The sequence below is a fragment of the Furipterus horrens genome, unplaced genomic scaffold (genome assembly GCF_987537825.1).
Source record: "Furipterus horrens unplaced genomic scaffold, mFurHor1.1.pri manual_scaffold_11, whole genome shotgun sequence".
NCBI lineage: Eukaryota > Metazoa > Chordata > Mammalia > Chiroptera > Furipteridae > Furipterus > Furipterus horrens.
The window spans coordinates 65,580,014-65,651,229 of NW_028327181.1; the positions used below are offsets into that span (position 1 = coordinate 65,580,014).

The 71,216-nt window shown below is 46.1% G+C and overlaps 2 protein-coding genes across 2 annotated transcripts; one reads left to right on the forward strand and one right to left on the reverse strand.

The window, feature by feature from the left end:
- The first annotated feature begins 29,495 nt into the window (after window positions 1-29,495).
- Window positions 29,496-32,191, forward strand: CCL1 (C-C motif chemokine ligand 1). Its single transcript, XM_090257401.1, has 3 exons — window positions 29,496-29,627; window positions 30,787-30,901; window positions 31,993-32,191. The coding sequence occupies exons 1-3, from the start codon at window positions 29,528-29,530 to the stop codon at window positions 32,078-32,080; spliced, it is 303 nt and encodes a 100-aa protein (XP_090113527.1). The 5' UTR covers window positions 29,496-29,527; the 3' UTR covers window positions 32,081-32,191.
- Window positions 32,192-46,570: 14,379 nt separating this feature from the next.
- On the reverse strand, window positions 46,571-48,586 carry LOC149998093 (C-C motif chemokine 8-like). Its single transcript, XM_090257877.1, has 3 exons — window positions 48,454-48,586; window positions 47,546-47,663; window positions 46,571-47,133 (listed from the first exon to the last, which is right to left on the reverse strand). Exons 1-3 carry the CDS (start codon window positions 48,527-48,529, stop codon window positions 47,028-47,030), a joined length of 300 nt encoding a protein of 99 aa, XP_090114003.1. The 5' UTR covers window positions 48,530-48,586; the 3' UTR covers window positions 46,571-47,027.
- Between the last annotated feature and the right edge of the window lie 22,630 nt (window positions 48,587-71,216).

The following is a 71,216-nucleotide window of genomic DNA, read 5'->3' on the forward strand; positions in this document are numbered from 1 at the left end:
GGGGCTGTTACATTCTATTAGAGGACTTAGGGGATTCACGTTGGTATTGCATTAACTCTCTGTATTGACTTTGAGACATAGCACATGTACTTGGGGATTATAATTAGACCAGAGCTAGAAAGCTCCCCAAAGACCTCAGAGCTTTAGACAAAGCAAGGACTCATGATTCATTCAGATGGGCCTGGCCTGGGGAGCGACCTGAGGCTAACTGTTTCCAGTAATGTGATGTTTCTGTAGCCTCCCACTACCTGCACTCCAGGTGAGTGACCAGGAATCCAGAGTGAGAAGACTGAGAGAAAATCTTGACTGAACATGCCACATGAGTCCTGCGGTGACGGCGTTGGTGGGCGGGTGGTAGGTTGGGGTGGGATTGGCGATGGGGGGTTCACAGCCCCTCCAATCAGTCTGGACTCCACACATATGACTTGCCACTGCCTTAATGCCCATATTTTCAGTCCCTCTGCCTCACTGTCTTTCAGTGACCCTCTCTTAGCAAAGCCCCCAAGGTGACTCCATTTACCTGTCCACTTTCTCCTCAGTCCCTCCTGGGCTGCTGAGCTCTCCTGAAGGAAGGACACACTCCCATGTGGAGCTGCTCCTATGGGAACCCACCCTGTTTTGCCTTACCCGGGACCTCACTGTCATTACACACTTGCTGTCCTGACTCCTCACACTCCCCTTCTCTAATTGGCTGCTTCCCTCCGGCACTTAAATATACTCTACTGTCTTCATTATTTAAAAACTCAGTTTTAGATGTTGGAGCACTTACATGTTCTTCACATATTGAGCATAAAAGAGGGACGATGGATAGACAATGGGGGAAGGGGCTCTTCAGCAAAGCCCTCCGACTCCCTCCAGCCACGGCCCGCTTCCATGTCCCCTTTAACGACACATTTACAAGCTGTCATGTGCCTTCCGTTACAACCAACTTCTCCACTCCCCTCCTAAGGACTTCGCCCTGCTACTCCGCAGAAACTGTTTTCAGCAGTGGAACTATTGGCTTCCTCATTTCTAGACCCCTGAGTCCCTCTGAGTTCTCATCTCCTTGACTTCCAAGCAGAATAGGACAAGGCTCTACCCTCTGGGTCTCTCCTTCTCGGAGCACCTTTTTCTCTGGCTTGGGGATAGCCTCTTCTCTCCGCTCCCCTCCCACCTCTCTCCATTCCTTCTCAGTCTCGTTTTGTGGCCTCGCTTCCTCTGCCCTGTCCTCCAGCGCCGGGGCTCCTCAGGCTGCTGTTCGGGGCCCCGTCCTCCCCACTGGACGCTCTGCTCCTTGGCAATCACTTCCATTCTTGTGGCTTCACTGTTTCTCTATCTGTGTGTGGGTGGCCTTTCAGTTATATCTCCAGGCCTAGGACATCTCTTTCCTGAGGTTTAGAACCTTAATAGGAGCTCTGGAACCCATTTTCTGCTTACAAAATTGCCCATGTCTCTTAGCAGCCATGTGACCTTGGGTAAGTCACATGACATCTCTGTGCTTCAGTTTCCTTCTTCTGAAGGTTATAGTGAGAGCTGAATCACGCTGTTGTCATTATTGTTACAAATAGCCAACTGCCTGTTGAACATCATCTCCTTCAAGTTACCCAAAGACGGATCAAATGTGACCTGCCCATGTCTAACTTGCTGTCTTCTCCATCCGTTCTACAAAACCTTCATCTTCCCATGTTTTCCTTGCCTTTTGGGGGGTGATACCACTGAAGTCCCCAAACATCCTGGACCCTGTCCTTGTACCTTCACCCTTATGGCCCAGCCATCACCAAGTCCACGCGTCCAGCTGCTAAGCCTCTCCCTCCAGCCCCCTCTTACCCACCTCCCCTGCCCAAATCCTCACCCCAGCTACCATCCCTCACCTCGGGCTGCTACACAGCCTCTAGCGGGTCCCTCTTGCTTTGGAGTTTAAATCCCGCAGCATGGTTCACAAGTTCCCGTCTGGTCTGGGGCTGCTCATTTCTCCCTTCACTCCTTCCCAGCCCTCTGACCTCCAGCTGCTCTAGACATGGCTCCTTTCCTTGCACTCTGGCATTTTCATCTGCTGATTTCTCCTCCTTGAACAGTCTTTTCCCTGCTTCCTTTCTTTGCATCGCTGACTCCTAATGTTGGAGCCTCCTAGTTAAAGCCATAGCCTCCAGGCAGCTTCTCTAACCTCCCATTGTGGGAAGAGATGCCTGGTCTTGTATGTTTCCTAACCCTCTGAACGTCACCCATGCTTGGACGCCCTCCCCACCAAACATTACACCTGCCTGTTGAGAAGTCCATATTACCCAGCAGAGGGATCATGACACTCTTGTTCATGACTGCACGTCCAGTGTTTGGCACATAGTAGGTGCTCCATAAATATTTATTGAATAAATATTTCGTCTCACAATCTTGTGACAATATGCATGCTCTTTAATACATTATTCCATTCAACACCTGCTACTGGTTATCAGGTAGCCGTCCCTCTCTTGTCACTCTTCTCTAAATAATTCCCAGACCTTGCCATTGAGAAGCTCAGTGTAACAGTAGAGATGTGCAAAGAAGCCAGCAATGACAATGGGGATAACACAAGGTGATCTGTGTGTATGGCAACCAATGGTGTAAGGGTGGGGGCAGAAGGGCAGAGGGACAATACTGCCTGAAGGAATTGGTCCTAAGCCAAGTTTTAAAGAATATGGACAAGTTGGCCTGGGGACAAAGGAGAGGAAAGGTGCTCATGTGCTGATGCTCATATTCTTCTCTGTGCTGCCAAATAGCAGCTAAGTAGACAACCCTTGTATCTACTTCCACCTCCCATCAGCTCCACTTCACTGAAATACTGAGTGGCACACCTGGGATATTAAGCACTGTATCCCCTTCTCAAAACCCCTCCAATGTCTTTGCTCATCTGAGTAGACCCAGCTAATTTTGTGGGGCAAACCCTGCATCACCAATGCTGCTAATGCACACTTGTCTTTATTCATGATTTCTCTGGCTGAGGGAATGGACTCGGAGGAAGTGAATCATTTGTCCAAGGCTGCACGAAGATAATGGAAGCCCAGCTAGGAGTCAGCTCCAAGGACCTGCTCTTTTCATCACACCCCAGTGCCTGCTACATTTTTAAATGCACCTGTGCTGAAGAGTAATGTGAAGGATGGTTGTTTGACGGGCTTGAGTTATTGTGTAGCAACACCCAAATGTTGAACCTGAACATGAAGACTCTTGGATAGATTCTTCATGAAATGTATCATTTTCTAGGAAACAAAGACACTTATTCAATAAAAAAAAGACAGAAACATTTTGCCTTCCATATCCTAAGGCTGCAGTTCAATGAAATTAGAAATAAATCTCACAAACAAGAAGGAGTTACCCAGTCACATAGAAGTTAGCACTCCTAAAAAAAAGCCATGGAGAGGGAAACAATTCAGAAAAGAATATTTAAAGAACAAAGATATAAACACAGCCTATCAAATAAATTTGTGAGATGCTGCCATGTTGGTACTTAAAGGAAAAAATATTGCTCATGACGGCCTCCATTAGTGAGTAGGAGGAAAAACCAGGAATTAAGTCTCTACCTAAATAACCCAGAAAGAGTACAAATTATCAAGAAAGGAAAGTGGGAAGAGTAATAAACCCCAAACCAGAAATGAATAAAACAGACATAAAATTGAATTTGAATCAGAAGCTAAGGCAGCAGCTCCCAAATCTGGTGATGCATCAGAATTACCTGGACACTTGTTTGAAGCACAGATGCCCTAGCTTGAGCCTAGACCTACTGAACCAGATTCATGGGTGACAGGGCCCTGGAATCGGGATTTTTAACAAATTCCCCTATGTAGGCAATATAGTCCCCTTTCTATCCCCTGCTGCCAATTCCCTCCTGAGACCTAATGGAGAAACAGGAAAAGAGAGAGAGAGAGAGAGAGAGAGAGAGAGAGAGAGAGAGAGAGAGAGAGAGAGAGAGAGAGAGAGAGAAAAGCCCCAGTCAGCTGCCTCCCATACACACTCCAACTGGAGATCAAATCCACAACCTAGGTATGTGCCTTGACCAGGAATCGAACCTGCAGCCTTTTGGTGTACCGGACAACACTACAACCAACTGGGCTACCTGGCCAGCGCCCTAATATACATATATTTTAATTGCTAAGGCACACCTAATAGTAGGTGTTGTCAAAGTAATCATTACCAAATATGGAAGAAATATATGTTGACTATCTCATTCAGACCGAGGACGGTGTTAAGACAGGATATTCGAGTGGGTCTGCTTGGTGGAGGAGACATACACAGGAATAAGCAGAAGGGACAAAATGGCACTGAATGAGGCAGGAAGGAATGTCGAGGCGGGGACTCAGCTCTCACCAGAGGGGTCTGCCCTGGAGGAGGAGCCCTTTGTGCCAGGTCTTCATGAATGAGCTCAGAAGTGGGTCAGGCAGGAGGAAAGACAAGTGACCTGGGTCTCTGCAGACTGGAGGGGCTGGGGGACAGCCCAGCAATGAATGGTGGTGCTGGGGTTGAGGAAACTGAGGGTGCAAGAGAGCCTAAGCAACGGACTTTCACGGGAGCACGTGACTCTGAATCTAGAATTCCACGAGTCCAACAGACCAGACTCCCATTTCAGAGGAGGTCCTCTCCTGCTCTGGGAAAAGGGGTCAGGACTTGATGCTGTGAGTCTGATCAGTAGGAGGATCTTGTATTAAGTCAGGTCAAAGGTGACCCACTTGCTCCATTGTATTCTCAAGATATCCTCTTAGCTGGGTACTATCCTTCCCTTCATTTTACAGGTGAGGAGACCGAGGACTCCGGATGCTGACTAGTTTGCCAAAGGGCACCAAGCCAGCCTATGGTGGTCCAGGCAGTCTGGCTCCTGAGCTGCTGATCTCAGTCACTGTGCTGCCTCTTAACCAAGGCTATGGCCTCCGGGGTGAAGAAGAGACAGAGCATTTAGTGATACTTGATAGAGAGAATTGCCAGGGCTTGGTGACTAGGGAGGAAAAGGAAAGAGTTAAGGGTGACACCTAGGTTCTGGCTGGGTAGCCAGTGGACCACGCCCCCTTCACCAATGAGACAGAATACAAGTCAGGACAGGGAGACAGTCTGAAGAGAAAAGGGGAGATAGTGAACTTAGTTGGGGGCATATTGATTCTGATATGCTTATGGGATTACAAAGCCAAATTTGTGTGAATTCAGGAAATAATCCTAATTCAGCCATCCACTTAACAAATATTTATTCAATGCTTAATTTGACAGTGTTGTGCATCCAAAGCAATTCCCAGGCTAAAGCCTTCTCCTCAGGAAGAGGCCCTATTTCGCCATGTTTACTTTTGATATCTTCTCTGATAGTATCTTGTTCCTTCCTTCAAAATTTTCGCTCACATCAGTTGTCAGTGATCAATCCCAGATGACAGAGTCTGTGGCTAAAATGACATTTCCACCACGCAAAGCCACAGGTGCGTGACTGCCATTGCGTGGCAGGGCATCTCCGTGCTAAGGCAGACTCTCCACGTCATGGGGAGCAGGCAAGAAAGACTTGGAAACTCTTGTCTTATTTGCTCATCTTTTCCTAAGTGCCTCCTCTTGCCGAGTCTAATACCAGAAATGAGAAAGTCAGGGTGCCTGTACTTCTGGGGATCCCAGCGTGGAGAGAAGAGGGAGCTCCACCTTTGACAAGGGGAAGAGTTGTGGCTGATTGAGAAACCTGCAAACCCACAGATCTTGTTGCCTGTTTGCAGTTGCCTGACAGTGATGCCTAATGGTGTGGTGAGGTGGATGCCAGGTCAGGTCCACAGGCCACGTAGCTCACTTTACCTCGCTGACCTCATTCCTCCATAGGTAAATGGGACTCTCATACCTATTACATAGGCATGGTAGTCATAGGAAACTATTGCAAAGTACTTGGCACAGAACGGGTCCTCTCCTTCTGTCAATCATTTTGAGTTTTTATTAGCAATGGCTTCCTATTTCAGTGATGCTTATAAATCCATTTGACCTCGTATAAATTTCTATAGGTGTGTACATAGGTGACTTTTTGTATTTTCTATAGGTATGATAAATATACATGAGTATATGTGTTAGATACATTTTCTGCAAAAGAAAAAGAAATTAGATTCACATTGGTGTGTTTTTTGTATATATAAATGTACAACATAGCTTTATTCCTCAATATTTACATTTCTTTTGAAAGGAATGTAACTTCAAAGAAAGGTTCTAAATATCACCCATATTTGTGAGACATTGACACACCTTACTGTGTCTTCCTATCTTCATCTACACATACTCATAAGCAGTCGTGTTTTCTCAAGTTGCATCACAGTGCTTTCTGCACTTAATGATTTCACAAATGCCTCTGTATGTATGTGTGTGTCTTTTAATGCCTTCGTATAAGTAAGCTCTGAGGGTTTCATAATAGTCCATTACACTGATATTCATTAGTTAAGAAAACAATCTTCAATACCAAACAATATTTTAGTCTTCGCCTGTGATCTTTTCAGAATAAATAAGACCTAAGGATAAGGCCCTTTCTGTGATAATGCCTGTGTCCTCCTGGGCACTGGAGGGATCTCAGTTTTTCTAAGTGAGGGCTCATGCTGTTCTTCTTAGCTCCCTTTTAAAGAATTAGGGTTGGATGTTAGAACTCAGTCTGTTTTTTCCCTTCTAGACCATGTGGGTAGCCTTGTCCTACTTAAGAGGCAGAATGAACTATCCCAACTGGTTGTTACTTAAACAAGAGGAGAGATTTATTATATTTTACCAGAAGAACATAATGTTCCAAGGACCATACAGCTGAAGATACTGAAAATAACAACCGATCATGACTGAGTGCTATGAAAGTGTCAGGAGCTCTTTAAAATCACTGCGTGCTTACCTCGACCTGACGAGATAGGTACAATTCTCGTCCCTGTTCTTCAGAAGAGGGAGCGAAGTTAGAGAAATTACGTGGCTTGGCCAAGTTCACACAACTGGGAGGTGACTTGAATGTGGATGCTCAAGAGCTCAGGTCTAGGTTAAATCCCAGCCATGCTACTTGTGAATTGGGCATCCTTCAACATGCCCTTTGACCCCCTGAGCCTCAGCCTCTCACTTGTGAAGTCATAGTGCCAAGACCTATTGTGAAGGACAGAGGTAAGCATTAGACAATTTGACTTACTGGTACAGAAACAGGGGAGTCCAAAAATTCCCGGAGTTTGCGGCTAGGGTATGGGGAGAAGGAAGCAGCTTTCAGAATGCCTCCACACGCCTGAGGCTGATGGCTGGTGTCTTTCATTATGCAAAATTGCTTGGATGCTTCCAAGGCCTCAGGTGGATGGGAGAAGTCTTGAACCAGGGGGCGGTATGGGAAGCACACAGGGCCTATGTGGGGTTCTGTGAATGGTCAGAACTGTTGGCAACACCCACTGCGTCAGAGGACACAGTCAGGGATATATAGGCAGCTGCGGAAGCTTTAGGGGGACGCGCTCTGGGCCTGTCTCCCTCACTGGCGGGTGTTTGCAGGGGTGCTCTGGAGGAGAGGAGATCCACGCAGTTTACAGAAAGAAGACAGTTTGCAAGGAGGCTGAGAATCCCGGCGGTTTTGTATTGAGAGCTGAAGGGCACCACAGCACAGAAAGGACCTCCCCAATCAGATTGAATGATTGGCAGCTGCTGGTAAAGCTGAACTGTGTTTGGGAAGTAGGGAAACGGTGTTTCTGACCTTCCTAAAACTGGCTAGGTTTGGTAGGGGGGAGGCAAGGATATGTGTAACTGTTAAATAAACAATTTTCTTTTCGCTCAACTGAACTATTAAGAGTTGTAATTCTGGCGGTGGGCAATCGGACCGCTAACTAAAGAGCCCGTGGGTTTGTTTTCAATTGGAGCAGCCCAGGGGTTCTGTAACATTAGGAAGCAGCAAGATGGCTTACATAACAGCTTATGAGGCATTTTTTGCTCAGTGACAGTACCAGCCCCCCTCTTGCACTGCTGGGGTCCCATCTCTCTACCCAGCCTGGGCCTCAGGTCTCAGAAAGACACATCTGTTTCCTGCGGAGATGGTCCTGCTCTCAGCTGCATTGCTCTTTTGGCTTGTTGAGCTCATTCTTCCCTGGGGGTATCGGTGACTCCTTCAGGCAGTGCTTGTAGTGAGAGGCCAGACCCCGTCTCTTTCAATGTTATTGAGCTCAGTGAGTAGCGGGTGGTGAGTCTTAGGGTCGGAGCCCCAGGCATCAGAGAACACCCCAAACAACCCTCAGGGCAGGTCTTCACAGCTTTAGGAGAGAACCACCCCTTAGGCTGTAATGTCACAGCCTGGAGATTCAGACGGAGCTGGGGAAGAAGTGACTGCCGGAGACGGAGACCCCCAGTGCTCTTGCCTCAGCCTCTCGTGGGTACAGGGTGTCTGCTCTGATCCGATTTTCCTCCTGAGGATACCTGGACCAGAGATCTGAGTCTTCATGGGTTTTTCCGGAAGCTGTGACTAGGAAAAATTAAGAACAGAGTTCCTAATATTCCCCTCTCTGTTTTATCTTTCCACAGCTGGGCCGGGCTGCCTCCTGCCTAAGCCAAAGCCAAAGCCCCTGCCACCCTACCCTCCGGTTCAAAATAGGATCCAGCCCCCGGCAGCTTTTCATTGGGTTTCCTCTTTCCTTTCTCATTCCTTTGGGTTCTGTTGGGGTTGACCTTGGGAAGGGGTTAGCGGTTGTGCTTGTTGTGAATCCTAACTGGAACTGGAACCTGAAAAGAATCTTCTATTTTCCACCCCTTTTTGACATCTCCTCTAACTGATTCCATGAGGCCTAAATTATTCAAATGCACACACATGTGCACACGCATGGACACACGGGCTACTCCTCCTGCACTGTCAGGGTTGTGGGAGAGGTGTGGGGGGTAGGAACTGGCAGACCCAGTCTTTGCCCGGGCTCTGCCATGGCCCCTCCTTCTGAGGTCACCAGGGCTGCCATGATTCCTGACCTTTCTGAGCCTTGATGTCATGTTTATCTCTGATACAGTGAGATGCCCCAGTGTTCTTCGGATACTCTTCCTATTTGCTTAAGATACTTATTCCTTCATTTTACACATATGTATGGGGCATCAACTATTTGCTAAGCGTGGGGCTAAGTGAAAAATTGAATTGACTTATTTTTCTGTCACTTACAACCAAAGTATCTTAACTAAGATGCCCAGGTATTATGATGGTTATTTTACAGGTAAGAATGTGGGGGCAAGGGAGCACAAATGAGCCTGAACTAAGAACCCTACACCAGTAAGGGTGGAGCTAGGAATGAGACCCTTGGCTGAGCTCTTTGCACTGCAAATCACTGAATCTTTGTCAATGGCCAGTGAACTGGAACCATCCCCCAGTCTGGACCATAAGTAACAACAAATCCATCACGGACAGCTACAAAGGGAATTTTTAAAATCTCAAGTTTCCTTTACAACTGAAAAATTTTAATATCCTATATGATAAAAATCATATATTATTTAAATAGCCTTTTTCCCCCTGTAGAGTATCTGGGGGAGGCAGAAAGGAAAAAGGAAAAGATGGAGAGAGAAGCAGTAGAGAGAACTTTCAAATATCATTTGATGCCTAAATGTCACAGGCTTAAAAAATTCAACAGAATTCTCGTGCATTCTTTCCACAGGGGGCTACCCTTTAAACCAATGACCTTTAAAAAAAAAAAAGCAAGCAAGCAAACAGCCCTGATACTAATGACATGTGCTTTTTTCCCTTTTTCTTTCTTTAAAAAAAAAAAAAAAAAATCAACCTGCACATTCTACTATGGATGGGATGAATTTTATCAACTCAAATGGTCAATATTTTTGGGGGGTAGATCTTGGAATCTAAGAGATTCTTTTCAACCACATCTGTCTGGGGTGATTCAGTCCCTGGTTCTTCCAAGACGAGATGGTTTAAGTAATTATCATTTCCTGTGGTTGTAAAAATTCCATTTCAGCATCTAGCTGACATAATTTATCTGCAGACTTGGGGCCAGAAAGGCTGGAGCACTGAGTAGTCTATAGGAAAACGTATCGATCATATTGCAGGTGCCACTACCCCTAAGATCTCATTGCATGGTTCAAAAACCAGTGTTTCACAGTGGAAGGGGCGTGGTACTTGAAGTCTGTAAGGGTTCATGTCTTGGTGTCATTAATGAGCTCCAAGAGGAAGCTGTAGGACTTGACAGGGAAGTCTTTGCAGATAATAGCAGATGTTTTACAAGACAGAAGAAGCTGTGTTTAAGGCAACTTGGGGTCAAGATCATAGATATAAATGAAGTTCATTCTGGGTCATTTACTTCCTCCTGCTGAAGTATCTCCCTGAGTATCTGCCACCGGTGTGGAAGTGTGGGGCCAGGTTGAGGTGCTGCTAGCCAGCAGTAAGTGGGGGCAAGAGCAAGCAAATCACAGCCCTGGACTTCTCCGCTGTCCACTGCTGGGGCAGGGGTCTGCACCAGGAATCCCTGGTCCCAGACCAAGGCCAAGGAGTGAGGGCAACAGTGGGGCAGCCACTGGGGATGGAAGAGGAACCAAGGGAGGAACTTGGGAGGAGAGAATGATTTACTATTGCTCAGTTACTGTGCCGGGTTCTAAAGCATGAACAGAGCCCCACAGACCTGAGGTCTCACATCCAGCTTTCTACACCAGCTGTGTGACTTGGACAAATCACTTAACCTCTCTGAGCTGTTTCCTTCTCTGTAATTGGGAATGAAAGCGTCCACACGACAGGGCTGTGGTGAAGACTAATGAAATAGCACACACCTTGGTGTATATCAGTAGGTATTATTCTTATAGCTGTACTTTCTCATCCCAGCTACTCAGTGAGGTAGGTATTTATCATCCCATTTCAGAGACAAGAAAATGGAGTCTCAGAAAGTCTTACCTATAGCTACACAGCTGGAGGAAAGAGACAAGGTTGGAATACCATCCCAGATCTTTCATGCCCCTTCCACCCCCAGCTCAGGCTGGTTCCCTTTGACCTGGTGGGAGCTGGGAGAGCCAAGGGGGCCCAGGAGCAGCCGTCTGCACGCACCTTCCCCTGCAGCAGCTCAGCTCCTGCTGTGCTGTTAGGTGGAGGTGCAGCTGCACCCACAGAGGGTTTCCCTGCCAGGCCTTGTTGCTAATTTTGGCTTCTGTAGCTTGGTCCTCCTGCTTAGTCACGACTTCCTTGTGAAGTCCTCCTGCTCCCCGCCCGCACCCCCCACCCCCGTCCCCTCACCTCCCCCTTCCCAGCCAGGGCCAAAGGCAGGGCAGTTCTCTGCTGAGGTTTTCTATCTCTTTCCTTTCCAGTAGTTTATGTCTCCTTGTCATCCCTCCTACCAGGAGCTTTGTGAACTTCGCTTCCTCCTAGTGTGGACCCCCTGAAAGAGAAGAAAACAAGCAGGTGAATGACTTCCACCCAGGTCACGCAGCAAAAAGGTCTCTGTGGGCAGTTTACTCCTTAGTGGCCACCTTGAGCAAAAGAAGGCAGAAAGCGCTGGTAAAGACCCCAGCCTCATGATGCCCCCACTCCTCTGTGAATACTGGAATCTCTCTTGGTGGCTGGGGAAATGCCCATGTTCGTTTTGCAGAAGTTCGGATCTTTCTGGGTATCAGAACTTGCTTTTCTGTCTCCTTGCCTCTCCTTCACGCTGCCCACTCCACCACAGGGGAAACCCAGTCCCTGCCTCCTGACCTCTCACTCTGAGCCAAGCCAGGTGCTGTCATATACTGCTGTCCACTGCTGTCCCACCTGCAGCCAAGGCTGTCAGTGTAATACTCATTCTAGAGCCAAAGACACGGGGGTTCAGAGAGGTCCAGGGACTTGTCCAAGATTACAACCCTGGCAGCTCAGGCTTTAGACCCCAAGCCCAATACTTTCGCTACTACAATCTGCATGCATGGGGATAGCAGTGTTTTCTTCCACTCTCTCGAGGCGTGACGTAAATTAAGTATTGACATTGCGTCAGGCTTGGCTCTCCCTCCTTCAGGCCTCACAACACCTTAGGCAACAGGTACTACAACTCTCTTTGGTTTATAGCCAGGAAAACATGAGTCCCAGGTCATGGAAAGGTGAACTTGAACTTGCCTAAGGCTGGTGCTACCTGCCTGAAAGAAAAACATGGATCTGAGAGGACAATAAGTCTGGGTTGGAATCCCTGCTCCACCGCTGTCTGGCTGATGAGGTCTCTCTCGCTGCGGCTTCCTCAACTACTCAGTGTGGGTACTACCTCCTTCCTGGTTCTAGTCTGGCCCTGGGCACAGAGTAGGGGCTCAATCAACCTGAATTCCATTCTCTTCTTTCTGGGCTTCAGCAAGCCTCAGGCCATGGGGGAAGGATCTAGGACTAAAGTTCAGGGGATATTCTGCTGGAGCTGAATCGGGCTCCTTCATGGGTTCCATGCAGCTTGCTCTTTTCAGCCTCATTCTTTATTTAAACTTCTAAATTACAGTTAATGTACAATATTATATTAGTTTCAGGCAGGTAACCCCATGGTTAGATAGTTACGTAACTTAGGAAGTGACCGCCCCAATGCATCTAGTACCCCTCTGACACCGCACGCGGCTACTACAGCATTGTTGGCCACACGCTGCGCTTTACATCCCCACGACTGTTCTGTGTCTGCCGACTGGTACTTCTTAGTCCCTCACCTTGTTCACCCTTCTGCCTCACCCCTTTCCCACCCAGCAACCGTCAAAATGTTCTCTGTATCTATGTGTCTGTTTTGGTTCTCCTTGTTTGCTTATTTTGTGTTTTGGATCCCACATATATGTGAAATCATCTGGCATTTGTCCTTCTCTGTCTCACCCAGCATAGTGCCCTCTTGGTCCATTCATGTTGTTGCAGACGGCAGCATTCCATTCTTTTTTATGGCTGAGTCATAATCCATTGTATGTATGCACCACTTCTTTATCCATCTATTAATAGACACAGGTTGCTTCCATATCTTGGCTATTGTAAATATCACTGCAATAAATATATGGATGTGTATGTCTTTTCAATGCAGTCTTTTGGGTTTCTTTGGATAAATACCCAGAAGTGGAGTTGCTGGATCCTTCTTTGTCTCTTTGTTTTAAAGTCTATTTTGTCTGGTATAAATATGGCTTCTTTGTGATCTTGTTCCATGGGACTGTGGTCCCGTGGTGCTCTCTCTGTTTTCCAGTTTTAATTTTAACCTCCTCCTTTCCCTACCCACCCTGGCTTTCCTTTCCCCCTCCCCAGTGCACCACCCATGGGTTTCCACTATGGAAGGGTCCTTCTTCCGAAACGCTGTCTGCTTCCTGTGGTTACTATTTGGCAGATTCTTTGAATGGGCTCACCTGTCTGAGTCACCATCCCCTCCCCAGCTCCCACTGACCCAGCACTGTGATGTCCTTGGTCTCCTTCTTGTCCCCATCCCCCACCAAGGTGAGCTGCTCCCTGTTCCACTCTGAGCACCCAACCCCTCCTATGGCAACTCTTCAGAGCTTCTGAGGGAGGGCAGGATTCAATTGCAACCCCCCACCCCCACCCGAGCACCTACATTGAGCCAAGGCACCGTGCTAAGTACTTTCCATGCCTTATCTCACTTGACTCACAGCACCACTGCAGGGCACGGATAGTTAGTAAGTCAGTAACTGTTTCCTCCAGAGGCTCAGAGAGGGTAAGGAATTGGCCCCACATCAGATAACCCATGTCTGGCTGACTCCAGTTCCCAGGTTTTTAGACACACTCTCCCATGTGATATTGTGTCCAGAAGCAGAGGGACAGACAGACAAGAGTCCTTACAGCTGGGAGAATTTGAATGCCACCTCACTCCCTCAACTTTCGGGGAAAATTTGGCTTGTGAGCACCCACAAGGTGCCCCGGGGTTTCCCAGAGACCAAGAGGGCTGCTGTGTGTGGGAGGGAGGAGGTGTGACTCTTCAGGGGCCAAAGTGTTCTCAGAACTGAGGGCCTCGGGCTGGAGTCCAGCGGTCTGGGGAGGGCTGCTCAGCCCCTCAGAGGCAGGGTCCTACAACTGGCCTGACCCCCTCATTTCATTCCCCAAGGGCCCTCTGTTAACCCACTCTCTGCCATCATGGATTTTTGGCTCTCTTTTCCCTGTGTACTCCCAAACTGCATATATTTAGGAACAGTGTATATGCCTTTAGCTCTAGTCAAGGCAGAATTTTGGAAAAGCATTTGGCAACCCTTATGATCAGGGTCTGAGAAGGGACTGGGGCCTTGGACCCAAGACCTGGGTCTCCTCTACTCCTTTTCCTATAGGAGACAATATCTCCTGAGCACCTGCTATGGGCCGGGAGCTGTAGGCATTGTCTCACTGAACTTTCACGAACACCCTTTCTGCTGATCCCCACTATAAACTCAGATCTGAGGCATGGGAGCGTGTGGCCTGCCTAGTACCGTTCACCTGATACACACATGGTTTTCCAAGTCCCAGCCTGTTGAGGATTTACCTGTAGTCTGTATAGAAAGTAGAGCCAGCTTCCTCCTGGTGGTGATCTGCTTTTTCCTGGTAAAAGGGCCCCAACATGGTTCAGTGTTTTATTGTTTAGAATTCATTAATTTATTCCCCATTTAATGAAGCTATGCAAGAAAGTGATGGCCAACCAGAAGGCACAGATGGAAGAATTGTGTAAAGCCGCAGGGGTCTGAGTTTGATTTTGCCCATCACATTATATCCACGATCCCACAATACAATGTATCCCCCCCCCCACATAAACATATTCAAGGAATGTGTACTCAGAAACATGGTGTCTACAACACAGCCTTAGATGTGAACACCCCACAGCATGTATGTTCTTTGAGACATAAACATAGAAGCAGGTATCCACACAGAGATGGTCATATACTCAGACATATATATGTCCAGATACACATAAGCATAGATACATGTATACATACAAGCTAATTGAAATGTATTCTCTTTGAAACCAGCTTGACCAGCTCTGTCTTTGGAAAGAAGAATGGATCTGAGATTTACAAAAAGGAAAATTACACCAATAATAGGGTGCAGTTGAACTCCCACTGAACTGGCAAAAAAAAAAAAAAGGAGGAGGAGAGTGAAATAATAACACCCAAATTCTGAGGACTATACATGTATTTATATATTGCATAAATATATAAAAACAGGTGTATTTATATATTGCTACTAAAAGAGTAAACTTACATATCCTTTGAAAATGTTTTCTTTATATGCTCCAGCAGTCAAATTCTTACTCTTTTTCCCTAAAATTCCATGTTTAGGAAGTTAATTTAAAGAAAAACATCACAAGAAGAAAATGTGACCTATAGGTAAGTAGTCACAATACTGTTATTTAGAAAATAGTGGTAGCCAGAGAAATATTTGTAATTAAATTATGTCATCTCACTTTGAGGGAATATTTTTTCAGTTATCATGATGGCAATTATGAAGACTAGGGAAGTTGATGAAAATATTTATGATAAACCTGGAGAAAAAGGAGAGCACAGAATTGGGTATTCACTGTGAGACAATATGAAAGTTTGTCTTCAAGGAGCGAAATAATAAAAAGTGAGAAGCAAACTGTTTTTGGAGGGTGAAGTGGCTATTATTGATTTGCTTATGCATTTGTTATAATAATGATATTAGTTCCAAAAGGTAACTAACTATAATATAAAGGATGAACTCAATCTAAGGCAGCCTGAAAACCACAGTAGAGATTTAGCCCACTTGTGGGTAATGGAGATTTAGCGACTCATGTGTGCAAGGGGCTGTATGCACAGACATGTGCGTGTGTAAGGATGCCATGTGTATATTTGACTTTGCCAGCCTCCCGGCCCCAACTGTTAAGAATTTTAAGTGACAATCTAAGACATGGCCGTGGTGTTTCTCGTGTTTAAGGCTCTGCCCTGATAGTCTTCCAAGCCCTAAACTTGAATATTTCCGGATCATCTCTACTTAACACCAATGTCTGACCTTATAACCAATCTTCCCAGATATGCAGATCTCTCTCCTAGGAGATGGGACTCTATTTGGTAGAAAAGTTGTCTAGAACCAGTCAGTAGGACCAAGTCCTTGACTTTCCATGAACTAGCTCTGTGACCATTGGCTAAAATTGTAGCATTTGTTCAGAATTTACCCCATCAGGTGCTGTGCTCACCAGTGGTTCTCAACCTCTAGGAGCAGCAGAATCACCTGTTACCAGGTGGGGTGGTTAATACAGAGGGTACTAGGCCTTGCTAGGTTTGGGGTGGGGCTCAAAAATTAGCATTTCTACCAGGTTCCCAGGTATGTGCTGGCTCAGGAGTGAAAACCACTGGTCTACATATATTTTTCTCATTGCTCAAAAACCCTGCCAATGAAGTACTTTAAATAGTACTCTCCCACTGTCCAAGGAGATGGAGAACTTGAATGGCTGGGTAAATCATTTAACCCTCTTTGCTTTATTGACCCTAAGAGAGAGTAGTATTACCTCCTTCTCTTTGGGACTAAAGAATAGGAAGGGTATCAGAGGATCAATCCAGATACTGGTAGTTGGCTTCAATGTGTACACACACACACACACCAACTGCCTGACTCCTGACATCTTCAAACCTCTCCAGGGGTCAGTCAGGTCCCTTTTTGTTTTTATTTTTTACTTCTAATCTTTTTCCAATGAGAATGAGCTGACTTAGATGTAGCCTGCCTGCATGGCTTCTGCTGTCACCAGGAACCCTCAGCCAAGTGACAGCATGCTCTGCTAGTGACTGCAGACAAGCCAAGCTGTGCGGCCTCAGGCTCGTCACCCATGCACTGTCCTGCCCGGCAGAGCTGGGTGCTGAGACATGCAGAAGAACAAGAGGAAGTGCCAGGTGTTTGATGCCGCCCTTACCAAGGTCCCCTTTCTTCTGGGAACCACGACACTTCCGGTTGAAAAGCAAACAAACGACAAGCTAAAAAACAGGGAGGGTCACTCACTTTACCAGATCTCATGACTTGTTATGAGTTACAAGTCAACGCGATGATAGAAAAGTTAACCAACAGAATGAAACAAGAAAGCCTAGAAACAGAACCACATCTGTACGAAACTGTGATCTGTCACATCAATGGGGAAAGGAGAGACTGTTCAAAAGCGGGGCCTGGAAAAGTGGCAATCTGTATGGGAGAAAACATTTAATTAGGTCCTCACATTACACCATATACAAAAATCAACTCCAAATGGCGACTAAATGTTAAAAATAACTCTTTAAAAATTTTAGTAGAAAATCTTAATAGAAATATTTTTAAACTTTGGAAAAGGGAAAGATTCCTTAAAAAGACACAAAAATGTTGCCTATAAAAGACGGACAAAATAATTTTTGTATTAAAGGTATGAGTTTTCTTTCTTTAAATAAAAACAACTTGAAAATAAGCTATAAGTTGGAGAGGATATTGCAATACACACACAAACAAAGGGTTAGTATAAAAATGTATCAAGAGCCCCTTCTGTGGGAGACTATATTCTCATTAAAATGATTCAGAATATATTTCCCTGCATCATCGGCTTTGGGCTTGGCCTTGTAATTTTCTAGAGCCAATAGAATGTGAGCAGATATGACATGTGCCATAACCCAGCAGAAATTTTAAAAGCATTGCTAGTGTTTGCCAATCCTCTTTCTTTTGGACCTTCAGCCAGAAGGATGACATGTCCTAAGTGAGAGCTGTTCTGTTAGCCGGGCACTGGAGTGGGAGGACATGGGGCCAGGGCCTGACCCACAGCTTGGGACAGTGATGCGGTTGATGTGCAGACTTGAGAGCAAAAAAAATGTTTCTTGTCAGAAGCCATATTTTGGGGTTGCTTGTTATTGCAACAAAAGCTGACCAATACAGAAACCAAAGTGGGGGGCTGTGCTAACCAAAGAATAAAATGTGTGGTTTTGGCTCTGTGGTGAAGTGGCAGAGAGTAAGGAAGTTATTGTAGGGCCTGGAGAAATGGCAACCTGTGTAATGCAGGAGTGCAACATTTGGCAAAACTGTCACATGTGATCATTTAGAAGGCAGAAAATATACCGACTGAATTTATGGCTCTGGGAAAAGACGTTTTGAAACAGAATATTGTGAGTGTGAGTTCATAGTTACTAACTACATTTCATAAGGCACAAAAAACCTGATGACAACAGAGAAAAACTGGCTCATTTGCAAGCATAAAAATTGAAAGGGAAACATAGAAAATATAGAAATTCTAGGGTTTACAAGGTTGAAAGGAGAAATCAACTCTCATTTTTAACCTCTGCAGACTGGAAAATATTCTTAAAATAGAGCATAGCTTTAGTGGCAAAGATCAAAACCAAAGGCATGGCTATGAATGCTCAGCCTGAAGTTCAAGGCCAAATCCAGGGCATGGCCATTACTCCCTTTGTTAAGATCTCTGAGGAGATTAAGAAAGTCCTAGGGAATCCAGTTAGCTACACAAAATGAGTCATGGAAAAGAAACTGGATGTCATAAAGCCTGGGAGTGCCAAAGTACTTGAAATCACAACTAGAGAGAGGGGCAAGGGGGCATGTCTCAGAGGGCACTATGAGTTCAGCTACTGACACTTCAAAAAAGTTTTTGAGAGAGTTATATTGCCCAAAGTGCTCCAGTCTAGATTAAATCAGGCTGACTTTTTGGGACATGAAATGATCTTGAGCCCCGGCATTCTACTGGCAGGAAGCAGGCTGATGGATGGTGTCAATAAGGAAAACAAAAATGCACAGAAGAAAAATGGTGAAAAACAGGAACAGACATTTCACAGAAGAGGAAACACTTAGGGCTGATAGAAATGTGTAGCATCATTACTGGTCAGAGAAATGCAAATCCAGACCAGAAAGAAATCTCAACTCAAAATAATTTGGTTAAGGAAAAAAAACAAAAAACAAAAACCTTGGAAGATACCAAGTGTTGCAGCGACTGTGGATTCACATGGTCTCCTGTGAGTTGCTGGTATGTTCATGCAATAGTGACTTTGGAAAATGACCGGAACTATCTCCTCACAGTGAATATATCAAACCAGCAATGTCGCAGTTTTACGTGCACCTAATAGAAGTCTTGCGTTTACAAAAAGGTTCAGAGCTGCACTGTTTACAATGACAGAGGTCTGGAGAAAATGTCAAATGCCCATCCAGAGGGAGTGAATGAATACCCAGTAGCAGTCTTAACCACTGGGTACCATACAGAAGTTTAAAGAATGAACTGCAGAGGCAGTGACATGGATGAATATTAACAAAAGACTGCTGGGCTAAAAAGTCAGTCCCTACAGTTTTAAAACAGTAGGGATACCCTTAAAGGAAAGTAAAACATATACATTTTAGAAGTACTTATAGCTTAAAAAATATAGACAAGGGAAGTGAGGGAACTCAGGATGCTGGTTACCCAGGGGTGGAGGAGTCAGAGAGCAGAGTCAAGAGGAGAATATGGTTAGAAGAAGATTATTGTCACGGTGCTAGCTTTTGTTTTGAATGGCGGCTCCTAGGGGCTTATACATGATTAAAACGAACTGGAACTTTAAAAAAAGAGATCGTTTTGGTCGCTTTTTAAAAAGTCATAGATTATGAGAGTTATGTGTCCTTAGAAGTTGGTTAGTGCTACTCCCTTGTTTTCCAAATGGGACAACGGAGACCCAGACTGGAGGAGTGACCAGCCAAAGCCACAGAGTTCTTGAGTGGCTCAGGCCGGCCTGCCCCTGTCTTACTGCTGACAAAGGCAAACCAGGGCTTCCTGTTTCCCTTAATGCCCCCCACCTCTACCCTGTCTGTCTGTCCTGTCACATCACACCGGGGTCCATTCCCTTTGCTCCACTCCCATGCCAGTGGGAGTCACCTTTGTCTCTCACCTGCACTTCTGCTGCTGACTCCCATGTTCTCTGTTGCTCTCCAAAAAATGTCTTTTCCACACAACAGAGAGAGGTATCTTTTTTTAAGTCAGTTCTTTTTTTTAAAGTATATTTTATTGATTATGTTGTTATAGTTGTCCCAGTTTCTTTTCCTTTTACTCCCCTCCACCCAACATCTTCCTTCCCTCCAGCAATCCCACGCCCCTTAGTTCATGTCCATGCATCATGCACGTAAGTTCTTTGGCTTCATCCTTTCCTGTATTATTCTTAACTTCCCCCTGTCTATTTTGTACCTACCAATTATGCTCCTTAATCCCTGCGCCATTTCCCCATTTCTCCCCCTCCCCCCTCCCAGTTGATAACCCTCCAAATGATCTGCTTCCCTGTGACTCTGTTCCTATTCTGGTTGTTTGCTTAGTTTGTTTTTGTTTTTATTTTTTTTTGGTTCTGTTCTTATCCCTGATTGAATTTCTCAGCTATCGTCCCACCGGCCTTACGTTAAAATGTAAATTCCTTGTGGCCTCTCAGGCTTCAGGTGAGCTGGTGCCTGCCTTCCTCTCCACTGTCACTGCCCACACTCCCAGCCCACAGGTTTTGTGTGCCGTTCGCACTGACTTTGTTTCTGGTCTCTGCACGTAGCGGACGCAGCCAGTGCCTGGCTCACATCCCTCAGCCAGCTTCAGCCATGGCAGACCCCTGCCCATGCGCATGGGACGGAAGTCCGGGGGAGCGGCTGGTACCAATGGCTGGCAGGAATCGGCGTATGAAGAAGCAGTGGGATAACTCAGGTGTGGGCTCTGCACTGTTTCCCAAAGTATCCCTGGGAGATTCAGTTTCAGTTGCCTACAATGGAGCTGGCTCGATTATCCTTTAACAACAAAGTCCTTCCCTGTCTTGGTTTTGCTCCCCTGCTCCCTTACCCATCTTTCCCGCACCTCCCAAATAAACGACTTGCACTCAAATCTTGGTCTTGGGTCTTACTCAGAGGATAGTGTAAACTAAGATAGCACATTAGGCTCTGGCACTCACTGTTCCCTCTGCCTGGAATATTCCACCCTCCACCTCCATATCTTCTTGTCATTCAGGTCTCAGCTCAGATGCCACCCTTTTTGGTTTCTTAAGCGTCTTTGATGGGTGGGAGGACACTTCCACCAACTGAGCCACCTGGCCAGAGCTCAAATGCCATCTTTTTAATCTCCCCTTTGCTGTTTTTTTTGCTCACTTGTCCTATTTGAGATTATATTGTTTATATAATTAGCTTGAAAATTATATTTCTTCCCCAGGGTGTTAGCTGCACAGGGCAAGCGCCATGTGTATTTTGGTGCTCAGCACATCGGAGAGTGCCTGGCCCATGCAGGCATCCTTTAAATATTTATTTGCTTAGTAAGTGAGTGTTGTTTTTTTCTTTGTTGCTGCTGTTTTTCTGGGAGGAATGTCACATACTAAGATTTACAGTTGCTGTTTGAGCACATGCATCTCTAAGTGGCACAGCAGCGGCTGGCGTGTACATGGAGACCGCTCTCGTGGTTTTGAGCAGTTGATTATCTTTAGGGGGTTTAGTCTGCTTCCAACTACTTTAAAATGATCCCAATTGTTCTGCTAATCACCAAACCCAATAAACTCTCCATGGAAGCATATCTTCTAAGGACCTTCAGCCCAATAATACTGTTAGAAGAAATTATATATGGTTGAACGTAAGAGAACCACATTTATTTAATAATAGTCTTAAATGCAACTACTCTTTATGTTGATGTATCTGAATTAGTAAAGCCAGACTGCATTTACCTGCTTCTTTAGACAGGTAAGATGTTGGTAGAGCTTGCCTTGGGAAACACAGATGTGGAGGCCAGAAAGAAATGCTCCATGTGCCGTCCTGTAGAGAAAACTCATTTCTTAGATGGCCTTGGTCCATCCCCTGTTCACCTGGCATGGACCTGCTTCAACATGGGACAGGTGATCTTTTGGACTCAGGGCTGTGCAGACCATAGAAACGGCCTCAGGGGCTGGGACTACCCAGGAAAGCTTCTGAGTCTTGAGAGTGTGTGGACATGTTTGAAGACTTAGTTTTTATGCTGTTTGTTAAAATACAGGGCAGGTGAGGTTAAAGTCTCAAGTTCTGTTTTAGACATGGGCTGGCACATTGGTGCACCTACACATTTGTCAGCGGTATCACGTGCACTGTGTTCAGCTAGGAGCTCAGAGTCTGGACAAGAAGGCGGTCCAAGAAAGCACAGAGAGAAGAGCACAGCATCTGGACCCAGAGAAGAGTGGACATAGGGAGGGAGGGAGAAGGCCTTACGGAGGAGGTGATTTGGGACAGGAGCAGAAGCTCACAATGTGATGAAACAGGAGGAGGAAGCTGTTCCCTTATAGAGGGGACCACACACAAAGATCAGGGCATGTCTGCAGAAAGACTGGATGGAATGTGGATGTGAAATTACAGGTGGTGTTTGTTGTGGCCAGATTGGGAGGAACGGTGCAAGATGAGCTAAGATGTTTGGACAGCATCCAAGGGCAAGCCTTGCCAATAGAGAGTGCAGAGCACTGGTTCAAAACTGAGGCCAGACTGTCTGCATTGGACACCGGCGGCCCCCTGATGACAAGCTGGGTCAGGTAGTAGCCAAGATAGTGACTTGGACAACTTCTCTGTGCCTCACTTTCCTCAACTGTAAAATGGGTGATAATAACAATACCTACTTCCTGGGCTGTGAGGAAGAGTAGACAGGTCAATACACATGAAGGGCTTAGAGTAGTGCCTAGCACACCATAATGTTGGCTATTAACTACTGTTATTCCCCAGACGGTTAGGTGAACATGAAGATTAAGGGATGGATGGCAGACAAGGAACCTCTCATCAAATTTCAGAAGCAACAGACATACAGATTGAAGGAAAACCAGGAGGGGCACCTGTCACAGAAGCCACAGCAAGAGGATGTTTCCAGAAGGTAGGGTCATCAGGGTCAAGGGTGCTTGGAGGTCAGATAAGACAAGAGCCAAGAGTGCCTTGGATTTAGGAACAATGGGGTCACTGGTGACAGTGGCCACTGTAGTTGTGTTGACGTGGTAGAGACAGAGGCCGATCTGCAGTGTATTGAAAATATGGGCAGGGAGGAAATGGGGATAAGGGCACGAAATATGTCTGTCTGGCTGGGAAAAGAGTCGAGCGAGAGGAGGCAGTCACAGAGGGGTGGTGAGGTTGGTAGCCATCTTCTTTGCCGAACACCCATTCCATCCAGCCACGTGGTCTCCTATGAGGCTCACGACCTCCCATCAGCTAATCAGGGGACGGGATAGCACCCATAATTTACAGATGAGGACACTTATGTAGGTAGAGATCAAGAGAGGCAAAGGTGGGACCAAGCCAGGCTGCCCAGGTCTTCCCCTTTCCATTATGCTGGTGTGACTGTGGGCAAGAGGGTGTGGTGTGAAAAGTGCTGGTTTACCTGCTTTATCACACCTGGATATCAAAGGATACATCTGATGAAGTTGGACTGAGAAGGTGGCAGAGGAGGGTGGTGACATATTTCTTTAATTCCTTTTACCTAATGTATCCAGGTGCCCAACATGTCCCATCTGACCGAATCACACCCTCTCTGGGTGGCAGGAGAAATCTTTGGTTGAGGCAAGTTCCAGCTACAAACAGGGGGGCAGGCTAGACTCCAGATCAGCAGAAAGAGTACTGTCTGTTTTTCATATCTGATCCTTCTCCATAGTCTCTCCTCTGCCATGTGTGATGTGTCTGGCTGGCAGCAGCTTTGGTCTGTGACTGCTGCGGAGGATTTAGGTGGGGAGTGAGTTGAAGGCTGATGTGTCACTTGGAACAATGCTTGTGGGAAGTGAAATGCACCCTTCTGGCTTCTTGGGGAAATGTCTTTATGTCAAGGACTTTGGAATGATAAAACCATAACGGTGGGGCTTTGGAAAGTCACCTTCCAGACCAGGGCTAGGAGACCCAGAGTGGGTAGCAGGAGATTCCAGGGAGTAAGCAGATGGATTCCCATCTAACATGAAGCAGGGGGACTGTTAGAGGCAGGGCAGACTTCAGGGTATAGATCTGTACAGTCTCTGCTGTCACACTCTTGAAATGCTCGGTTTTCGGACAAGGGGCCCGCCATTTTCATTTTGCACTAGACCCTGACAATTATGTGAGCTATTCTTGTCAGGGGCACAGGGATGGTAGAACTCACAAACTACAGACTTTGACTAGTTCTGACAAACAGCAGCCCTGACTTCAGAGGTGAACTTGACTCCTGAAAGTCGCCCAACTCTGAGAAAGCTAGGTGAGACAGCCACAGTTGAGAAGCAGGACCTGGCCAACTCACAATCCACTCTTCTGAGCAGCTGTAAAGATGCCGCATGTGAGGGAGGAAACAGACCTCTCTCAGAAGTCATGATAATGAGCCAGATGTGTCCTTGAAGCCTCCACACACATTTCCACATTTAGACTTCACGGCAGTCAAAGCATCATATACCCAGTTTCGGTGATGATGACTGAGAGCTTCAGGACGATGATCAGTATTGATCAGGTGCTACTAAGTGGCCCTGTGGATAGAATGCAGGTGTCTGGACCCCAAGTCCAATGCCTTTCCCACTATACTAGAGGACAGAAGTGACAGCCAAGGGACCCGAATGTCCACGTATTGGAGGCCCAGCTCCAGTTCAGAGGGGTCAGCGGTGTGAGCTCAGTTCACTCTCCGGTTGGTTCAGCTCACTCCAGAGCCCAGGAGGCCAAACCTGGTGGTGGTGGCATCTCTCAGGGGAGGCCAGCTCTGAGCTGAGCCTGGGAACTAGGCCCAAGGGACATGAAGAGAAGGGCACCCTTGCCCAGGCCAACCTGGGTTCTCAGAACTGTGGGTACAGCAGGTAATGGGAAATGGGTTTTGGGTTGTGGTGGGACTCAGGCTGTCCGTCTGCCTCCCCAGAGAGAAGGGCTCCTCAGGGGACTTCCCCAATAGGCTGTGGGCGTGTTCCCTGAATCAGGGTGGCCTTGTTGGGTTTTGGTGGGCATATTTTGGAGTCAGATTGCTGCCACTTCCTGCCCCTGCATCCTTGCTCTGTAGGGTGGAAATGCTGGGGTGTTTTTGTCCCACCATTTCCTGCACGGTTGTCACTGTGCTCTGACGTCCAGATGAGCGTGGAAATCCTGCAGGGCTTTCTGGACTCTTAGAGGCCTGATCACGTCCACCTTCTCTTTCAGGCCATAGCCCAGCTTTCCCAACATGAGCACAAAGCCCGAAAATCAGAGAAGAGCCAGCCTGGGAGTTATCTTCAGGGTGCTGTGCTTTTTCTGGGTCCCCATGTGACCACTCACTTTTCCTTTCAGGGCCTGCTGCCTCTCATTTCTAACGTGAAGTGGCCCACTCCAATTCCTCCCAGGGGCTCTCCCTGCTCTGTGGGGATTGGGGCCAGGTGAGGGAGAAGGGCCGAAGGGCTGGTGTCCTCCTGAGTAGCCCCCTGATCCTTGCTAACTCCCTGAATACTCACAGGGACTTTGCAAGGTGGGTAGTTCTGATTCAGGGTCAAACAGCTAAGAATCACGAAACCAAGTCCACAAAACATTCTGAATTCAAGCGCCTGTCCTGCCTACCAGGCTTCTTTGAGCTTCTGACCTCCTGGTGCTTTCTAAGTTTCCAATGAAGCATTTTACAGGTGACCCGTGGCTCCTAGGGTAGGTGGGATCAGCCCTATTAGGCTCTATTGCCCTGGAACCTCATCAGGAAGGGGAGGTTGACCTCCCTAGAAGGCTCCCTTGGCATGACAGGCCTGACCCAAAAGACCAGTTTTAACAGGGATGGAAAAGAGGGCTCTTTGGGGTGTGGCTGGTGGGCAGGGGTTTGTCCACACTTGGAGGCCCAGAGAGCCATTGATACCGAATCACAGAGGGTCCCAGTGAATACCTAGTTTAGGGACTTCTGATTGAGTGAAGTTGTGGGATTGGGCTACAGCGGGAGGCTTTTTGAGGTACTCCAACTGCCCTAAATTCAGAATATGAAGGCCCAGAGTTGGTTCCAAGCAAGTATCTTGATAAAAGTTTCCCAAATAATATGAATCCCCTTTCCAGGGAAAAGAGTCACTGATTTAGGCCAACTTTCCTACATTTTAGGTGAAGAAATTGAGGCCCAGAGAGAGAAAATGACCTGCCCAAGGTCCCACAGAGAATGAGCAGCAGAGCCCAGATTCATATTTTTATGCTCTTTCCACTGAAGAGCCCCACCTCCTCACCTGCCACCTCTCCTGGGCCCTTTTAAACCTAAATGTAATGCCTTTTTTCCACTCATTGTCTTACAACCTCTAACACAAGCCCTCAGTCCAAAGCACATACCTGGCCACTCCCTTGTCCCAAGCAGAAGATTGCTCATGGCTTTCCACCTCTAAGAAAGTCACATCCCAAGGCCTGGGGCTGGTAAATAGGATATTGTGAAACCTATCCTATTTACTTGGCTGCATTTCTACCAACTACTCTATGCAGGCCTGCAGACAAGGGAGGGTGTGGCCTACCAAGCAATGCAACAGATCCAGGTGCCTGCTATGAGGAGTAAGTCCAGTCTGATGGGGAAGCTCAGGTGGGACATCCTGCTGCAGGTTAGCCCGGTGAGGCTGGAAGGGGCAATGAAGTCCCCGTGAGCCCAGAAGGGTGATGGGGCCGTGTAACCGCAGCTCTCCATTGGCCACACCGTGGAGGAGTGTATAAGCCGAGACATTGGTCGTTCCCCTCGAGCACAGTGGACCAGGTTGTCGTCAGCTCAGTAGCTCAGTGGCTGTGTACACACATTGAGAAGCTGATGATGATCATGCTCTGACTTTCTTTGGGCACCTGAAGATTTGCTGTGGCTGTAAGAGATGTTCGATGCCCCCTTTCCATTGTTGCTGAGAAAGTCCTCCTTAAAAGAACAAAAGTGCTGAATGGGTGAGAGAAAATAGGAGACAGGAGCCCAAGCAGAGTGTAAGAAGTGCTGGAAAAGACAAGAAAGGGCTTTGAATCCCAAGGCATTTGCATGCATGGGGACCTGGCTCTGGGCTGAGCTTGTGTCTGCAGGAGGCAGCGGGGCCTGGCCCAGAGGTGGGTACCTGTTTCATAATAGATGACTAATAAGAAAACCTTTCTACAGGCCCTTTCTGGTTTTCAAACTTCTAACTAAGAAAAGGGTTGTTTGTATGAACACCTGGCTCAGGATTTATGCTGGGAGCATTTTTTGCCTATCAATCCATCCTGTGTCATTCTGACCCACCTTGTTCAAGTCCACACACTTTATTGATTTGCTATTTGGTGCTCGCCTTTGTGCTGGGGCTAGAGAGGAAGAGGCTAGATTGGCGTTGGGCAGATGGGGGTGTTGAGCACCAGGTTTCTGCATGAGAGGAGCTTGCAGCCAGTTCCTCCTTGGTGCTGGGAGCATGGGCAAGGGGGAACCATGACTAAACCTTCTGTTCTCTTTTTCCAAGCCCTGGGATCACAGTGAGTACAGTGAGGGAAAGAGGGGAAGTGAGTTTCTGGAGGGGCAGCCCCATTCCCTTTTTGAGTGGGCTGGCTGCGTCCCCAAGAGAAGGGACAGAACTCCCTGGGTGACCACATCATCCTCTCCACGGCCCAACATTTAGCAGACTGCTTACACACCTTTTTCTCGTTTCTCTCCCCAAACACCACTCAAATCACAGCAAAGGAATTTTAAAAGGTATCAATCTGCAAGGCCAAAGAGACTAGGAGAGCAGCAGCAGCGGGTTCGTCATTTCTGCTACATCAAGTGCTTTTGGGGAGGCAGACAGCAGCTGGCGGCGTGAATGGGAATGGGTGGGTGTGGAGGTCACATGTCCAGATGGCCTGAGTGTCCATAGTCCCATCTCTGCAATGAATTTTCAGTACAACCTTGGGAAGCCAGTTTCCTGTTCCTGAGACTCTTCTTTTCCCATATGTAATGTGAAGAGAATCTGCTGGATACATGACTCTTATCTTCTGGGGCGTGAATTACATGTATGTACAGTACATATGTTTTGATTCTGATTCTGAAGTGAAGCCAAGGTATTTTTCTTTAATTCTTTTTTTAAATCCTCACCCAAGGATATGTTCATTGATTTTGAGAGAGAGAGAGAGAAATCGATGTGAAAGAGAAACATTGTTCAGTTGCCTCCCATATGTGCCCCAACCTGGGATCAAACCCACAACCTGGGTATGTGTCCTGACAGGGAATCAAACCCACCACCTTTTGGTGTACAGGACAACACTACAACCAATGGAGCCACCTGGTCAGGGCAAGGCCAAGGCATTTTTCAAAAGCTTTGAAAGTTTAAGAGCTACTGTTGCAAATGGTCTTCCAGGCCCTTTCAAGTCTGGCACACCAAGATGCCCATCCAGGAGTTTGTCTGATGAATACATGGAGCAGAGGGTTTGGGGAGATCTAGGATCTTCATGGGGGAGACCAAGGCACAGGGGGGCTTTAAAAGAGGCTGAATGGAAATAGCGGAAGGATTTTTAAGGAGACAAAGGCATTGGAAATGGCTGCAAGTTCACAGAGGGAGACAGCAAGCAGGGTCCTGCAGGTGGAGGTTACCACAGTAGCAAAATCCTGGATATAGGAAAGCATGTGACAAGTTCATGGAATTGCAAATACTCAGACTTGCAGGAATCCACAGAGACATAACATGAGGTGCCATGGACGACCAGGTGAGCAGCTTGACCTTCACCCACTTGACAATGGGAAGCCACTGTAGAACTGTGAGCGAGAGATGCACAACCAGAGTAGATCTGCCTCGCCAGCGCTCTGTGATCATACAGTGCATGTGGGACTCAGGATTTTAAACCACCAACTCTGCCCAGCTACTTTTTCCTGAGCATCTACTATGTGCTACTTACTGCAAGCACTGCACACAATGGCTGCGTGACCTGGCCACCCCCTAGCTGCACAGACATGTCTCCTCCAGCCGTTCCTCACTCCTGGCACTCTCCTCACACCCCCCACCCCAGCCCTCTCTGGCATCTCTGAATGGATGTGGTCCTTTGTGCCTCCTTGTTTGTACACAGCTGCTGCCTCCGTTGGTGGCCCCTTTCCACTCAGCTCTAGGTGGGAGACTCTGCTGGAGGAACCTGCCCTGGGCCTCTAGTGCCTTTGGGAATCTCCTCTGTGCCTTCCATGTGGCTCACCTACTGCTGTCCTTACACTGGTTGGCTTTTATGTGCTTATCTGTGAGTTCAAGAACAGAAGCTGGAGGTCAGGTTGTGCATCTCATCAGTCTTCCCTGGGGAAAACTGGGGGCCTAGAACAGGGAGAGCTGTTGAAAGGTGTTAAGTGATTAAAAAGATTGAAACAGGAAATACCTGGGCCAGACACTTGACCTAGCAGATGTTACTTAATTCTTATCGCACACCCATGAGGCATGTGCTACTTATTCCATGTTGCAATGGAGAGGTGAGTTGGGCGAGTTCAGGCAACTGCTACTTTGCAGAACTGGGATTCAAACCCAGAGGTATCTCAGTCCTGGTCCAGAGCTCTTCAGCTCTGCCCTGATCTGGGGATGGTGGCTGCATCCTTGGGGGAAAAGATGTGGGATCAGAGAAGCCACACACAGGCTACTTCCTATCATTCACCTTTCTCCACTTCTCAGAGGGACAGCTCCTACTCATTCTTCTCGAGATCTTTATCTGTTCCTGCACGTGGGGAAGTTTCCACACGCTTGCACACCCCTCAGAGAGGTCCAATGTGGTCATTGGATGTAAGTAACCACCTCTTCTCCCGGTGACTTCCCCACCTCTGCACCAGGGCCTGGGAAACCCCACTGTCGTTGTAATAAAAGCCCTGGGCACTGAAGGATGGGCCAGAGGAGAGCACTTAGCTTCCCCAGACTCACCGAGACCACTCCAGGGATGTCTGAGGCCAGAAAGCCCACAATGAAGCTCATCACCATGACCTTGGTGTGTCTGCTGGTGGTGGGGATGTGGCTGCAGGATGTGAACAGCATGAGCCGTGAGTGGGACTGGAGTCCCTTGCTTCACCTTGGGGATGGGCAGAAACGTAGGCAGGTGCTCTGAGGTTGTGGGCAGGGCTCACCCAAAGCTCACTGCCTCCATCTCCCCTGCTCCAGGAAGAACTCTTCCTGAAGAGGGGGAATGGAGGACTTGGGAGGGGTGAGGGCAGAGGGCCAGTAGGAGAACCATGAGTTGGGCATACGCAGACAGCTGAGCCTCATCCAGACCCTGCAGGCTGATGGATGGGAGCTGAGAGGTTATCAGTCCAAGCTGGAAGGCTTGAGGTCCAGAGGGGACACTGGGTCTTGCCTCTACAGTGTAGCAGATAGGGGGCAGAGGGCGGGGTCTGAGGCTGTAACAGTTGGCTAACTTTAGGCAAGTCACATTACTTCTCAAGCTCTGGTTTCTCCATCATTAAAGTGGGCCTGAAGATGCTTACCTTCCAAGGCTGTTTAGAGAATACCAACCTAATACTAAATATACAAAAGGGGCTTTGCAAACAGTAAAACCAGGAGGAAGGAGTCAGGACTGGAATGCAAGTCTTTTGAGGGTGGCTAAAGGGGGGGGTGTACAAACTGGCAGAGTGAGGATTGGGGGTCAGGACAGAGCTGAGGACTAAGCGAGCAGGGCACTATGCAGAGCAAGTTGGGGAGCTGACTAGTCCTTGGTAGCTCTTTCTTGGTTGTTTGGTCAGTTTGAACTCCTCAAACAGTTTCTAATCCTGCTCAGGTTCTTGCACCGTAGTTGTCCTGCATGTGCTAAACTCACCGGGCGCCCAGAGTACAAGATCCAGAGCCCTCGAACCCCAGTATTGGGGCAGAGCCACACACTAGTGGTGGGATGTCAGAACCAGGAGAGCCTTTAGAAACAGTCTGGAAGGTCTTATTTTACAAAGAGGAAGTCTGGGGCCCAGGTGAGGCATCTCGATCAAGGCTACCAGCTGGTTTGTGGGGAGCTAGGATCTGAACCCCAGTGGCCTGAATCTGCCTCCATATAGAACTAGGTGGCCGATGGGACAGTGCTGCACTTGTGCCCCCTGAACATGGCTGCAAAGCCTAAGCCTGTCCCGGGAGGGTTTTTTTTAAACCATCCTGAAAGAGAGGAAAGAAATCCAGGCTGAGACATCAATGCAAACCACTTTTGTGTTTCTCTCCTAGTGCAAGTGTCGTCCTCCAATTGTTGCTTCATATTTGTGAAGAAATCGATTCTCCCGAAGCATGTCGCTTGTTACAGAAACTCCAGTTCCTCCTGCTCCCATCGTGATGGTGTAATGTGAGCATCATCCCCTGTCCCATTCCTGACTTCCTGCTCCAGAGAACAGAAACCAGCTCCCTTGGAATTAGAATAGTGGACGCTAGATGGCGATGTCCCACCAGATTCCGGTTTCTAAACCCGGGGAGCGTGGGGGGGGGGGGGGCTCGAAACCTGGGAGCAGAGCTGAATGTGGGCGCTAGGGGGTGCTCCAAACTTCCCAGCATGTGCGGGGAGGGATGTGCTTGTGTACCTGCAGTGGCTTTTGTTTCTTGGAGCGTCAAGGGGCCAAGTATTATATCCAAATATTGTATGCCCAGAGGAAGGAATCACTGAAGAGCTCCAAGCATTTCTGCACAGTGAAAAGAGTGAGGGGAGCACGGTTAGTTTCCAGCTCCAGATTTGCCAGCTTGTAGGCTTAGGCCACCTTGGGCAGCTAACTCTACTGTGCCGCATTATCCAAGTACCCTCCGCTCTCCTTGCCTGTGGGCTAAACATCACAGCGGCTGCGCGGAGGCATTAGGAAGCTTGAATGAGATCGTTTACATGCAGTGTCTATAAGGCACCTGCATGTACATTGTCTTGGTTAACCATCCGAGGGCACACATATTCATTCTCTTGAAAACTGAGGTTCAGGGAGGTAGAAAGTTTTGTCTAAGGTTTCCCAGATAATAAAAGGCAGAACTGGTCTATAGTTAAGACAATAGCCAAGTTTAGGAGGTGGGCAGATGAGAAAAGAATCACATACAACTTCTGAAGAGTGGCTGAGCGTGCCAGATGTGCACAGACGCTATGAAAAGATGGAGCAGAGGGTGCCCCAAGATATTCTAGGAGGGGAATTTCTATGCTAGTTAATCATCAGAATGTGTTCAGCCTTCAGCTTCTCTCTGGTACACCAATCAAAATCTCAGGGAAAGAAGTTAGGAAACAATTTAATAAGCTCCCCCTGAAGCTTGGCTGTTCTTCCTGGTGTGCAAGCCACGGGTCTGAGGCAGTGACCTCAGATTTTACAGAGACACCAGCTTCAGGGCACTGAGAAGCAAGGGGGCAAGGATGGGATCTGTGTGTGGGACCCAGCAGGTAACATGGTGCTTTCTGTTTTCTGCCCACAGATTCAGGATGAACGGAGGCGGAAAGAGATGCGTCTCAAATAAAAGGAAGTGGGTTAGAGAGAGTTTACCCAAGATAAATCCCTGCTAGTTAGTGGAAATGCAATCTGATTCCTTTCCACCCAGGACTCCGGAGACCACGTGGCTTTACCCCTCCCTGAAACCCCAGCCCTCAACCCTCCACCAGTTCTGCACCAACTTTGCTGAGTCATGGGGGGGATGTGTCTGGTGGGTCCTGATAAGCTACATTGTCACATTGTTTATATTTAAATTATAGAATCTTCTATTTCCGCCTCCATGTGCATCTTAGACCCTATAATTATTTCAGGGTGCAAACATGATTGGCATTGAGGGGCTGGAGGGGGTGGCATGTTGAACCTGGTGCCAATAAATGATTGACTCCTGTCAGCTGTCTCTGTCCTGAAGGGTAGGCATTGACTCAAGCTCTGAGATAGAGTCTCTGCTTCCAGGTTGGCAGTGAGGAAAGGCACAGTGTAGCAGCAAGCTGGTGCCCAGGGCGGGGTCCACTTTTGGCTGCAGGACTTCTCCCTCCCTGCCCCACCCGGAGAGTTCAGAGGCCGATCTTATCCCAAAGTCACAGCTGCTCTAGCTGGAGGGGGTGCTGTGAGGTTGCCTGCCTGTAAGATGTTGGCAACCCATTTCATAGATGAAGTGACTGAGGGCTGGAGAAGAATATGAACAGGCTTGGGGATACCTAGCAAGTCAGGGTACAATCTGGAGTCAGAGCCTGGGGCCAGAACTCTTCCCTGTGTCCAAAAGTGCCAAGTGACTGTTGGCACAACAGGGCCCAGGAACCCTCTCGTCACTAGAAAGGCCTGACAGCGTGGGTTAATAGGGCCTTCTCCTGGGGGAGGGTCCTGGAGAGTGTTCAGCAGGGGTGGGGCCAGGTCTGATAGAACACAACTCAATTAAAGGAGGGAGGCAGTCTTGGGAAGAGCAGGAGACCCCTTGGTGGACACAGAAGGGGCAATCATAAGCTTCAACTTGTGTAAGGTATGACTTGGGAGAATAGCAAGAGAGGGCAGTAAATTCTGGGTCTCGGGACGGACACCCCTTTAAAGACCAGCTAGGTGGCTGCAGGGGAGGTGGTCTCCTGTCCTGCGTCTCAGGGCTTCTGCCGCTTTCTCCCACACTCAACATGTCACACAGTCGGCCCATTTTTCCTAAACTTCCCCTTCCCCTCTGCCCCATGACTTCCCCGATGACCCCATTTCCTCTTGCCTGGACCAGGCTGCTCTCAGCCCCCCTCGCCAGCTCTATCCCACGCCCTTCCTCCCGCGTGGTCCTGAAGCCTGCAGCATCTCCCTCCTGCCTTCAGAACTAACTCCAAACTCCCCACCTTGGCATTGCAAATTCCTCTATAACCTCGCCGCAACCTTACTTTTTAAAATCTTTAATGTTTCCATTCTGGAACCAAACTCTGACCATATGGGGATATTCCTTCCCTCCCCCCTTTTCCATCCTGCCCATCTTTTATAAGAATCTTCCTAAAAACCATGCTACACCCTCTAAGGTTGATCCTGTCCCATCTTCTCTGTCAAGTCCAATGCTAATGAGTACTGGGTTATCTGGTTTTCCCCTGGAGGGGGGTGTTAAGTGCTCCTAATGTGTGTATTACTTCAGGAGGCAGGACTGCTCCCAGCAGGGAGGCATGGATTCAGGGAGACCAGTTAGAAGCTGATGCTGGGACTAGAACCTTTGTTCCAGAATACTCTGGCCTGGTAAGCCAGGCCCTCCCTGACCCTCAGATGAGCCCAGGCTAGCCATGGCCATGGTCCATGACATCCACATCCCTCTAGTGCCCTCTGCCGTCTACCTGCATTTCAGAGTGCACCTCCCAAGAGGAAATTATCACTCAAGAAAACACCAGTGTTAGAGATTTTAAACAAAAGTATTTTCTGCAAAAAAAAAAAAAAAAAAAGATGTCTGCAGGCACTTTCTTCCCTGGTTGCAATAGCCCTTCATACCATGGTTCTTATAGGCATGGCCACAGCCCCTGGGGCAGCAGGCAGGAGACAGACCCTGACTCTCCCTGCCCATCCCCACCCCCACTTCTTGGGGAAGGAACTGGGGGCTCATGGCAGGAACCAACTGGCTCAAGGCCTCGCTTTTGAAACAAATAAAAGTGAAGGAATTAAGCAAAGCAAGCAAACAGACAACAACTCACAGACACGGACAATAGTATGATAACTACCAGAGGGCAAGGGGTGGGGAGAGGTAGGAGAGAGTTAAGGGGGTACATGGTGATGGAAGGGGCTTGGCTTGAGGTGGTGAACACACAATACAATATGTAGATGATGTGTTATAGAATTGTACCCCTGAAAGCTATATAATTTTATTAATCATCACCCAAATACATTCAATAAAAAATATCAACAATATTCAAAATAAACCCCAAACCAGCAACAATTCAAATGATATTAAATATTACTTCAGACAAAGCAGTTTTGCATCACAAAACACCCTATTTGAAAATTACAGTACTATTAGTCCAGGGAAGGGGAATAAATATTCGTTCCTCATACTCTGGCTCAGTCTTCGTGTGGCTGGAAGAGTTCGCGTCCTCCAGGTGTGAGATTTTTGATCCAGGTGATTCACATAATCCTGGACCCACTTCTCCTTGGGGTTGGCACAGATGTCCTTGGTCAGTTTGGTTCCGAAGCTGGGGATGAAGTGCCAGCAATGCTGAATGGGGCACTTGCGGGTTCTACCCAAGAGATGGCACCCTCATTCCAGGAGAAAGGAAGATGTGGAAAGAAGGGGCCCCTGCTTTTGCCCCCCCCAGGGTGGAGCTGGCCCGGCCACAAAAGCCATCCCGACGGCGTGAGCTGGTGCCCATTCAGGGAGCAGGCTGCGGTTCGTTCCCGGCCTTCTCTGGGCCTGTTTTTGATGTAATAGCAGGAGGATCTGGATTACATAGTCTGGTTAGATTTTATCCCCTGAGTATAAGGTCCCAAATTAGTCTGATGTCTGTCTTCTGGGGCGGAACTTTGGCTTGAGGCCTATGGGAAATGGGGTGAGCTGCGGCGAGTGTGGAGGTGAGCAAGGGTTTTCTACCCACATGACAGTTCTGGGCACACAGGCTGCTGGCTCTTCAGCCTCTGCAAAGGTACCCTCTCATTGTTAAATGAAACAGCAAGCAGACATGGCATAGAGCACCACCTAGAAACAAAGTCACAAAGAAATAACCCTTTTGGAGGTACTGGGATTTTCTCTGCTTGACTGCAGTAGGACATGTCTATAGGAGAAGGAAAGCAAAGAGGTAGAAGTGGGTCTTACCCACCCTAGGTCCAGCGCTCCTGCCCTTGGTCCTGAGGAAGTGGGACCTGAACCATATGGCTCAAGATTGGAAGTCACTTTCTCAGTGAGTGGTGGGGACATGTGACTGCTGACCTTTGGAGGCCAATGTGACAGATCCTGGATATGGCCCCCCAATCTGCAGAGTTTGAGAAGATCAGCTGGGGCCAAGGAAAAGGCCCTGGATTTGGAGGGGGCAGCTTAATTTTTATTCTGGCTTTGCCGTGACCTGGGAGGAGGTGGAGGGTGGGGGCGTGAGAGTCCTCTTGTCCCTGCCCTGGGCTCTGTTTTCTGTCTTTAAAATTAGATGTTAAAGTGATGCTCCCAGGACCTCTGTTGCTCTGATAGGCTGGGAGGTGAGGTACTTTGGCTAGAACTTCCTAGAAGAAGAGAGAAATGGACAGAAGAAGAAAGAGGGAGGGAAGGAAGGGTCTTACCTGGCTGAGTGAGCACCTGGGTGCTGAAGGTGGCCACAGGGAGTGGCAGGCACAGTGGTGTTGCAGGCTGCACACATGACCTTCAACCGGGGGGTCCTTGATGCCTGGACTTGTCTCAGCCTCTTCTCCTCCAGTCCCTCTGCTGGCCTTTTATGGAAGCAGAGAGTGCAGAGTTCCCAGACAGATGTTTGCCTGGGCACAGTCATGGTCAAGTCAAAATGAAGGGGGCTCCTGAATCTGCTGTGCTGGCGGCTGGGCTGCCAAAGAGTTTTCCAGGAAACACAAGAGGGAAGCGATCCAAGGAGCTTTTCCACTGCCTCATTTAGAGCAAGACAAAAAATAACTCCTGTAGAGAAAGAGTGCTGTAGAAGGACTTCACACGTTACGCACTTAGTCTTGACGAGGTACTAGCATCATGCCCGCCCGCTGGCAGGGTGGTCACTGACATGCAGAGATTCCATGACTTGACCAAAGTCTCATGGGAAGTGAGCGCTGATGCTGGCAGAGAAAACTAGTCTGTTTACATATAATCACCATGGCACTTTCAAACTCTCTCTGAGTTGCAGAAGTCTTTTCCCAAGCCCAGTTTTATGCAGAACTCCCATACTTGAGACAAGTCAAAGCCATCTTCTGGTGACGGGCTCCTCACATTACATATTGGCACCCTCTTCTGCATCTTGGGCTCAGACGGGTATGGTTTGAAAATCAGTGATTTGTCCAGGCCCCTTGTTTTCAGGAATGTCTACTGCGCTTCTCGAACTGAGGAGCTGAGTTAGGAGTAGGGGGTGGGTGAGGGGCGGGGCTTGGGGGGCGCAGGATGGGGAGTGCTGCAGTGGGGTGGTGGGAGGACGAAGGGCGCTGGACTCCCGTAGAAACCAGGGAAGGCCCTTTGCCTGAGGCTCCCGTTTGCCACACTTGCTCCTGGCTCCCAGACTTGGCTTACTTTTTGTGCCTGCCTGGCCTGCTCGCCCCTCTGTTTTCCATTCCTGTGAGTCTTTCCATGCCAGCAAAACCAGCCCAGTGAGAGTAAAAGACAGAGAACTAAAGAGCCAAGATTAATGAAATACAAAGCATTGATGCAACCCAAAGCTGGTGTTCTGAAAGCTTATAATGACACTAAAGCTCTCCAGAGGCCAACAACAAAGAAAGGGAAAAAGACACAGATAGCCAATTGCAAGAGTCGAAGGAGAGAATCTCTCCACAGGGCCTGCAGACACCAAGAAGAAAATAAGAACGTATGCCAGTAAATTTAACTTAGAAGGAATGGATGAATTTCCCTCAAAATATAACTTACTGGATTGCAAGAAAACAACAACAACAACAACAAAGAAAAGTAATTCTAAAACTATTCAAGAAATTGAATCAGAAAGTGAAAAGCTTCCCACAAAATACCCTCAAGGCTCCAAGAGCTTTAATAGTGACCTCCTCCACAGCAGTGCAGGCACTAATAATTTCAGTCTTACACAATTCCTTCCAGAGAATATCAGAAAAGTGTACACTCCAGCTCCTTTATGAGGCTTACCTAACCTCGACACAAAAACTTGCCAAGAACCAGCAAGAAAAGAAGATTGCAAGCTTGTTTCTCCAGGCTCACATTCTGTTCTTTTTCATCCTCTTCTGTAGCCTGTGAAGCTAACCCATGTGGATCACATGAATGGGGTTGTAGGTCCTGTGGCTTCTGGTTGGGTTGGGACACATGGGAGCCCCTCAGGGCATTGGAGAGAGGGGGAAGAGATAAGGTGAAGGACGTATTTCTGTTCCATCTCCCTTGGGCCTCAGCCTGGATGCAGCCAGCCCTCAACTCATGTTTTCCACTTCTCTCTAGGTGGCCCTCTCTAGGACTCTCTCCAGCTTTGGGGAACCATGTCCTGTTCTTTTCTCCTCAGCTCCTTACCACCCTGTTATTAGCCTCAGAGTCCCAAAGCACCCCTATGATTTCTGCACCCCCAGCCCACATTGTGGTAAAGAACATTTTTATGAAACCTCCCTCAAATCATTCCAATTTAAGCATTGTCTTTTCCTTCTGAGACCCTGACCAACATGAGTTCAAGTGCCAGTGTGGTACCTGGAAGTATATCTTCCCAATGGAATTCTAGAAGTGGGCTGCTCATATATTTGAGGAGCACAGATATGATGTCTGTCAGTGCTCTTATTACTGAAATTGTCATCAGTATTAGTACGGCAGATGGTGGTGACAAGCCTGCCAGGTGGCTCTCCTGTGCACTACAGTTTTAGAACCACGGCATGGCAGGTATCCCGTGGCCATCTCTCATTTGTAGTAAATAGCCGCCAGAGAGGTCCTGGGATACTGCGTGCCCCTCATGACCTCATCAAAACAATGTCTTCTATACAGGAAGTGGCCCCTGGCCATCCCTGGGAGTGCAGGTAGGGGATGGCTGAGCACTTTGCACATAATAGATTCATTTCAACAGATCCACCTCCCTGAGCCTTTTAGATGCCTTCCTAACCTCCTAGAGAAGTTCCAAAATTTCAGCCTCACTGACTGCAGACTTCTTTTTAAGTCTAGACTGCAATTAGCCAATCTAGCTGAACATTAGCATCACTCCCGGGTATTTGCGCCAACACATGAAATTCTAAATTCTAGGCAAGTATCAATAAATTTGGCCTGCTGAACCTGGTATGTTGTTATTCAGCACATAGATTCCACCCCCACATGCCCATCCAAAACTTTCCTCCAAATTGAGTAGGGGAGGGGACATTCAAACCTTCCAGCTGTCAGGACTCCTCTCTGACCCTCCCTCTACTTCAAAACCCAATATCTCAGAGGAGAGCATGTTTAGGAGCCTGAAATCTGGAGTTGGCTAGACATGGGTTCAAGTCTTGTATCTGCCATTTACTAGTTATGTAATTGAAGAAAATTGCTTACCTTACTGAGCCCCTAAGAGGAACTGATTGCTAATTATGAGCTCATTGCAATGTTGTAAGAGTTGAATAAGATGGTGCATCAGAAGTGCTCAGCACCCAGTGGTAGTGACTCCCATTTCTAAGCAGTCCCCAGGTGCTGCTGCATCTGGTCTGGAGGCTATGCTGGGAGAACCACTGCTATAATGGAGCTGAGTTTGGATCACAGTGGGAGGAATAGGATCCAGGCTGGGGGAGGGCAGAGGCCAGGTGGAGATGATCATTCAGCAGCAGAGACAAGGTGGAGACCTCAAGAAGCCCTAGAGCTGCAGTAGTTCTGACCAGCCAGAATCTGTGGCAGGATTAGGGGATCAGTAGACATGAAATAGATGGGATACTTACTAAGTTACTGCTTGACTGTAGGCAGAAAATCCTAGCTTTTATGGGCAGAAAGGTAATGGGAGTCTCTATAGAAGAGATTCATGGTCTCTTACCCAATTATCATATATGAGCCAGTTCATGTGGGGACCAGGTCCTTTTCAGGAAGGACTCTATCATGCCGAGCCTCCAGATAAAATACAGGACACCTAGTTAAATTTGAATTTCAGAAAAACAATAAGAAAATTTTAAACAAATATGCCCCATGCAATATTTTTACTGAATCTGGAACTCCTGCCCTGATCAGTATGTCTCAATTGGTTGAGCATTGGTCCACAAAGTAAAGGGCTGCTGGTTTTATTCCTGGTCAGAATACATGACTGGGTTGTGGATTTGGTCCCCAGATGGGGCACGTATGAGAGGCAATCGATTGGCATTTCTCTCTCACCATAGATGTTTCTCTCCCTCTCTTTCTCCCTCCCTTCTCCTCTCTCTAGAAACAAATAGATAAAAATCTTTTGAAAAAAATCTGAAACTCCCAAGTCTTCCCCAGGGGAGCTAGCTGCCATGTAACCAGGGTTGCTAGATCAATAGTATAAAAAGTTTCAAGCTATTAAAACATATTTCAAATGTATTTTAATATGTTTGCATATTTCATGTATACTAAAATTCACAAATCTTACAGATATATTTGATTGCTTTTTAATCTACGTAACCACCAACCACATCAAGATTGACATTTTTGACTTCTGGCCAAGATGGAGGCCTAGATAGACATGCTGTGTCTCCCTCCACAACTAAGAAAGAATACAACTACCTAAAAACTAGAGACAACAAGAAGTTGCAGAAAACTGAGCTGCATGGAAGTCCAACAAACAAAGATACAAAGAAGAAATACTCATCCAGACAGGTAGGAGGGGCGGAGCCAGGGCGGAGAGGACATGGTGTGGTGGTGGCAGCAGTGGCAGCAGCAGCAGGCCAGCGGAAAGCACAGTCACACATTTTAAAAAGTAGGGAGGGACACCTGGAGAGCGCTCCCAGCACCAGACCAGGCCTTGCAGCTCACGGTCCCAGCACTGGAGAAAATAAAGCCTCATTGCTTCTGACTGTGCAGACCAGTGGGGCTTGAGGCAGATGAAGAAACTGCCAGTCTCTCAGTAGAGTCTGGTTTGTTTAGAGGCCCCCATTGTCCTAAATGTCCATAGACCAACCCACTCTGAGAATGACAGCCAGGGCAACAGCTAGAGGGGTGCCAGTGCCAGATGAAAGGGGGAGAAGTGCCTGGGAAAAGGGCGAGTGCTCAGCAAGCAGCATTGTTTCCTCTCAGACCCCTCCCCCACATACAGCGCTACAATGTGGTAAAACGGGTCACCCTGTACTGACGAATACCTAAGGCTCCACCCCTTACACTGTAACAGGTGCGACAGCTCTACCTAAGACACAGAGGCAGACAAACACAGGAGCCTGTCAAGATAAAGAGAGAGAGAAGTATGGCCCAAAAGAGGGAATGGATCAAGGTTCCAGTGGGAGAACTACGCTACAAGGAGATAGCCAACCTAAAAGATGCAGGGTTTAAAACACTGGTGATAAAGATGCTCACAGGCTTGACAGATATGCTTAAGTATGGCAAATGCACAAGGAAAGAACTGAAGGCTATGCTAAATGAAACGAAGGAAAATCCACACAAAACCAATGGTGAAGGGAAGGAAACCGGGTTTAAATAAATAAGTTGGAATATAAGGAAGTAAAAACCAGTCAACCAGTACAGAATGAGGAAACAAAAATTGAAAAAAATGAGGAGAGGCTTAGAAATCTCTGGGACAACTTTAAATGTGCCAATATCCAAATCATAAAGGTGCCAGAAGAAGAGGAAGAGCAAGAAATTGAAAGCTTATGTGAAAAAATAATGAAGGAAACTTCCCAAATTTGGCGAAGAAAATAGACATACAAGTCCAGGAAGCACAGAGAGTCCCAAACAAGCTAGACCCAAAAAGGACCACACCAAGACACATCATCATTAAAATGCCAAAGGTTCAAGATAAGAGAGAATCTTAAAAGCAGCAAGAGAAAAGCAGAGAGTTACCTACAAAGTGGTCCCTATAAGACTATCAGCTGATTTCTCAAAAGGAACTTTTCAGAGAAGAAGGGACTGGCAAGAAGTATTCAAGGTGATAAGAAGCAAGAACCTACAACTAAGATTACTCTATCCAGCAAAGCTATCATTTAGAATGGAAGGGCAGATAAAGTGCTTCCCAGACAAGGTAAAGCTAAAAGAGTTCACTATCACCAAGCCATTATTATATAAAATGTTAAAGGAACTTATTTAAGAAAAAGAAGATAAAAACTATGAACACTAAAATGACAACAAACTCACAACTATCAACAACTGAATCTAAAAAATGAAAACAAAATCCAAGTAAGCAAACCAGAATAGGAACAGAATCATAGGTATGGGGATCATTTGGAGGGTTATCAGCTGGGAGGGGGAAAGGGGAGAAATGGGGAAAAGTTGCAGGGACTAAGAAACATAACTGGTTGGTACAAAATAGACAGGGGGAAGTTAAGAATAATATAGGAAAGGGTGAAGCCAAAGAACTTATATGCACTGCCCATGGATATGCGCTAAGGGGGGTGGGATTGCTGGAGGGAAGGGGAGTACTGGGCAGAGAGGAGCAAAGGGGAAAAAAATGGGACTCCTGTAACAACACAATCAATAAAATGTACTTTAAAAAAAATTGACATTTTCATCATCCCTGAAGTTCCTTTGTGTCTTTTTCAAGCCAATGCTTCATCTCCTAGTGGTAATCGCTATTTGACTTCTGTCAAAATTGATTACCTGTTCTTGAAATGCATATCAAAGGTATCATGTGGTATGCATTGGAATGCATTTTTTGGGTCTGAAGTCTCATGCTTAATGCTTTTTAAAAAAATCTCAAGGATTTTTTTTTTTATTGCTAAGTGATATTCTATTGTATAAACATGTAACAGTTTGTATATCTTTTCTCCTCTTGATGGACTTTTGGAATGCTTCCAGTTTGCGGCTATTATGAAGAAAGTTATAAACATTCTTGTCCAGCTCTTTTTGCGTTTATATAAATTCATTTGTTGTAAATATTTACTTAGGAGTGGAATATATGAGTCATAGAATATGCGTATGTTTAATTTTATAAGAAACTGCTAAGCAGTTTTCCAAACTTCTCACCATCAGTGTATCAGAACTTCATTAGTTCTGCATTCCCACCAACACTTAGTTTTATCAATATTTCCATTGTAGCCATTTTGGTAGGTTTGTAGTAGTTTTTCATGCTCTGGTCAATTGCATTTCCCTTATGTCACCTCCTGGAAGCATTGCTATGATGAGTGTTCCCTCCCCTGCACTTCTGAGCCTCGGCAGGTGTGCAGGCTGAGCCTACTCCTGACCTGAGAGGGCACCCAAGGAGGAGCCTGGGCAGAAAGCAAGACGTGAGGAGACACTGATGGCAGATATGGAGAGAGTGACATGAGTTAGAGTCTGCAGCAACTGTCAGCCTCAGCAGAGGGTGAAGTCAGAGCCTGAGAGGATGCACGTCAACCCAAGTCAAGTCCCCAGTTCATTGCCCCCTCCGTGTTGACTAGGGAATGATTTGGAGCTCACACATATAAACCAGTTCATGTTAAGATGTGGATTCTCAAAACACAAATATTCAAGTTCGTGTAACAGAACCCCTGGGCTGCTCCAATTGAAACAGAACTTTAGTTAGGAGCCCGATTGCCTGCTGCCAGAATTATAACTCTCAATACCAGAGTTTGGTGAAAAGAAAAAAGAATTGTTTATTTGCACATAGTTCTGCCTCCCCCTCCCAGACCTGGCCAGTCTTAGGAAAGTCAGAAACACCATTTCCCTACTTCATAGGCACAGTTCAGCTTTACCAGTAGCTGCCAATCACTCAGTTCCGATTGGGGAGTTCCTTTCTGTGCTGTGGTGCCCACCAGCTCTCAATGCAGAACCTCCTGGATTCTCAGCCTCCTTGTAAACTGCCTTCTTCCTACAAACCACATGGTGAGAGCCTCTTCTTAAAGCAGCCTGGAGGCCTCCCTTAAAGCAGCCTGAAGAGACCCGCTCCTCCAAGCCACATGGAGGGAGGACGCCCCAAAATGTCTGCAGCTGCTTATATATCCCTGACTGCGTCATCTGACGCAGTGGGTGTTGCAAGCAGTTCTGACCATTCACAGAACCCTACGCCAGCTCTGTAGGCTCCTTCCGTATCATCCCACAGCCCAAGACCCCTCCCATCTTCCTGGGCCTTGGAAGTTTCAAAGCAGATCTTTGTGCAACAAAGTTTCCAGCCACTAGCCCCAGGCATGCAAAGGCATCCTGAAAGCTGCTTCCTTTTCCCTATCTCCCAGCCACAAACTTTGGGGTTTGTTTCTGGACTCCCCTGTTTCTGTAACATTAGGGCTCATGAAACATCAATAACTTAAATAAGATGCTGTATCACTTGAGACAGCATGTTTAATGTCACTGAGGTTATTCTGATTTGCAATATAATGGCATAATCCTAGAGTGCAGCTAGCCAGGCAGCACTTGGAGAAAACAACAGGGCTGTGTCTTGCACTGTGGCCTGCTGTCAGTTTAGGGGGCATCTTCATGCCTTTGGACATTGGGATTTGTGGTTCAGGTGCTTCATGAAAACCTGGGCCCAGATCTCCAGAACCAGCTTGGCCTAGAGGCTGTGGAAGAAAGAGGTTAGAATCAGAAGGAAGCTTTGTGGCTGCATAGCACACCTGTTACCTGGCTGATGCTCAGCTGCCTCATTGCTCCTGGAGTTTAGAAGTGCTGCCTTGGACTTTAATGGAAAGCTTATCTTCTCTGCCATTTCCCTCTCCCCCCATGTCTGACCCCGTCTTACCCATTTCCAGTTCAGGCGGCGCAGGACCTCCGAAGACGCAATGCACACTCCTGCTGCTGCTCTTGCTGTCTGGAAGACATGTAGTTTCAACTTGTAACAGAAATATTTATCGTTGTCGTTGGCAGCCGTCCGTCTCGAGAGACTATGGTGTAGCTTCTTAAGAGTCTATCTGCACTGCCGAGAATGGCTGTGCAGTCCGACTCGGGAGTGACACGGTATCTGTCTCCTCCCGTGTTGAATCGACATCTTGCGATGACGCTGGAGTGTCCTCTCCAGCGAAGCTGAAGCTACAGAGCCTGGGCAGGGTGATATGGAGGGTCTGCTGTTGCCCATGCAGCAGACCCCCCCTCTCTTCGCAGCTGAAGGGTCCAAGGGAAAGACGGAGTCAATACAGCTTGGCTTCAGGTGCGCCGCAGGAGTTGCCGGTGTTGACTACAACGTCAAACCGCCTTAGGGACTCCGGCTCCGGATTTTCTGTCGGGGTTTACTCCCTTAGCCTTTCCCCTGAAGAGGTATGCCGCAAGGCAGCGGAGGTTTTTTGGAGTCAGAGTTTTCCTTTTCTGATGTGCCCTGACTGGAAGATCGAACCAGCAACACTTAGCTCGCAGGCCGACGCTCAATCCACTGAGCCAAACCAGCCAGGGCTCGTTTTTCTGTCTAGTCACTGGTTATCTTAATAGCTTTGTTATTGCTCATCCTTTAAAAAGCTTTTTCTTATCGTAGAATGTAGGTTTGATTTCCGAGTCTCCTGGGGAGGCAGGGTGGAGTAGGAGGAAGATAAGGTGCCCGGGCAGTGTCCTCGCTCTTGACTCTGGGCCAGTCTTTTCCCTCTGTGGGTCTGTTACCTCATCACAGACTACTTGATTGCAAAACCCTTTGCCCACACACTATGCACGGGGCTCCACATCAGGTCTGCTGCACCCCACACTGCAATGTTCCTTAGAACCAGGCTGCCACCCCAAGATAAACAGAGGCATACAGCCAGTGGGGCTTTTATGGGGAGGCTTGAGCACAGGGCAAGGAACTTTGTCTTCATTTGAGTGAGGTCATTGCCAGGCAGTGAATATTTATAACAGAAATATTTATAACCTTCAAGAAACTGTGGTATTTCTTTAGCTAAAAAAACAAAGAAAAGAAAACTTATCTGTGGACAGGTGATACATCTGACTTACAGGTATTTGCCAATAGGTGGGGCTCCTACCTGGCTTGATGGTTTTAATTCTAGGCACTATATGTCCCCACCCTACCCTAGCCAACAGACAATGCTAAGTTTCCAAAACGTGTGGCTCTTAGAGCTGGAGTGGGCTTGTGAGGTCACCTGCCAAATCCCCTCATTCCTTGCCTGTGACACAGTACTGGTTCCACTTTTGTATGGGGTATCTTAAGACCAGAGAGAGAAGCTGACTTGCCCTAAGTGACACAGGGAGTCAGGGTCAGCTCTGGGATCAGAAGCCAAGTCTCCAGCCCTGCCAGGTGTACTGGAGTTGAGGCATCTCCCCAGGATCACCAACGACAGGCCCTGAGGAGGTAGGCCAGCAGGGCAATCATCCCTCAGGGAGGGGTCTGGTCTCTGCCTCAGTATGGAGGACTCTTGTCTGAAGAAGGAGCCAGCTATGCTCCCGAAGTACAAGGGAATTTTCATCCTAAGTGGCTGTTGAGGTAAGGCATTCCCGTGCCTTCAAACAGAGGTTTGCACATTCTTGGGACTGGGGTTAGGGATATAGTGATGGGGATAAATTCATTTTGTGTCTCAAGGGTGGCAGCCCTCTGAAGGCACAGTGGCTTTGCAAGGTTGTAAGAGAAGGGTCTATGTCCCAGGTCAGTTATTCTCCTTCTTCGACATTTAGCACTTCCCTCTGTCTGGCCCATTCTTCCCAACTTCAGCCCCTCCATCAGCCTGCATTGTTCGGATCCCCATCCTCTCTGCACCTCCACTCTCGGGCCATGCCTCTCATACTCTCCCCTCTTCTCAGGTCCCGGGCTGTGCTTCCTGATGCACGCCCGCCTCGGAAGGTGACCCTTCTTTCCTGCTTCAAAATGTGTAGTGCTTCCCTATGGCCCATGGGCTTCCCACCTGCAGTGCAAGAGCCCCACGATCTGACTTCAACCTTTATTTGTAAAACTCCAAGCTCCTCTGTCTTTCCAGAACTCAGCCAGAGGGGATTTCTTCCTCTGGTTCACACCCCTCCTCTCCTTCCTGTACCCAGTCTGCAGAAGCCTTCCCATTCCCCACCACATGCTACCCCTCCAGGCCCGTCCTGTTGAAGATTCATCTTCAATGGGAAGCTTTAAGTAGAGCTCTAGGTAGTAAACATCAACTTTCCTCTTAGATTATGCGTCAATTCGGGAGTATCACCCTGGGTTGGAGATACTTAATTAGATGGCGAGAACTTGGGTTCATATAGAAAAGTTTGAAGACTGTTGTGAGAGATCAAGAGACAGACTAGCAAAGTTAGGTGTGGTGAGAAAGACTATGGGAACCAAGACTGTTGAATAAAGGCCGGCGATGTTAAGGACTGGAGTCAAAGGGCTGAAACAGTCCGACCTGGTCTTGCTGGGTTCTCCCTGGTCCTCAATTGCATCCCAAAGTCTTCCTGGAGGAGCTCCCCCCACCCCCCACATCCCAAATTGCCACCCACTGCTGCCATTTTCTCCCTCCCAGCTAAATGTTATTCCATAAAAAATAAGACCAAGTAGTTTAAAATGACACATATTTTTATTTGAAAATTCCATAGTTTTCTAATAACATTAATTTCATCAACAACATTACATAGGATACATTTACAAAAGCACTGATTTTCTAAAAATACAGAAGAGTTTCGCCCTGCCGATCCATGGAAAAACTTCACAATACCAAAGACACGTAAGAGGGAGGGCAGTTACATCTTGCCATGAACTTAACTGAGCTCACAGAAAAGAAGACACAGCACGAGCTTTTGCATTCATTAGGATTTATGACAGATAAAGTCAAAACATCAATAACTTAAATATAATTAAATATTATTTAAGAAATGTTGTGCTTTAAATTATTAACCAAAGTGCTATTTTTGTACATTGTGATAAAATAGTATCACTCTGCACCTGAGGAAGGTTGAGGGAAAATAAATAAGATTGTCCTTAGGCTCTGACTGTCTCTCAAGCCAGGTGTGAAGGTTCAAGGCTCCAGAACTTGGTTCTTCATGTCCAGGTATTTTATGGAATCCTGGACCCACTTCTTCTGGGGGTCGGTACAGATCTCATCGCCCCTTTTGTTTATGAAGCTGTGGGCACAATCAGATGGAGCATATTGAGGATTTTGCCTGGGAGTTAGACCCAGTGTCTCCCAAACCTGATCAGCCCTCGCTCCCTGGGTGAGGCCCCCGGATTGCGACAAGAGGAATGGGAAGGATGGGAGAGGTGGGCCTCAAAGGAATCTTGCTGTTGCTGTCCCTGAGGAAGCCCTCCATGCTCCTGGCTGAAGGAACCTGGATGGTCTGACCAAGCTCCTAGGAGGGAAGCCTGGAGGGGGTGTGGATTCCTTCTTGTGGGCTCAGTTTCTCTATGGGGTAAAGAGCCCTTTTGATTAGATGATATATTTATCTGACTCATTTGAGCATGAATCCTGACCTCTTTCCCTTGTCTACAACTCAGATGGACGTTTTGGCTGAGGAGGTCAGGACATGGTTCACTCACATCACAGCTTCCTGGGGACACTGGCTGTTGGTGACTCTAGTGTAGTTCTTCAGATTTTGAATGTGGAGCTTCATATTGAACATTTTAAAGCAGCAAATGACTGGGCTGGAAACGGATTCTGAAAAACATTTTGCGAAGAATGGCAGGATGTGTCATAACCATGCATTAGTAAGGGAAGGAGGAGGAGGAGGGGGAAGGCAAAGCAGTTGCATGTGTTCTAACCTAGGATTCCCCACTCCCAAGTTTTGTGCCTTAGTCTAGGTCCCACAGATATAATGTTACCCATGAGTCAGTTTCCTCATCTCGTCTGCAGGGGTTCTGGCTGTAGACTGGGAAGGGAAAAATCTTGAGTAACAAGCTAATCCTGTAGTGTTATTACAAGGGACTACTGATCCAAAGCCCCTGGCATTAGAAAGATACATTCTAAGACCTTACTTCCTAGCTGTTTGTCCCCCTGACCTTAAAGCCAACCCATGTCACATGCTGAGAGGCCGCTGGACACAGCCACTGTTCTGCAACCCCCACGGACTGTAATCCAAAAGTTAAAACCTCAGGCAGTTGTTTCTTCCTCCCCACTACTTCCTGAAATGTCCTTCACATCTGCAATAAGGAATGGTCCTTTTTTCTGTGCCACATCCCCAAACAGTGTGAGGCTTATGGCAGTAGTGTCTGCATTTAGTGTCCCAAAGCTGGTGTCAGGAGAGGTCACAGGGATGGGCTTCAGTGGCCTGGGCATCAAATTCCGGCTCTGCCTCTAGACTAGCTGGGGCACGATGGCTCTTCTCATTTCCCCTCTTGGTTTTTCTTTTTCCATCTCAGGCTATGCAACAAGCACGGCCTGACTCGTGCTGGGACATTACTACCCGCGGCAGGTGAAATGGTAAGCCATAGGAAGAGAAAGGCCTTACCTGACTGAGCAAGCCCCTGGGGGCTGAAAGCGGCCGCTGTGAGCAGCAGGCACAGGAGGGCTGCGGAGGCCTTCATGGTGGAGGGTGCAAATGTGCGCTTTGGTGTGGGAGCCGGAGGTTTCTTGGACTGGCCTCAACCTCAGTGCTCCTCTGGCTGCTCTGGCCATTCTGTCTGCCTTTTATAGGATGCAGAGTGCATGGCCAGCGTCATGGTCGAGGAAAGATGAAGTAAGACCCTGAATGTGCTGAGTAGGCGCCAGATTTGGAGATGATTTCTGAACACCGAGGGAAGGAAGCCACGGAGTTTCTATTGCTTGCTTAGCCTGTGTGGAACAGAGATGGAAAGGGGATGTGGCTGTGCTCAGCAGAGTGTAGAAAGTGTGGTCATTAGACTCTTAAGGGTTGTCATTTCTTTGAAATGGAAAATGATTTGTTAGGAGAATGGAAACTGAGGTCATAGTGGAACGAAGAGAATCCAGGGTTTGACCTTCCCCAGGGCGCAGGAGGCCTGAGCTGTGGTCCTAGGCTTTGCCTATATTCTCTATCAGACTCAGGTCCCTGATGCCTTAAACTAGTCAAGCTTCTTGGAAACCCACACAGGTAGCTTGATAGAACCTTGGCAGAATGGTAGAGCCAGGAATCTCCAAGTCTTAATGCCCTGGAATTTCAGGTCATGGAGCATAGGAACCAGACAGCAGAAGCTGTTCTTCTAGGGTGGCGGTTTCCAAATATTTCATTCACACACCCAGGTTTCTTTCCAAGTGAAATCATATGGAGAAACCCAATATTTTACGCAGGGCCAGGCATAACAGGTCTGCTTGAGAAAGAGCTCGCAATTCCCTGTATTCATACACGGTGGGTAGCAGGTGGGGATGCAAAGGGAAGAAACTAGGTTTGTAAACCAAACCTTATCTACTCCTCTCCCATCACACAACTATAGTTACAATACCATATAGGCATTTTGTTGCCCTAAAAATTCCCTGTGTTCCACCTGTTCATCCTTTCTTCTCTCCCCACCAATTCTGGAGCTCCTACTATTCATCTTTTCTCTTGTCTCTATAGGATTGCCTTACAGTACGGAATCACAAAGTATGTAGCATTTTCAGGCTGGCTCCTTTCATTAAGAAATATGCATTTAGGTCTCCTCCTTGTCTTTTCATGGTTTGATAGCTCGTTCTTTTTATTGCTGAGTAATATTTCACTCTAGGTGTGTACCACAACCTGTTTATTCATTCGTCTGCTGGGGAACATTTGGGTTGCTTCCAGTTTTTGGCATTTATGAATAAAGCTGCTAGAAACATTTATGTGCTTCTGTGTGGGCATAAGTCTTCAACTCATTTGGGTAAATATCTAGGAGCGGGATCACTGGCTGTGAAAAAAGGAGTGTGATATGGGAGGACTATGTTTAGCTTTATGAGCAGCTGCCCAACTGTCTGCTGAAGAAACTGCGTCGTTTTGCATTCCCCTAGCCGTGGACAAGAGTTCCCGTTGTTTCACATCCTTACCGGCATTTGTTATTGTCAGGGTTTTGGACTTTAGCAATTCTAGTATGTGTGTGGTGGTGTCTCATTGACCTTATTTTGCAATTCCCTCATGACATATGGTGCTGAACATCTTTTTATATGCTTATTTTCCATGTCTTTATATGCATGTCCTCTTTGGTGAGATCTATCACCGATTTTCTAAATTGGGCTGTTTGTTCTCTTATTCTTGACTTTAAAGAGTTCTTTGTATATTTTAGACACAAGTCCTTTAGCAGATATGTGTTTTACAAAGGTTTTCTCCCCCTCTGTGGCTTGTCTTCTCATCCTCTTAATAGTGTCTTTCAGAGTAAAAGGTTTCATTTTAGTGACGTCCAACCTATCAGTTGTTTCTTTCATGGACTGTGCTTTTGGTGTTGTATCTATGATGTCATCGCCAAACCCAATAAATTTTTGTTCATGTTATTTTCTAGAAGTTTTATAGTTTTGAATTTTACACTTAGGCCTATGATTCATTTTGTGTTCATTTTTGTGAAAGATGTAAGGTCTGCAACTAGGTTCTTTTTTTTTTTTTGCATGTCTTTGTCCAGTTGTTCCAGAAATATTTGTTGAAAAGGCTATTGTTTATTAAATTATCTTTGCTTCTTTTTCAAAGATCAACTACCTTTGTGTGGCTCTATTTCTGAGTTCACTATTCTGTTTTACTGATCTTTGTTTATTTTCTCACCAATATCACACTGTTTTTAAAAAAATTCTCACCTGAGGACATGCTTATTGATTTGAGAGAGAGGGGAAGGGGGAGAGAGGGGAAAAGGGAGAGAAACATCAATGTGAAAGAGAAACATCAATCGGTTGCCTGCACTCTATTGGGGACTGAATCCTGATTGGGGACTGAAACCACAACCTAGGGACATGTCCTGACTGGAATGAAACATTTCAGCTTCTGGGACAATGCACCAACCAACTGAGCTACACCGTTCAGGGCTGATGAATGTAGCTTTACAGTAAGTATTGAAGTTGGGTAGTGTCAGTTCTCTGACTTTGTTCTTCTTCAGTATTGTGATAGCTATTCATATGGAAATATAAAATTTTCCATATGAAAAGGTCATTGCCTTTCCATAAAAATCTTAGAACCAGTCTGTTAATATTCACAAAATAACTTGGTCATATTTTTATTGGGATTGTGCTGCATTTATAGATGAAGTTGGAAAGAACTGACATGTTGACAATATTGACTCTTTATCATAAACATGGAATACCTCTCCGCTTATTTAGATTATCTTTAAGCTTTCATCAGTTTCATAGTTTTCCTCATTTTGATATTATACATATTCTCTTAGATTTATTCCTAAGTACTTAATTTGTGGTGCTAATGTAAATGGTATTGTGTTATTAATTTCAAATTGCAATTGCTTATTGTTGGGATGTAGAAGAGAAATTGAATTTTATATATTTTTTATATATTTTATATAACTTTGTATCCTGAAACCTTTCTATAATCACTTATTAGTTACAGGAGGGTTTTGTATGTTTGTGTGTTTTGCAGGTATTTCAATTGATTCTTTTTTCCTGCAAGGATAATTATGTCTTCTACAAACAAAGGCAGTTTTACTTCTTTTTTTCCCTGATCTGTCTACCTTTTATTCCCTTGACTTGTCTTAATCCATTAGCTAGAACTTTCAGTATTATGTTGAATAGGAACGCTGAGAGGGAACACCCTTGCCTTATTCCCAGTTTTAGGGGAAAAAGCATCTTTACTCACAATTAAGTATGATGTTAGGTATAGGCCTTTTATAGATGTTCTTTATTGAGTTGAGGAAGTACCCTCTATTCCTAGTATGCTGAAAGTCGTTTTTATCATGAATGGGTGTTGAATTTTGTGAAATGCTTTCTATTTATGTCATCATACTGATATAAGATTTTTTCTTCTTTTGTCTGTTGATGTGATGGATTATATAAATTGATTTTCAACTGATTTCAAATTGATTATTTTGAATAGTTTTTTATACATCATTAGATTTTATTTGCTAATATTTTGTTGAGTTTTTTTGCATCTGTTTATGAGATAGTCTGTAGTTTAAGTTGACCTTTTCTTTTCTTTTGTTGCAATATCTTTATAGAGTCTTGGTATTAAAGGTAATTCTGGACTCAGAATAAGTTAGGGAGTATCATCTGTTTCTATCTTCTGGAATAAATAATGAAAACTTGGTATCACTTGTTATTTAAATGTTTGGTAGAATTAACAAGTAAAACCATTAGGTCGGGTGCTTTCTGTTTTGAAAGTTTACTCATTGCTTATTAAATTTCTTTAATAGATATAAGCTTATTTAGATTATTGCCTTCTCTTTGAATGAATTTTTGTAGATGGTGTCTTTCAAGAAATTGGTTCATTCTTTTTTAAGTTATCAAATTTGTGGGGATAAAGTTGTTAATAATATTTCTTTATTATCCTTTTATTGTCTGTGGGACCAGTAGTGATGGCCCTTCATTTCTGACATCAGTAATTTATGTCTTCTACTTTTTCTTGCTTACCCTGACTAGAAGTTTATCGGTTTTATTGCTCTTTTCAAAGAACCAGCTTTTAGTTTCATCAATTTTCTCTATTTTCAATATTATTAATTTCAGCTCTAATTTTTATTCTTTCTTTTTCTCTGCTCCTTTTTTCTAGTTTCCTAAGGTGGAAGTTTAGATGATTAATTTTAGATCTTTCTTTTCTTACACAATATATGCACTCAATGTTATGAATTTCCTTCTAAGTAATGCTTTTGCTGAACCCCACAGATTTTGATAAATTATGTATTTTTACTTAGTTCAAAATATTTGTAAATATCTCTTGAAATTTTGTCTTTGAACTATGTGTTATTTAGAAGTATGTTGTTTCTCCAAATATCCAGGTATGTTTCTGTTATTGATTTCTGCTTTAAGCCTATTGTGGTCTGAGAATGCACAATGTACAATTTCTCTTCTTTTAAAAATCTTAAGCTATTTTATGACCCAAAAGTTTTTATTGTTGTTGGGTGAAGTCATCTACAAATGTCAGTTAGAAAGCTGATGAAACATTATCATTAATGTCTCCATTCAATTCCATAGAAAAGAGGTTAATAAAGCAAAATGTGTAGATATCATTAAGGCTCTTAATCAAATGATAGAATAATCACATTGCTGGAAATCTTGAAGGTTTACTAAAATGTGAGTTTATTACTCTTAAAAACATTTGACAATTGCTAAGAAGACATTTGTCTTGTTATCCTGCGGATTAGTTTTTCTTTGTGATGTTGACATCAAGAGGGAGCCTTTGACATATATGGTAGGAGAGACCTCTGGGGATGTCTGTGTTGTTGATGAAGAAAGAAACGGAGTGTCTCAGAAACAGAAGAGAATGGAGGTCTTGGGATCCTGCCAGGAACCAGAAGAGTGGATGTTGTGGGGCCTCGGAGCGGCTGGATGTCAGATCCGGTGCTGTCACATCACGGGACACAGGGTTCTAGGTCTACAGAGAGTTCAGAGATCTCAGTTCCTAGGTCACTTTGATTATGCAATTTCCTTCTCTCTTTTTTTAACGGAGTTCAAGGAATCCCAACATAAAACGTTAAAACAAAACTGCAAAGTAAGCAACTGTTCTGTCCAGAAGCCTGGCTGTGTTGTTTAAGGAAGTTGTCACTCGGCCTTTTCTCTTTCTTTTCTCCTTGGTGTCTTTTTCCCAATGACCAGTTTTCTAAAGCTGTTTTGATAACTCGCCTATGGTTCCAGGGCTGTGAAGGGGAGCTCAAGGTCAGAAACAACTGTGTGAATATAAGGCAGGAAATGTGTACCCTGCTGTGGAAATAGATCTGGATTCTTATGTGGTCCTCAAAGAATGTGCTGACACAGTTCTGGGCATCAGGATACTTCCTGTTTTTTTTTCCCCAGCTCTGTTCCAAGTGACCTCAATGGTCACAAAATAATAGAATGTGTTGGAAGAGACATTTTCAATGAATGTATTTAACCCTTCCCTTTCACAAACAAGAGAAAGAAATAGAGAGACAAAATGATTTGTCTTAGGTTGTACAGCTACTCTGACAAGCCAGGACTGGTGAGTGGGTATGTCAGAACACGTCACTCCCAGTTAGTAAACCAGAACCAGGCAGAAGACTGCAGTGAGGTGCCCAGAAGCCCCAGAGACTGTCCGATCTTCAGATTTGCCTGTAATATGAGGATTCCCTGGGCAACTGTTAATAAGATATGCCTTAACCCACTCCAAAAGAATGACTCAGTATACTTGGAGATGATGCCTCAAAGTTTCTGTTTTTGAAATGGTCCAGGTGATTTTAAGCCATGACCAATTTGGGAGTCATTAACCTAGTTCAAATGTCATATTTATAAGTATGTACACTGAGGCATGGGGTGGGAAAATGATTTGCCCAGAGTCACTTTAACAATTTAGTAAAGAATTAAAATCAGAACTCCGAGATATGGTCCCCATACCTGATTATGTATTGGGCATCCTTGTCTGGTCCCTGATATGGACAAGATCTTCATTCTAGAGGAGGCTCCAGAATTTCCAATGTTTTGTATCTGTAAGTTCATGTTTCAGGAATAAGCAATTGTGGTCCCAGCTGAAATGTAAAAGATGTCAAGGAGGATTACTTGATATGTCTTAATGAGAGGAGCATAAACAGACTCTATCTGGGCTTGGGAACCTGTAGCTTATCCCATCAAGACTGCATCATCATTCCCTATTCAACTCCAATATTTTCTTGGCACAGAGGACCTTCTGAGACTCATCAAGCTATCGAGTAATGTCTATTCTTGTCCTTTATAGCTCCACGGCCTCAACTGGAATTTTAGGATACACTTCTGAATGGTGTCTGGAGATAAGGGTGTTTGAGGAGGAAGGGTAGGCAGGGTTGTTAGACTTACGGTGAGGGCAAGTCCATGCTGTTATGGAAACCAGGACATTACGTTGGTGGAAGCGAGCTGTTCAGTTGCTCGTGGGGCTTTGGGCAGCGGGTAGATGGTTTTACTGGGATGTGAATAGAAATCTCCAGTCCTGCTCTGCTGGTTATGTGGGGGGCATCTGCTGTGATACTTGGTTCCTGGCTGGCTTGGTAGTATGAATTCTAGTCCCTGCTGCACCCTATGCTATCTCCACTGGTAGCCATGGAACAGTGAAGGACAGGATGGCACATCTGCCTCTTATTCGGGTTCCAGTGGTTTCCTTCCTAATAACTAAGTGCACAGTTCTGGCTACACTCTGGTCTTTCCTTCCTGGTCACTGTTACAGGTCACACAGACATGGGGATTCTTAAAAGTCTTTGCCTGGAGTGACACATATCATTTCTACTTGTGTTCTATTGATCAAAGTGGCTCCTATAGCTTGCCTGTTTTCAAGGTGGCATGGAAGTATAATCCTCCCATGTGACAGAAGAACAAGAACTGGAAATATCAGTGGGTCTGTCTAGTCACCACTATACATGCCATGTTGTCCATATCAGCTTATTTGCTCTTAAGCATTGTAAAGAAGTGACTATTATGTGTGATATTCCTAGATTTAAAAGTTTCTATACTTCAAATTCAAAACACTCCATTAAAAAAAAACTTTTTTACTTTAACTCGAGGCAGAGTGGTGAGTCTAAATAGTTTCATAATATTTTAGCGTACCCTGTAGTATTTTAAATCAAGCATGCTGTATTACATTTGCCCTCCCCCCACAACTGACTTTTATGTAAATGTCAGGGAACTCTACTAATGACTGCCAAATCAAGTTATCCACATCAGTTCAACCAAGCGGGAACTTATTATCAAGCCCTTAATGGACATGGGGGTTAAGTGATCTTTAGAGCAACATTTTTTATTTCATTAGTTATGAAGATCACAATTAAAACGAAGGCTGCCAGCTTCTAGGTTAGTGCCCAGTAAATGCTGTGAAGGAGTCATTGTGCCATAAAACGTTCTACGTCTCACACAACACAGTCACTGTTTTGTCTGTATCAGTGGTTTTTTGTTTTTGTTTTAATTGATACAGAGTAGTCTACCTGATTCAATAAGATACATTATACTCCATTACATTCTGAACCAAACATGTTTTATTATAGTTATGTCAAAAACAACTACTTTTTAAAGATAAAAATGCACAGCATTAACTCAACCGTAGAAATTTTAGGTCAGTATAGTAAACATGAACGTATTCTATCACATGAAGGAATTGAAAATGGAAAACCTCTCTCCAGGCCTCGGCCCACGCCAACGCCAGGCAACGGGCCGCCGCATTGGCAGGTGAGCAGGTCCCCGAGACGCCCTCCACGCTCTTGTCTGCACGGCCGGCCTCTTCCCTCGACAGGGATCTCCAGAAAGAAATCGTCATTGCCATTTACAGCTCCCACGTGTTTCATGCTAGCTTGCGGTTTTCAATCCCAAGTTTTTCCCATTCCACTCCCTTAGTTGCTGCAACCTCACGGAATCAGAGTCGCGTGTGCTCACCTGGGGCTGCTGCCGCCCGTGCGACACGGGCTCCCTCCTGAGCCCGCCCTCCATGCACTGCCTGCGCGGCAGGCACTGCCCTTCCGCCCCCTGTCGCGAACCTCGTGCGGCTCGTCACTTCTGAGACCGGCTCCGAACCTTCCCGAGGCCCAGGGTCCGGCTTCCACACCTCAGACTACGATAGCGGAGGGAGTTTTAATGACTTTTTAATATTTACACACTCTTTGTAGAAAACATTAAAAATATGCAGAGATGCCTAAAGGAAAGGACAACGTACATGAATCTGCATTTAGGGTGACCAGCTTGTCCCAGTTTGGCACGGAATTTCTCGGTTTTAGCACTAAAAGTCCAGTGCCTCTGGGAACCCCTCAATCCTGGCCAAATCCGGACATCTTAACTACGTTCTAAATATGAAGGCAAAACCTGACTGATGTTTTTGTTAGTTTTATCGCTTTCTATTCTCTTCACTTTGTTCTGTGTGTGTGTGTATGTATAAATGTGTTTTTGTGTATCTAAACACACATACATATATATGTCTATATATAGACATATTTATATATCCATATATAACACATACACATACATATGTGGATACAATGTACATATAATAATATTTACAGCTTTTACTTAACAGTGGTCATATACTCTTTCAAGTCATTAGACACTCTTCAATTGCTTGAATGTTAAAGGTTTCATGCCATATATTATTATAAATTAATAATATATTAATAATTATATATTAATAGTATATATTATTAAGATGTTATAATAATATATAATATATTATATAAAATAAAGCATTTCACTATAGTAGGTATGTATACTATTTATGTTTTCACTTTCAAAATAATTTTAATTAACATTATGATGAAAATGCCAGTTTAAAAATCCTGACCTATGTATTTACTTATTTCTGTATCTAATTAATACATACAATGTACAAAATGTAGTTTTTAGTGCCTATGACCATTCTACTTTCTAGGAAGTTTTACCTTGGACAACATTCATTTTTTGCGGTAAGCAGAATTGTGGACATCCCCCTGTCCCCACACAGCCCCTGCAAATGTTCACTCCCTAACCCTGGAACCTGTGAATATGTTACCATATAAGGCAAAGGGGTCTTTGCAGACATGATTCAAAGTAAGACCTTGAGATGGGAGAGTAACCTTAGTTATCCAAGTGGGCCCAGTCTAATTAAACAGGACAGCAGACAGAAAAATAATAAATTTATGTTGTTTAAGCCATTGATTTTGTGGTACTTTATTATGACAATAGTAGAAAACAAACACATTATTCTTTGAAAATATACAATGCTTTGTTAATAAAAATATAATTTTGAATTTGGCAAAACTAACCAATAGTGATAGAATTTATATAAGAGGTTCCATTTAGGGGTTATTAACTGACAGAAAGCATGAGGCAATTTCTGGGGTTCAGAGAAGTTCTACAAATGTTGATCAGGATGGTAGCTATGTGAATTGTAAACATATATAAAATTGACTCAACTTTATTGAAGGAAACTATTACCTCAATTATAAAGTAAGTATTAGAAAAATTCTGGTATCAGCTTGTTTAAATTCTTTTTTATTGGTTGGTATTTCAGCTTCAATGGTTTATGTTTTTTGTCTTGTAAATTATCCGGTAATTTTCTTAGCTTAGGATTTCTTATTTATTTATGAGAGACTTTAAAACCACTACCTCTTTTATATTCTATTTGTTGAGGAACACAGAATAGTCTCTTAATAACATAAATGTTACAGAACTTGAAATATATCTCTGACATCAGGATTTTCCCTGGCAAGAAGAAGGAACTTAAGCTCTACCAGGAAGGCAGATTTTATAAGCTTTAGGGACTGTCCCCAACAATTACATCATGTGGGACTGATAGACATACTCCAGCGTGATTTCAGGATTAAATTTTCACAGACTTCCTAGTCCACATGCAAAACCACTGTCCCACTGAATAACACCAGGACGTTTTTATTCTCCAGCAATGTGGCTTGACAGAAAAAGTGCATCTGGAAGCAAAAACAGGAATAACAGTAGAAGTATGTTCTGAGGATGACAGGAGGGTTAGGAGGTGCAAGGGATTCATGTCACGCAGGCATCACCCTGGCTTACCTGCTAAGTAGGTGTAAATGTGAAAATGCATAAGATCGGGGTGTACACAGGCTTCAATGTGAGTGTCAACCCAAGAGGATTGTTAGAAAGATAGTGAGGCCTTATCTGGAGCTATGAGAAATAGTGATGTGGTTCAGGGTCAGGGATGACCCCAGTGTTGTGACATGTTGGCCATTTCTGAGCCAAGAGATACTTATGTCCCCCACCCCTCTTTTATTCTCCCATGATTATCTTCCCTGCTTATCTCTTGGAGGCAGGATAGTGGTTAATATCATGAACTTTGGAGCCCAACTGCCAGGATTTGGATGCTTGGGTGCTTATTTCAACTCACTGTACCTCAGTTTCCATATCAGTAAAATGAGTGTGAATTAAACAAGTTAACACAAGAAAAGGGCATTGCCAGCAAGCTGGTAGCATATGATAAGCACTTAATAAGTTAGCTGTTATGGATATTGATAATGAAGGGGTTGTAGTGATCAGAGGCTACTAGGTAAGGACCCAGAGCATGCACTGTTAGACTGATGTCCTCTTAGCTGTTTTCTTGTTTCCGGATGAAGACATGTGGCAGAGATGGACCTTCGGAAGGCCTCTACTGTAGATTAGGAAATAAAAAAAGTGTCCTGGATGCAGGAGAGAATGGGGTCCCCTGATTCTCACATGAAGCAGAAATGCAGCGTGCTCTGGGCCCCCGAAGGAAGGGAACTCAGATCCCAGGTATAATGCATATCAAGGGGCACATGGCCAAGTTCTGCAGTTCTGCAGGGAGCTCAGACTGCAAGTCCCTTTGATTTCACAATTTTCCTCCTCTGGTTTTGGTTTTAATCTTGTTTGGAGAAATCTCAGTGTGAAAAGCTAAAATGAAACTTGAGACTGTCTAAGTTTGGCAGCTGTTCTGTCCATTCCCCAGAGAGGTGATCATTCTGCATTTTCTCTCTCTCTTCCCTCTGGGGGGACTTCCCAATTAGCAGTCAGCTAAAGCATATACAACAAAATGCTTGTAATTTAGGAGACATTGAGTGGTGAGACTGTGGTCTACGCCAGGGGTCCCCAACCCCCAGGCCACACAGCAGGAGGTGAACTTGAATGTAATGAGCTTGAATCATCCTGAAATCATCCCCACCCACCCACATCCCCAGTCTGTGGAAAATTGTTCTCCACAAAACTGGTCCCTGGCGCCCAAAAGGTTGGGGACCTCTGAGAATAACAAAGATAAGTTAGCATTGGGAAAGAAATGAGTCTCCTACAGTGGAAGCTGATCTCCATCTTCTTAAGTGATTCCCAAGAAATGTCAGGGTCAAGTGGAAGAATATCCTGGGAACCATAATTCCTGGTTACATTTTGCCTTTCCTGAGATTTACTCAGAGAGCACAGAATCATAGAAACAATGGAGAGAGACATTAAAAGAAAGAGGTGCTTTCCAGCAAGTCACATAGCTAGTCCGTGGTGAGCCAGGACTGGAGATGAGCCATGACCCGTGTCATAGTTAGGCAGGTCATGACAAAGACGACTGTGCAAGTTGAAGACGTGGGGCAGACACCAAATGGGAGCGCACACAGGAAGCTCAGAGAGCATCTAGCGCTTGGTCCCAGGAAAGGCTGTATACCTCAGGGCCCCAGGAAACCTTCAGTGTCTCCTTATCACCTTCAGAATTAAACTCAAACTGTCCCCCTTGACATTCAAGATCCTCTAAAATATGACTCCACGCTTGCAAACTAAAAATTTTCAACTTTTCTCCTATTTTTGGACCAAATTCCAGACAGAGGAGATTTCTGCTTCTTGCCCACTCTTCTGTCCTTCCTGAACTAATTCTGTAGAACTAGCGCCTCTTGTCCCACCCCCATGTTTTAAGACAGATCTTGCTTATATCTCTTCTTCACTGAAAAGTGTCACCTGACTATTAAGTCTATTGTTACAGTCTTCTTCTGAGGTCTCAGTTTACATAATATCAGTATTTTCTGGGAGCTGAGGATAGATGGAGAAATTCTGGAGGCTATTGCAAGAGAGCAGGAGGGATATTTTTCACCGGGATGGTGGGCAGGTGAGGGAAGGAATGGTCGCTGTGGGCTGGTGCTGGACAGGTGACTCAAGTCCTTGAGTCCCAGGAAGCTGACATTGGGCCCTGAAATTCCAGTGCTGAAACGTTGTCTGCCTTGAACCTGCATAGAGATCAGACAAGTCAAAAGGATATTCTATGGGCGCACAGCCCCCATTTCTTAAAACCATGGAGGTTTTGGTTTTGTCTCAGCCTCTCTGCTTCTCTGGCTGCTCATTCTGTTTTTCATAGAGTTGTGATTTATTATTTTATAGGAGGTGGGGAGGTAGGAGGCTGGGAGGGAAGCCTTTGCGTGAGCAGGACCATGATCAGGAATGCTGACATGGGATCTGAAACCTGCAGAGTGGGCACTGGGCCCTGGGGAGGTTTCCAGGAAGTCAGAAAGAAAACCAGCAGGCTCAGACAGAGCACATTTCCCATTCAGTCCTGAGACCAAAGTGGGAGAAATAGAAATGGGAGGTGCAGCTATAACCATGCAGAAACTACATTACTTTAATCTGACCTTTTATTTTTCTTTCTTTTAATTCAAACTGGCCATTTCCACCCTAGGAGCATCCTGACTCACCCACCTTCCTCTCCCTTAATCATTAAGCCCTCATGACAATGAGGTTCTGGTCACCACCAAATAATCTTAGGAAAAAGCCTTGGGTCTGTTGACCACAGGGACAGAACTTCAGTCAAACTAAAAATAGCATCTAGGCTGCATTATGTGTCAGCTCTAGATCCAGGAAAGTGGACCGACCCCACAAACCACACGCTTGCGAAACCACACAGAACAATGGCACGGCTGACAGCAGGACCAGATGCAATGATGAACTATCCCCTACCCTAGAGTGGACCAATCAAGAAAACCATGACATTAACTCCAGCATGATTGATGGTTTTTCTCTAGTATAACCCATTCCCTAGAAGCCACCCGGAAGCCAGGTCTTTGAGCGTGACACCATTCCCATAACTAATAAACCTTTACTGTCTTTGCTACAAACACTTGTTAGTATTTGATTGGGCTTTGATGCTTAAAGGCAAACAAAGCCCTTTAGTTCAGTAACAGTCATGCTCAGTTTAAGAACATGAAATTCTCAGAGTTGCATGATATTAAGGGTTCCACTTTTTCTTTACTGAAATACCTTCCGTAGAAGAAGGAGAAAGGAAAAAAAGGTGGTCATAAGAGAGGATATCCAAAGTTTCTCCCGTTTCCACCTTCTGGTAGTCCTCATGATGACACAGTACTGTGGCTGGAGTCCCAATAACAGGTTTGACACACCTCTGCATTGCTAAATTCTAACTTTGTTCGACCCAGGTTGGTATTAAATGAGAACTTTGGCAGAATAAAGGATTCCAAGGATTCTACAGGAATGAAGTTCTTTGATCTTAGCATCAGAGATGTCAAAGCTGGGTGGCAGATAAAGAATTTGGAGTGCTGTGTTTTGCGAACCTTGGTTTAACTGTTAAAAGTCTTTCCCCAAGTGAATTCATAGGGGGAATCCCATCTATCAGTCAGGGCATGTCTGTGGGATGTGGAAACTGGAGGGCCTCGTCGCTCACACCAGGACTCCAGGGAAAAGCATGATGTGAGATACATTAATCCAGTTAAACTCCTGCCCGCCCCCCCCCCCCCAATGTACACATCCACGGTCTTGGAGGTGATAACTAACGGACGAGTTATGAACGCAGCCCACTCATGGTTTCTACTCGCTGAGGACTGGCTCCCTCTAGTGGAAAGCTGGTGCACAGACGAGAAACTGCTTCGTGAGGGCAGAGAAAAAAACTGTGAGAAACATTGACTCAGGATCCTTCCAGGGACATTTGCCCAGCTACCCTGCACTCTGCGTTCATCCCTGCTTCTTACTAGGCTCCCTCTGTCCGAGCAGACAGTTCTCACTGAAGAGCTATTAATGACGTGTGAATGTGGGGAAAGGCCCAGGAGCCCTGCCCAGAGGTGACCGGACGCCTCTTGTGGATGTCAGAACAGAAGATCAAGGAGTATGGCCTTCTACTGAAGCAGCGCTTTTTCTCTGGGGACTTCCTTCCGCGAGGCGAAGGCCTCTGTCTTGGGACTCGAGAAAATGCCTGCGCTGTGTCCACTAGAGAAAAGCCCCATGCTCATCAGCCATGGATGCAGGAAAGGGAGGAATATGAAGCTAGACCTCAGTTTCCACTTCTGAAAGTGAAGGTAACACAGGTTGCAGGGGTTACATGGATTGGCATGAGAAGTGTTTTGAGCAGCGACTACTAGCACATAGTGTAAGAAACAAGGACATAGTGACTCCCAAACCAGGAGAAAGTCATTAGTAACAAAGGGCAAATGTAATTAAAGGGTCTTAAGGGCAAATGTAATTAGAGGATCTCTGAAAAGGGAGTTGACAGTATTAGCATATTTACAAATCACAATAGGGGCATTTAGATGAAAGCCTTAGATTGTAACTCCGAAGTAACCAGTAATGGAGAAATGGGGAAGGGGGGGGAGCTAATTGTGCGTTAGGGAGGGGAAGCTGATCGCTCTCACTTCAGGGCGAGGAAGCTAATCAATTTCACTTTACCCTGGCAATTTCAGGGTGGGGAAGCTAAGACTATAAAACCAGCCATCTTTGTCTACTTGGCGGGCACATTCTCCTGGCTGTGAGGGTGCGCCCGGCTCTGCAGACTCGTGAATAAAGGCCTCTCTTTACTGCTCAAGTCCTGTGCCCCAGTTTTTTTATTGTGAGCGTTTCTCACAATAGTAAGTTCTCATTAGGTTTAATAGCCATTACAGTAGTCTCTATATGGCGGTTCACTTATCGCGGCCTCACTGTATCGCGGGATTTTTTAAAATATTATATTTATTTACCGTGGGATTTTGCAGTACTGTATACATATGTTGTTAAAGTTACATAGGTTTAAGAGTGTAGAATATGTTTAAGAACATAAGTGGTATTTATAAAAGTGCGGGAAAGGTTAATAAGGGAGTGGGAACGGTTTATAAGTGTGTGAGAAGGGTTTATAAAGCCTTAAAATATATATAAATACCAAAATAAATGTAAGGTTCCTACTTTGCGGATTTTCACCTGTCGCAGGGGGTGGTGTCTAGAACGTAATGCCCACGATAAGTGAGGGAATACTGTACTTTTAGGGATTTGAGAAGAAGAATGGCTACGGATCAATGGGAAAGGACCCAAAGCAGAAGACAATGGAATTCTTGCAGTTCTGCCCCTTTCCCCACCCCAAAATGCCTTATACTTCCAAATAGAGATACATTACAGTGGGGATGGTTTTCTAGAAACTCCTGGATTATGGAAACGGAACCATGAGAAGTGTCAGGTAGAGGAAAGAGGTTCTAGATAAGGTGGCAAGGATCAGATGTTTGGGACCTCAGAGAAGGGTGGCCGATGTGTTCCAGGGACGACGGCCTCTGGGTGATGCCAGCCTCGAAGCTGGGGGAGCGTTCAGTGACGCTGGGCAGTCGGTCTGTTGTTTTCATTTTGCAGTTTCCTCCCCAACTTCAGCTTTCTGCTGCCTATTGGAACTTCGTGTGGAATAGCGACCCCACCTTTCCGACCGTGCGGGTTGGGCAGGTGTTCTGTCCAGCTCAGCTGCCTTCCACGGGGAGGAGGGCGTCTTTCTCTCTTCCCTCTCTCGGTGACCTCACAGCCAACACTGACCTAAAGCAGGTTCAATTCACATCCTCTGTTGCTGGTGTCTAGGAAGTCTGTGGTCAGCAATAACTCTGATGGCGGCTGGAAATGAGCCCCCTGTGGTGGAAACAGATCGCCTGGCTTCCTACCTGGTCCCTAGGGAATAAGAATCGGCCGGTGGAAGGAAGCACAACCCGTGAATCCAGACTCCCAGCATAGTTGGATTCAGATTTCCTCTGAGACCACACAACTGAAAGAAAGAATTGAGTAGGACCTGAGAAGTCAGTGTATTCTACCCACTCCTTTCTCAGATTAAAGAAGTGAGGCCCAAGGACAGAAATAAGATCCTTAAGGCCACACGGGGTATTGGAGGCCTCTGAGTCCCAGTGCCCCAGGAGCCCTGACCGATCCCCTGAGAATTCTACTATGTTGTGCTCGCTCATGCCCTGGGCCTGTTCTCCCTTCTACCGAAGAGAACTGGCTGGGACTTGCTACCAGCTGTTTCAAATTTGCTTGTAACTTCTGGGAAGAAACATTTTACAAACTCATTTGCATTGTAACTGGCAAGCAGTAAATGTTCAATAAATAACAATGGTTGCTCTTATTGAATTTGTTCTCCATGCCAAGGCCCACAGAGTTTACAGGTGTTATCTAATTTAATCCTCCTGACAAACATCTGAGATAAGTGCTTTTATGATGCTCATTATAGAGATAAAAGAACTGAGGCTTAGAGAAGCTAAATGCCTTCCTCAGAGGGAACAAAAATCAGAGCTTGTAAAGTGTGAACTGCCTCTCTGTGCAAACATGCTTTTTAACTACGCTGAGCACACACCCCCACCTTTGTTACAGTGCTTATTTGCCCATTATTTTTACATAATCCCCTAGTGGCAGGCATCTTTATCCCAGCTTTAGCAGGGAGATTAAGTAATTTGCCAAAGGATACACAGCCAGTCCAGGGCAAACCGGAACTGGAGCAGGTCTAGGAGGTAGAACATGGTCTCCTAGCCCAAGCCCATTCTGACACATTGAACTTTGGGGAAGATAACTGAGAATCTGTGCTTTCAGAAATGTGTCTGGTGATTTTAATGCATAACCAAGTAGAAGCCATACATCTGGTCTAAGAACCTATTTTATGGGGAGGTGAAAGAAAGCCCAGGGAGAAAAGTGTGAATTTCTGATAGTTACCTTCCATGCTAGTTGCAGGACAAGCCAGGTCTCAGAGATGATGCCTCAGGCCCAGGCCTGCATTCTTTCAGTGGATTCTGTCCACTGTCAGGGCCAAGGTAGTCATGTCCCCAGCTTCAGCCACATTGGTGGCCAAACGTCTCCATAAGTGCCTCTCTGGCAATTGCCCTTGGCTATAGGGAGTGAGCTTCTTTAAGACCTTACCCCGTTTTCTGGGGACAGCCTACACCCAATGATTGTTTCCTTGTCCTAGGTTGGGGCCGTTCTGAAGAAACATCCCAGCTCTGGGGCACTCTGTAAGTTTAGTGTGTGGTAATACTACGACATCCCCTCCAAAGTAGGGACTCGCGACTGTATCTCCTTGCCTCCCGCCACCAGAAAAGAGGGACTGAGCCTGGTAGTCAGCCTCCTGTGTTCAGGAAGATGTTTGACAACAGACACAAAGGGCTGCAGTTGTGACTGGGTGAAGAGCATGAGTCAGAAACATTGACTATTTATTTGGTGGCAAATATGCATGCGACTATACTGCCTCTTTTCTAATCTGAAAAGGACAGTGATTGATGTTAACTGGAATGGACACATTTCCCAGGCATGAGTTGGCCATTTTTGTGCCCAGTACCTCAGCCAGCACCATTACCTGAGGGGCTGTGCATTGGTATGAGATCCTACAGCAGAGCGCTATAGGCTAAGGGACATACTTGGCAGCAAATGAGGTACAGCACAAGGCATATGACCGTGGGATCCACTGATCTTACCAGGTAACTACATCATCCAGAAGCTTTTGCCTGATAGAATGAAATGGCCTGTTGAAGGCATAACTGAGGCACCAGCTTGGAGGAAATACCCTGCAAGGATGGAGTACCAACCTCTAGGATTCAATATATATCTCAAATTAACTATTATACGATGCTGTATATGCAACAGGTAAAATGGATGGATCCAGTCATCTAGAGGTGGGAGTAGGACTCACCCCACTTACCATTACTCTCAGCAACCCAGCTGGGGGAATTGCATTTCCCCTCCCCACAACTCAGGGCTCTGTGGGTTTGGAAGTCCTGGCTCCCTGAGGAAGAATGCTTCCATCAGGATTTCTGGCAAGCATTTTATTAAACCTCAAGCTATGGTTAAGCTTTGTCTCATTCAACTTGCAGACCAAGAGACTCACAGGCAGGAAAAGGAAGGACTCACTGTCCTGGTGGAGGGGTAATTGACCCCGGCCATCAGAAAGAGGTGGAACTGACTTTACTTAATGAGGCAGAGAGTATGTGTTGGACCTATGTGATCCATTCGGATGTCTCTTGGTACTCTCTCATCCAATTTTGATGGTAAATGGAAAAGAGCAGTAACTTCCTGAGAAGAGCATGAGGACCAAGGGCTTAACCCTCAGGGATGATGGTCTGTGTCAACCCCAAAGGCAAGGCGCTAGACCAGCAGAGGTGGTGGCTGAGAATGAGGGAAGTCTATGAAAGTTCAAGGGGTGAGTGATAGATATGTAAGATTCTGAGTCTACTTTTAATGTGTGTGTGGGCCCCCCCACCCCACATTCAAGCAGTTCTGAGAGTCTAGCTAGGTGTCAGTTCTGACACTATTTACCTAGAGATCCCACAGGTTAAAGGCTCAGTTCTCTAAGGTTGTCCGCCCTACCCCTACACACACACTTTAATGCCAATCACAAATTCAGGTTGTTATTTGTGTTTCTGACCTTTCCTTGGATTTGATCAATTGGCTAGAGTGGCTCATAGCACTCAGAAAAATATTTACTTACTATATTACTGGCTTACTATAAAAGAATATAACTCAGAAGCAGCCAGGTAGAAGAGATGCACAGGCAAGGTATGGGGAAAGGGTGTGGAGCTTGCACGTCCTTTCGGCAAGTTCCACTCTTCAAATCTCCACATGTTGAGCGACCCTGAAGATCTCTGAACCCTGTCTTTTTAAGTATTTTAATGGAGGCTTCATTACATAGTCATGATTGATTCAATCATTAGTCATTGGTGACTGAATTCAACCTTCAGCCCCTCTCCCCTCCCCAAAGGTCTGGGAGTGGGACTAGAAGATCCAATTTTCTATCATTTGGTTGGCTCCACTGGCAGCCAGCCCCCATCCTTAAGTGAGGTCCAAAATTACCTCATTAATATAACAAAAGACACATTTATTACTCTCATCACAGGAAATTCCAAGGGTTTTAGGGGGGCTCTGTGCCAAGAATGGGGTTGAAGACTAAATATATATTTCGTATTATAAATCATGTGAACCTTGACATTTATTAAGAAGTGCTTCTGGTGTCTGACTGGGCTCAAATTTTAAAAACAGAGCCTAGCAGCGATTTCTGCACAGAGGCCTCTGATGCAAACTGCACTTTACAGGAAAGCTAACACCAGTTTGCCTGGCTTTACACCGAACTGCCAGCCTGCACTGTTTTTGCTCTCTGAGCCAGCCCTTATAAAGGGGTTCCTGCAATTTTACTTCAGCCAATTGGACTGATGCTTTCCCCATCCAAATGGAGCTACACAGCTCCAGTCAATCTGAGTAGCTCATTTTGACCAGTCAGGACAGAGCCTCTGGGACCAATCAAACCACCAGGATGTGGAGTCCTCATTTGCATGAGGACAGTCAAGGGCCAGGAGCAGGCCTTCTGTCCATAGGAGCCAGCGCCTTTCTGTCTGGGAGCACCATTTCCCTTTCCACGGAAGAATGAAGCACTGAGGACGACAGGACAGAGAAGCGCAAAGCCAACCATCCCAGAGCAGAGCTGTGAGCCTGGCTCAGTGCTGTTCTGTTACTGAGCCAAAGGGGGTTCTTTCACTTGGCGCCTTGGTATAAAACCCAACAACTAGTGTTGAGGAAAAGAGGTCTTTATTTACAATATTCCGACTTGAGGAGCGCAGTGAGCACTCCTGCTCAGAGCCCTGTCCTCCCACGGGACCCAGCACTTCCCTTGCTCCCCAAAAGGCTAGAAGCCAAAAAGATGCCCAGAAGTTCCCCATCCCTTATCTGTCAGCTGTCTCCTTCAGGATCTGGGGTACAATGTCATCAGCCTCCGTATAACAGTCCAGGAAAGCATGTGCCGTGTTGCACTGGATCACACATGGTTCTTTCTCTGCCCTTTCAAAGCTGTATGGTTCTACCTTTTCCCTTTCAAAACCAGGTGGTGCTCTCCCTGCAAATGGCTGCCGCCTTATTTTTAAATCCCTGACCATGGCCCATGACACAGCGGGCAGGGTAACTGGTTCTGACCTTTCACAGAGCCTTGTGCAGGCCCCGTATGCTTTTTCCTCACCATTCCATAGTCAAAACCCCTCCCATCTCCTTGGGGCCTTGGAAGAACCAAAGCCATTTGCATAACTAAGACACTAGCTACCAGCCATAGATACGAAGAGGCATCTTGAAAGCTGTCCCCTTCCCCCATTCCTCAACTGCAGGCCCTGTGGAATTTTGGGGGCCCCACTCTGGACTCTATCACAATTGAGCTCTTTTGCACTAAATGAAGTTTCCTTCTTCACCACACCCCAAACTGGGGATTCTTGTTGGTATTGAATTGGCACCAATGACCGTTGGTTGATGATCACAATGTCACGGTCTCAAGACGAGTTGCAGCAGTGGAGCGGGGATTAGTTCACCCCAATAATGTTCCTCTTGCAAGTTTCCTGAGAAAAGGAGGCATATTAAATTCCTGGAGGAGATCTTTTAGACTAGATTAGATATGCAAGTGAATCAGAGCAAAACAACAGGTGGGTCCTAACTCCCTGGCCTACTGCCCATATCCTCCCTTTCCTAGGACTGAAATGCTCCTTTCCCAGCTGCTGAATATTGGCAGCCAACAGCTTGCAGCTGAGTTTCTTCTGTGGCCCTGCCCTTGACTGAGGAGAGCTGCCTTGCCCAGAGTTCTGCCCTTTCCTGGGATCAGCCAGCATCCATGACTGGTTGAGATAGTGGCATAAAAGCCTGGGTCCTTGCCCAGTGGTGTTATCCCAGTTCTAAAGCTCCCTGTGGAATTGGCTGAAACCTGCACTGTGACAGTATCACAATACAAATTCTCTCTAGGCTTGGCCTACTTTCCACACTCTCCAGTACACTTTGTATGACAATTTTCATCTAAGAGTTTGCTTCCCATGTGGTGACACTTCTGGTTCCTAGTTGGGATCTATGTGCTACTGTTACCATTGGTATTTAACTAGAAAATGGGAGCAAAGTGAACAAGACATTGAGCTTAATAAACTAGGAAGCAAGAGCCTGTTTGCTTCACCAGGAAGCTCTTCATATTGGAGGGGACCACAGCACTGAGCTCTGCCAAGGAGGTAACACTCATCCCTTCCCCACTGCAGTACCAGATTGCCAGGTGAGAGCAGGGGAAGGCAGGCACATGCACAATAGAAGTCAAAATGGCACAGAGGGAGGTGCTTGACCAAAGAGGTCTGTCAGTCTAGCCTGGGGAAAGAAGGGATTGGTTGGGAGGTAGACCGTATCCAAAGCCTTTGTGAAAGCTTGGGAAATTGATGGGTCGTTTTGAAAAGGTACCTGGTCCATCCCAAGCCCAAGCTAATATAACCCCAGAGGAACAAAGAAGCTCTCTCTCTCTGGCTTAGGACCTGCCCTCGTCCTGTGCACTTGCACATCCTCTCTCCATAAACGTGGCCTTAGCAGCTACATGGTTGACAGCCATGCGGATTCTGCCTCCGGAGCAGCCGGGAGCAAGCTAAGCTACCTGGATGCGGATAGAGACCCCTTAGCAGTCACCTGCAGGCTCCAAAAGACTAAGCTTTATTGTGAAGCAGAAACTCTGGACACTGGCTTTTGCACTGGCCTTGCTGAGGTCACGGCTGGACTTTTTCCACGGTGAGATGGATGGAAATGGGGCATTGAGAAGTCAGGAGAGTAAGCTCCTTAATTTTACATCGTCAATAAACCATACCACAGAGCCCCGCCCTCCCATGTGGGTCTCACGAAACTCCTTTTCTCTAGACACTGCACGAACTTGTTTTCCACCAACGACGCTATCAGAAGGCGAAAATATCTTCACTACTCTGTGCACATACTTTTATACTCCAGGGGCAGAGATGCTGTGCCCAGGGTTATTGGGTTAGGGATTCCTTGAAAGGGGGAGAGAGAGAGCTTGTGTGTCGTCTGTGGGAACGCGGGCCCTTTCCCAAGCTCCAACTCCCTCTCCCGTCCTATGGGAACAAGAAAAGGGCGTTCTGTAGGTGGGTGGGTGGGGGGGGGGGGGACTGACCTCGGGAGGCTGGCCCGCTTCTCGGTCAAGAAACGGCCAAACAGAAACTGCTTCTAGATGGGAGCCCACACTGTGCACAACCGCAGAGAAGCAGCATTTGATCGCACACAGCTTGTGTGCGAGCACATTCCCCCTCCCCACTCTGCCCCGTTTGCTTTGTTTTCTGTGCTCTGTACAGCCCTGTGCGGGGCAAGCCTGCGTTGTGAGGAACTCCACCGGCCGCGCTCCACCGGTGTGCATGAGTCCGAATAAACCGTGCCGCTCACAGCCAGTCCGCTGGGGTATGTCTTTGGCATCAGCGAGCAAGAAATACACTGCGGTTCCCTCAGCCTCAGCGCTTGGCATAACAATGAGCGTATCGCCAGGATTGCAAGGAAAGTCCCACAGCGTTGGCACCTGGTGAAGATCGGGATGGGAGGCGACCCAAAGGCGGAATCCCAGTTCGAAAAAGGAGCTCCATGTGGGGGAGGGGCGGATCTGAGGGGGCGACTCCGACTGGTAGTTGGGGACCCCCACGTGAGTATGGGGATGCCCTGAAAATGCCAGCAGGCGTAATTTCGGTCCTGCAATCCGTGGCATGGAAGCTGCGGCTGGCAAAGCGAAGGAAAGGCGGGCTCCTGCCC

Bases quoted from the DNA above. Each gene is read 5' to 3' on its own strand.
- LOC149998093 (XM_090257877.1), bottom strand. From the start codon at position 48,529: ATGAAGGCCTCCGCAGCCCTCCTGTGCCTGCTGCTCACAGCGGCCGCT. The intron at 47,664-48,453 runs GTAAGGCCTTTC...AATGTTTTTCAG, and splicing joins CCAGGGGCTTGCTCAGTCAG to AATCCGTTTCCAGCCCAGTC. The intron at 47,134-47,545 runs GTGAGTGAACCA...TTGTGCCCACAG, and splicing joins TGTCCCCAGGAAGCTGTGAT to CTTCATAAACAAAAGGGGCG.
- CCL1 (XM_090257401.1), top strand. From the start codon at position 29,528: ATGTCTGAGGCCAGAAAGCCCACAATGAAGCTCATCACCATGACCTTG. The intron at 29,628-30,786 runs GTGAGTGGGACT...TTTCTCTCCTAG, and splicing joins GGATGTGAACAGCATGAGCC to TGCAAGTGTCGTCCTCCAAT. The intron at 30,902-31,992 runs GTGAGCATCATC...TTCTGCCCACAG, and splicing joins TCCCATCGTGATGGTGTAAT to ATTCAGGATGAACGGAGGCG.